The sequence below is a fragment of the Triticum dicoccoides genome, chromosome 6A (assembly GCF_002162155.2).
Source record: "Triticum dicoccoides isolate Atlit2015 ecotype Zavitan chromosome 6A, WEW_v2.0, whole genome shotgun sequence".
NCBI lineage: Eukaryota > Viridiplantae > Streptophyta > Magnoliopsida > Poales > Poaceae > Triticum > Triticum dicoccoides.
Genome location: NC_041390.1, coordinates 452,467,016 through 452,534,519, shown reverse-complemented (window position 1 = coordinate 452,534,519; position 67,504 = coordinate 452,467,016). Strand labels below are relative to the sequence as shown.

The 67,504-nt window shown below is 45.5% G+C and overlaps 2 protein-coding genes across 3 annotated transcripts; one reads left to right on the top strand and one right to left on the bottom strand.

Moving 5' to 3' along the window:
- The first annotated feature begins 14,392 nt into the window (after positions 1-14,392).
- LOC119314441 (beta-1,3-galactosyltransferase GALT1-like) lies at positions 14,393-17,432 on the top strand. The gene is made up of 7 exons (XM_037589161.1): positions 14,393-14,723; positions 14,778-15,350; positions 15,435-15,649; positions 15,726-16,007; positions 16,357-16,536; positions 16,612-16,719; positions 17,226-17,432. The coding sequence occupies exons 1-7, from the start codon at positions 14,489-14,491 to the stop codon at positions 17,430-17,432; spliced, it is 1,800 nt and encodes a 599-aa protein (XP_037445058.1). The 5' UTR covers positions 14,393-14,488.
- A 790-nt stretch (positions 17,433-18,222) lies between these two features.
- LOC119317220 (pyridoxine/pyridoxamine 5'-phosphate oxidase 1, chloroplastic-like) lies at positions 18,223-30,058 on the bottom strand. 2 transcript variants are annotated; one of them, XM_037591648.1, is made up of 13 exons: positions 29,621-30,053; positions 29,466-29,504; positions 28,876-29,043; positions 28,681-28,786; positions 27,855-28,018; positions 27,507-27,749; positions 27,335-27,423; positions 27,196-27,246; positions 27,011-27,101; positions 20,473-20,577; positions 20,328-20,398; positions 18,962-19,057; positions 18,223-18,844 (listed from the first exon to the last, which is right to left on the bottom strand). In XM_037591648.1, the coding sequence occupies exons 1-13, from the start codon at positions 29,972-29,974 to the stop codon at positions 18,778-18,780; spliced, it is 1,644 nt and encodes a 547-aa protein (XP_037447545.1). In that variant the 5' UTR covers positions 29,975-30,053; the 3' UTR covers positions 18,223-18,777. The 2 variants fall into 2 exon arrangements, with proteins under 2 accessions (XP_037447545.1, XP_037447544.1); XM_037591647.1 differs by having other exon boundaries at positions 18,223-19,057; positions 29,621-30,058.
- Between the last annotated feature and the right edge of the window lie 37,446 nt (positions 30,059-67,504).

The following is a 67,504-nucleotide window of genomic DNA, read 5'->3' as shown; positions in this document are numbered from 1 at the left end:
CCTCTGAGTGTTGGTCCAACCGAGCGATGTCCGGGGCTACCAGGGGCAACTCTGGGCTGGCCTACCCGACGTCTGGCTCATCTGAGTGTGCCCTGAGAACGAGATATGTGCAGCTCCTATCGGGATTTGTCGGCACATTCGGGCGATGTTGCTGGTCTTGTTTTAACCTGTCGAAGTGTCTTGAATTACTGAGATACCGAGTCTGATCGGAACGTCTTGGGAGGAGGTCTATTCCTTCGTTGACCGTGAGAGCTTGTCATGGGCTAAGTTGGGACTCCCCTGCAGGGATTTGAACTTTCGAAAGCCGTGCCCGCGGTTATGGGCAGATGGGAATTTGTTAATGTCCGGTTGTAGATAACTTGAACCTGAACTTAATTAAAATTAATCAACTGAGTGTGTTACCGTGATGGCCTCTTCTCGGCGGAGTCCGGGAAGTGAACACGGTGTTGGAGTAATGTTTGCGCAGGTTGCTCTCTAGTTTCATGCTCGCGCTTTGCCTCCTCTTCTCGCTCTCTTTTTGCGAATTAGTTAGCCACCATACTTGCTAGTCGCTTGCTACAGCTCCACTCATATTTTACCTTGCCTTACCTATAAGCTTAAATAGTCTTGATCGCGAGGGTGCGAGATTGCTGAGTCCCTGTGGCTCACAGATTACTATTACACCAGATGCAGGACCTGATGATTCCGCTCCAGGAGACGTGTATGAGCTCAAGTGGGAGTTCGACGAAGACTCTCAACGTTACTATGTTTCCTTTCCCGATGATCAGTAGTGGTGCCCAGTTGGGGGTGAACGGGACCGTTGTCGCATGTTGGGTTCTCTTTTATTTTGGCGCCGTAGTCGGGCCATGAGTGTTTGGATGATGTAATGTTATTTATGTACTTGATTGACGTGGCGAGTGTAAGCCAACTATTGTTATCTCCCCTTTATTATTTATATTACATGGGATGTTGTGAAGATTGCCTAACTTGCGACATATGCCTTCAATGCGATTATGTCTCTAAGTCGTGCCTCGACACGTGGGAGCTATAGTCGCATCGAGGGTGTTACAAGTGCAGCAAAATCTCGAGTTGTCGCTTTAATTGATCGATCTCCCGGCGAACGCTACCGAAATGAGTGCGCTCCTAGTTTGTCAAACCAGCAGACAACCCCTGCAGCTTTGCATGGAGCAATTCCACCGAATCTCCCGGGATTTGAGCCCATCCATTCTCCACCACCGCAGGTAGCGCCGGATCCCTTTCCCAACACAGCTCATATTTAAATGGACGTGGACCCCTCCTGCATTTATGCACGTCGCGTAGTTGCAGCAGAATAGGAATATGATCCGATGACGCCGCACTCTTGTGCTTGATGTCTACTACACAACCTTCTTCTTGTAGACGTTGTTGGGCCTCCAAGTGCAGAGGTTTGTAGGACAGTAGCAAATTTCCTTCAAGTGGATGACCTAAGGTTTATCAATCCGTAGGAGGCGTAGGATGAAGATGGTCTCTCTCAAGCAACCCTGCAACCAAATAACAAAGAGTCTCTTGTGTCCCCAACACACCCAATACAATGGTAAATTGTATAGGTGCACTAGTTCAGCGAAGAGATGGTGATACAAGTGGTATATGGATAGTAGATAAAGGTTTTTGTAATCTGAAAATATAAAAACAGCAAGGTAACTAATGGTAAAAGTGAGCATAAGCGGTATTGCAATGCGTTGAAACAAGGCCTAGGGTTCATACTTTCGCTAGTGCAAATTCCCTCAACAATACTAACATAATTGGATCACATAACTATCCCTCAACATGCAACAAAGAGTCACTCCAAAGTCACTAATAGCAGAGAACAAACGAAGAGATTATGGTAGGGTACAAAACCACCTCAAAGTTATTCTTTCCAATCAATCCATTGGGCTATTCCTATAAGTGTCACAAACAGCCCTAGAGTTCGTACTAGAATAACACCTTAAGACACAAATCAACCAAAACCCTAATGTCACCTAGATACTCCAATGTCACCTCAAGTATCCGTGGGTATGATTATACGATATGCATCACACAATCTCAGATTCATCTATTCAACCAACACATAGAACCTCAAAGAGTGCCCCAAAGTTTCTACCAGAGAATCACGACGAAAACGTGTGCCAACCCCTATGCATAGGTTCATGGGAGGAACCCGCAAGTTGATCACCAAAACATACATCAAGTGAATCACGTGGTATCCCATTGTCACCACAGATACGCACGGCAAGACATACATCAAGTGTTCTCAAATCTTTAAAGACTCAATCCGATAAGATAACTTTAAAGGGGAAACTCAATCCATTACAAGAGAGTAGAGGGGGGAAGAAACATCATAGGATCCAAATATAATAGCAAAGCTCGCGATACATCAAGATCGTATCACCTCGAGAACACGAGAGAGAGAGAGAGAGAGAGATCAAACACATAGCTACTGGTACATACCCTCAGCCCCGAGGGAGAACTACTCCCTCCTCGTCATGGACAGCACCGGGATGATGAAGATGGCCACCGGAGAGGGATTGCCCCCTCCGGCAGGGTGTCAGAACGGGTCTAGATTGGTTTTCGGTGGCTACGGAGGCTTCTGGCGGCGGAACTCCCGATCTATTATGCTCCCTGATCGTTTTAGGGTATATGGAGATATATAGGTGGAAGAAGTACATCAGGGGGGCCACGAGGGGCCCACGAGGGTGGAGGGCGCGCCCCCTGCCTCATGGCTTCCTCATTGATCCCCTTACGTGCACTCCAAGTCTTCTGGGTTTCTTCTGGTCCAAAAATAAGTTTTGTGAAGTTTCAGGTCAATTGGACTCTGTTTGGTATTCCTTTTCTGTAAAACTCAAAAACAAGGAAAAACAGAAACTAGCACTGGGCCCTAGGTTAATAGGTTAGTCCCAAAAATCATATAAAATAGCATATGAATGCATATAAAACATCCAAGGTTGATAATATAGTAGCATGGAACAATCAAAAATTATAGATATGTTGGAGACGTATCAGCATCCCCAAGCTTAATTTCTGCTCGTCCTCGAGTAGGTAAATGATAAAACATAATTTTTGATGTGGAATGCTACCTAACATATTTATCCATGTAGTTCTCTTTATTGTGGCAAGAATATTCAGATCCATAAGATTCAAGACAAAAGTTTAATATTGACATAAAAATAATAATACTTCAAGCATACTAACAAAGCAATCATGTCTTCTCAAAATAACATGGCCAAATAAAGCTATCCCTGCAAAATCATATAGTCTGGCTATGCTCCATCTTCACCTCACAACATATTTAAATCATGCACAACCCCGATGACAAGCCAAGCAATTGTTTCATACTTTTGATGTTCTCAAACTTTTTCAATCTTCGCGCAATATATGAGCGTGAGCCATGGATATAGCACTATAGGTGGAATAGAATGGTGGTTGTGGAGAAGACAAAAAGGAGAATATAGTCTCACATCAACTAGGCGTATCAACGGGCTATGAAGATGCCCATTAATAGATATCAATGTGAGTGAGTAGGGATTGCCATGCAACGAATGCATTAAAGCTATAAATGTATGAAAGCTCAACAAAGAAACTAGTGGGTGTGCATCCAACTCGCTTGCTCACGAAGACCTAGGGCATTTTGAGGAAGCCCATAATTGGAATATACAAGCCAAGTTCTATAATGAAAGATTCCCACTAGTATATGAAAGTGATGACATAGGAGACTCTCTATCATGAAGATCATGGTGCTACTTTGAAGCACAATTGTGGTAAAAGGATAGTAGCATTGCCCCTTCTCTCTTTTTCTCTCATTTTTTAATTATTTCCTTTATTTGGGCATTTCTCTTTTTTTATGGCCTCTTTTTTTATTTTTTTTATTTGGGCCTTTTTTGGCCTCTTTTTTTTATTTGGGCTTCTTTAGCCTCTTTTATTTATTTATTTTCGTCCGGAGTCTCATCCCGACTTGTGGGGGAATCATAGTCTCCATCATCCTTTCCTCACTAGGACAATGCTCTAATAATGATGATCATCACACTTTTATTTTCTTACAACTCAAGAATTACAACTCGATACTTAGAACAAAAAATGACTCTACATGAATGCCTCCGGCGGTGTACCGGGATGTGCAATGACTCATGAGTGACATGTATGAAAGAATTATGAACGGTGGCTTTGCCACAAATACAATGTCAACTACATGATCATGCATAGCAATATGACAAAGATGGAGCATGTCATAATAAACGGAACGGTGGAAAGTTGCATGGCAATATATTTCGGAATGGCTATGAAAATGCCATAATAGGTAGGTATGGTGGCCGTTTTGAGGAAGGTATATGGTGGTTTTATGATACCGGCGAAAGTTGCGCGATACTAGAGAGGCTAGCAATGGTGGAAGGGTGAGAGTGCGTATAATCCATGGACTCAACATTAGTCATAAAGAACTCACATACTTATTGCAAAAATCTATTATTTATCGAAACAAAGTACTACGGGCATGCTCCTAGGGGGATAGATTGGTAGGAAAAGACCATCGCTCGTCCCCGACAGCCACTCATAAGGAAGACAATCAATAAATAAATCATGCTCCGACTTCATCACATAACGGTTCACCATACGTGCATGCTACGGGAATCACAAACTTCAACACAAGTATTTCTAAAATTCACAACTACTCAACTAGCATGACTCTAATATCGCCATCTTCATATCTCAAAACAATCATCAAGTATCAAACTTCTCATAGTATTCAATGCATTTTATATGAAAGTTTTTATTATATCCCTCTTGGATGCCCATCATATTAGGACTAGTTTCATAACCAAAGCAAATTAACATGCTGTTCTAAAAGTCTCTCAAAATAATATAAGTGAAGCATGAGAGATCAATTATTTCTATAAAATAAAACCACCACCGTGCTCTAAAAAGATATAAGTGAAGCACTAGAGCAAATGACAAACTACTCCGAAAGATATAAGTGAAGATCAATGAGTAGTCGAATAATTATGCAACTATGTGAAGACTCTCTAACATTTAAGGATTTCAGATCTTGATACTTTATTCAAACAGCAAGCAAAACAAAATAAATTGACGCTCCAAGCAAAACACATATCATGTGGTGAATAAAAATATAGCTCCAAGTAAAGTTACCGATGAACGAAGACGAAAGAGGGGATGCCTTCCGGGGCATCCCCAAGCTTAGGCTCTTAGATATCCTTGAATATTACCTTGGGGTGCCTTGGGCATCCCCAAGCTTAGGCTCTTGCCACTCCTTATTCCATAGTCCATCGAATCCTTACCCAAAACTTGAAAACTTGACAACACAAAACTTAACAGAAAACTCGTAAGCTCCGTTAGTATAAGAAAATAAATCACCACTTCAAGGTACTATAATGAAATCATTATTTATTTATATTGGTTTTAAACCTACTGTATTCCAACTTCTCTATGGTTTATAAACTATTTTACTAGCCATAGATTCATCAGAATAAGTAGACAACACATGAAAAACAGAATCTGTCAAAAACAGAACAGTCTGTAGTAATATGGATCAAACGTATACTTCTGGAACTCATAAAATTCTCACATTAATTTCTGGACCTGAGGAATTTATCTATTAATCATCTGCAAAAAGAATTAACTAAATAGCACTTTCCAAATAAAGATGACAGCAATTCTCGTGAGTGCTAAAGTTTCTGTCTTTTACAGCATGATCAACAAGACTTTCCCCAAGTCTTCCCAACGGTTTTACTTGGCAAAAAAACTAATTAAAACATAAAAAATCAATCATAAAAGATGCTAGATAAATTATTTATTACTAAACAGGAGAAAAAATCAAGGAACAAAAATAAAATTGGGTTGCCTCCCAACAAGCGCTATCGTTTAACGCCCCTAGCAAGGCATGATGATTTCCACGATGCTCACATAAAAGATAAGAATTGTATCATAAAGAGAGCATCATGAAGAATATGACTAGCACATTTAAGCCTAACCCACTTCCTATGCATAGGGATTTTGTGAGCAAACAACTTGTGAGAACAAGAATCAACTTGCATAGGAAGGTAAAACAAGCATAACTTCAAAACTTTAAGCACATAGAGAGGAAACTTGATATTATTGCAATTCCTACAAGCATATATTCCTCCCTCATAATAATTTTCAGTAGCATCATGAATTAATTCAACAATATGACCAGCACCTAAATCATTCTTTTCATGATCTACAAGCATGGAAAATTTACTACTCTCCACATAAGCAAAATTCTTCTCATCAATAGTAGTGGGAGCAAACTCAACAAAGTAACTATCATGTGATTGAAAATTAAGATCAAGATGACAAGTTTCATGGTTATCATTATTCTTTAAAGCATACGTGTCATCACAATAATCATCATAGATAGGAGGCATCCCTTCATCATAGTAAATTCGCTCATCAAAGCTTGGGGAACAAAAAATATCATCTTACTCAAACATAGCTTCCCCAAGCTTGTGGCTTTGCATATCATTAGCATCATAGATATTCAAGGAATTTATACTAACAACATTGCAATCATGCTCATCATTCAAATATTTAGTGCCAAACATTTTAATGCATTCTTTTTCTAACACTTTGGCACAATTTTCCTTTCCATCATACTCACGAAAGATATTGAAAAGATGAAGCGTATGAGGCAAACTTAATTCCATTTTTTTAGTTTTCTTTTATAAACTAAACTAGTGCTAAAACAAGAAACAAAAAGATTCGATTGCAAGATCTAAAGATATACCTTCAAGCACTCACCTCCCCGGCAACGGCGCCAGAAATGAGCTTGATGTCTACTACACAACCTTCTTCTTGTAGACGTTGTTGGGCCTCCAAGTGAAGAGGTTTGTAGAACAGTAGCAAAATTTCCCTCAAGTGGATGACCTAAGGTTTATCAATCCGTAGGAGGCGTAGGATGAAGATGGTCTCTCTCAAGCAACTCTGCAACCAAATAACAAAGAGTCTCTTGTGTCCCCAACACACCCAATACAATGGTAAATTGTATAGGTGCACTAGTTCGGCAAAGAGATGGTGATACAAGTGGTATATGGATAGTAGACAAAGGTTTTTGTAATCTGAAAATATAAAAACAGCAAGGTAACTAATGGTAAAAGTGAGCGTAAATGGTATTGCAATGCATTGAAACAAGGCCCAGGGTTCATACTTTCGCTGGTGCAAGTTCCCTCAACAATACTAACATAATTGGATCACAAAACTATCCCTCAACATGCAACAAAGAGTCACTCCAAAGTCACTAATAGCAGAGAACAAACGAAGAGATTATGGTAGGGTACGAAACCACCTCAAAGTTATTATTTCCAATCAATCCATTGGGCTATTCCTATAAGTGCCATAAACAGCCCTAGAGTTCGTACTAGAATAACACCTTAAGACACAAATCAACCAAAACCCTGATGTCACCTAGATACTCCAATGTCACCTCAAGTATCCGTGGGTATGATTATACGATATGCATCACACAATCTCAGATTCATCTATTCAACCAACACATAGAACCTCAAAGAGTGCCCCAAAGTTTCTACCGGAGAATCACGACGAAAACATGTGCCAACCCCTATGCATAGGTTCATGGGCGGAACCCGCAAGTTGATCACCAAAACATACATCAAGTGAATCACGTGGTATCCCATTGTCACCACAGATACGCATGGCAAGACATACATCAAGTGTTCTCAAATCTTTAAAGACTCAATCCGATAAGATAACTTCAAAGGGGAAACTCAATCCATTACAGGAGAGTAGAGGGGGGAAGAAACATCATAGGATCCAAATATAATAGCAAAGCTCGTGATACATCAAGATCATATCACCTCAAGAACACGAGAGAGAGAGAGAGAGAGATCAAACACATAGCTACTGGTACATACCCTCAGCCCCGAGGGAGAACTACTCCCTCCTCGTCGTGGAGAGCACCGGGATGATGAAGATGGCCACCGGAGAGGGATTGCCCCCTCCGGCAGGGTGCCAGAACGGGTCTAGATTGGTTTTCGGTGGCTACGGAGGCTTCTGGCGGCGGAACTCCTGATCTATTATGCTCCCCGATCGTTTTAGAGTATATGGAGATATATAGGTGGAAGAAGTACATCAGGGGGGGCACGAGGGGCCCACGAGGGTGGAGGGCGCGCCCAGGGGGGTGGGCGCGCCCCCTGCCTCGTGGCTTCCTCGTTGATCCCCTTACGTGCACTCCAAGTCTTCTGGGTTTCTTCTGGTCCAAAAATAAGTTCCGTGAAGTTTCAGGTCAATTGGACTCCATTTGGTATTCCTTTTCTGTAAAACTCAAAAACAAGGAAAAAAACAGAAACTGGCACTGGGCTCTAGGTTAATAGGTTAGTCCCAAAAATCATATTAAATAGCATATAAATGCATATAAAACATCCAAGGTTGATAATATAATAGCATGGAACAATCAAAAATTATAGATACGTTGGAGACGTATCAGTGCTCGATGTTTGCATTAGGAAAGGCTGAGACAAACGCTAAATCTGCGACACCTCTGTCAAGCCGTACCCTTGTCTAGGTCCCTCCCGCTACCTTTTTCTCAAATGTCCAATTTGTCCCTGTGTATCCGATATCAGTTAGGCCGCAGGTGTCAAGAGCGTTCGAAATAAATCCATCTGGGCCTGACTTCAGTTTCTGACTCCATCGTGTTCATTGGCGTGGATGACTTCGTTAAAATCACCAATAGCTATCCATGGTAATGTGCTCGCTCCTGTGATTCCTCGAAGCATATCCCATGTTTTATATATTTGGTTCACTTGTGCCTCCCCATAGACAAAAGCTACTCGTATTTGCAAATCAACAAGATCCTCAACAACATCATCAATATGATACTCTAAATAACCAAGAACTTCAACTTTTACTGAATCTTTCCAATCTTTCCGAAAAAATCCTAGGCCTCCACTTCTACCACAACTGCTAACCGCATAGCTTTTATCGAAACCAAGAGTACCTACCAAATTCTCAACCCGAGATCCCTCTATTTGAGCTTCTAAGATATATAATATAGAGGGGGCATACTGCTTCGTTAGATCATGAAGCTCTCGAACTGTCGCGGGTTTGCCAGCCCCGTGGCAGTTCCAACATAGTATACTCATTGCACTAGGCGCAACTCCCCTTGGGAGCCCGCCAAACGCGCATTTGTTGATTTGTTTGCTGCAGGATTCTTCTCCTTAGCCTTCTCAGTGATCTGTGGTGTTGACTTGTTTCTCTTTGGCTCTTCTTTTGAAGAGGGACTCTCCGGTATTGTTGGGGACGGGAGGGCAAGGAGATTGCTGCCTCCGGTGTTTGGTTACTAGCTGGCAACAACACGGCTGTAGCTTGAGGGGCTACCCGCTTCCTGTTTTTATCCACATCCTCCATCTCAGCATCGGCAGGTTTACCCATCGCAAGGTCATCATCATATGGTTAGCGGTCCTAGTTGTTCCCCCTGCCTCGGCCCCTGCCGGAGCCAGAGCGGCCTCTACCTCGTCCACCACCGGATTCGCTGCCCTCACCTGGGCCACGACCTGGACCTCTAAACCATGATGCCTGAAGATCTTTATAGACCAAAGCTCCTGGAAGGTGGATTCCATCACCACATTCCTTATATTTATGGCCCAAGTGACCACACACAGTGCACCAGTCCTGCAACCTTTCATACTTAACCCTGAAAATCTCTCTAACGACCTCCTTCTACCTCTTGATGACAAGCGACACATCGTTCTTCGGCGGCTTAGTGACATTGATCTTAATACGGACTCTGAAAAAGTTGCCTTTAAAGTCTTGGGATTTTGGCTCGGCATAGATGTATTCGCCCACCGTAGAAGACATCGACTTTATCTTGCAGAAGTAGCCCTCAGGCAAGTCATGGATTTGGATCCATATGTCCACTTTGTTCAGCTCAATCGTAGATGGTTTTGTAAAGCCATCATACGGTGTGATTACCACCATTTTTCCCTTGAAAGTCCAAGGCCCCTCCTCCATCACATGTTCCCAGTCGCCGAGGCACGAGAACTGGAGGGTGTAGAGGTTCTCTTCTAGCGGGCGGAATTTCACCTCTTGCGCTAGATCCCACGCCACACGCATATTACGGAAGAACCAGTATTGGCTATAGGGCTTATCTGTGTGGACACGGGCCAGCGCCATCCATCTGGTGGCCTCCTCCGGTAGCTCATCCGCCTCGATCACCATGTCTTCTAGGTCATCCTCCTTCAGACCTAATTCCTTCATCATCGCCTCCATGTCGCTCGTGGCCGTAACCGAGCTTGAAGACGGATCTGCCATCTGTTGTAACTCTCGCCCGAAGAAGAAAAGGTTTCTGCAAGCGGTGGTTCCCTAGCGTCTCCCTCAGATCGTCGCCCTGAGGCAAAGCCCCGGCGGACAACGGCCGGTGAGGAGGGCAGGGGAGCGAAGGTCTCCAAGGTGGCCGCCGTCGCCTGGAGGAGGGGTAACCCTAACGTGAGGGGAAAACTTATTCGTATCTATTAAGTTACTTAGAAATAGATGTTATGTACCCTAAACCAAAACGTAGGAAGGAACATGTGGTTGTATTGGTCGTGGATGCTATTCCTTGTATGCGGAGTTTGACATCCTCGCCATTTTACGCTGTCTTGAAGTCTTGATTTTTGAACATATTGAAACTTCTAGCAGCAACAAACATAGCAGCACATTACTTTATTTGTAAAGAATCTATTTCCTCTGTTCGAGCTTACTGGGTCTCCTAGTATTTTGGGTCAAACTTTGTTTATCTATATAACTAACAAAATATAGAGTATATGCTATAAAAATGTATATTGTTGGATTTGTATTCAAAAGAGATTTTCCATGATAATATTTGTGACATATAGTTTATGTTTTACGAACTAAATCTATGATCAAATTTTGACTCAAAATAAGAGAGTGTCTAATAAAACCGGACAAAGGGGGTATTCTAATCCTGCCATCGATCACAAGCAATGAAAAAAAAATAGCACGCTATAACAGTTGAGAAATGTCTCGCTAAATAAATCAGTATACAATGTCTTGCTAATAGCATATTTTAAAGACCACGTTATTTTGTTACAGCATGTTTTTTTCCATTGATCACAATGTCTGACAGGGGCGCGCCGGCGCGTATCGGCACTAGTAAGTTATAATTAAGGACCTGCCTTAAGCATGCCCCGGTTGCACCACTTGCTCCCTCGATTTTCTCGCCCGTTAGCATTACACGCTTGCTCCCCTTCCTCCTCTCCTCGTCGCCATCTTCCCCTCCTCCTCATCATCATCGCCATGACGAGCACATCTTCCCACTTGAAGCGTTGAAGATCGAAGCAGTACAGGCAACAAGGTAAGCGTCATCCCATATCCTCCCTTTCCCTTGCATGCAAAGTAGGAGGTCGTTTAGTTATACTCCGGTGCTTTGCTAGTTTCTTGCTCATTTGAGAATACGATGCAGTTTCTTGGCAGCTTGATGCACGTTTTGCAATTCATCATCAGCATCATCAGTAAATACGGAGTAGATTATATCCACGTTTTGCGTTAAGTTTGGTATGTAGAAGCAGATGTTTATGGGTTACTAAGGGTACATAGCTTAGCTTTGGAGAAGGAACAAGAAGTCGGGTCTGACGATGAAGAACAAATCAAAGATCATCACCTGGGAATAGCCGCCATGCATGTTCATTAGAATAAGAAAAGGGAGAAGAAAAAGGAAGGGCTTGGCTGCCGTCTACGCATTTCAAAGACCGCGTGAAACAACGACAAATGCACGCTTGACTGGACCGGAGGCGCCTGGTCTGGCGCCATGGCACATTTGGCAGTTCCTGGCGTTTTATCGTCGTATCTTTAATTTGACAAACTACCGGCCAAGAAATTCAAAGAATACACTATGCAAGTTCATTGGATTTGACATGGACGCTCAGGTTAATTTTCTAATGAAAAAAGGCTTATGAAAAAAAATCAACAAATATATTTTGATGTTCTAAAAAAATGATACAGAACACACATGTGCATAGGGACGTATACTACATTTCTGTACAACTTCATGATGAAATACATTTCGGTGTGAGCTGCAAAAAAAATCATGGATATTTATAGTGAATAGTGCATGTGTTAGAAATACAGGGTTTTTTAGCTTGCACCGAACGTATTCATCATGAAAATTTACATAAATGCAGTATACATACATTTTTTTAACTTCAAAAAAATGTATTTTTCAATAATCGATGCTCCATGGAATCCAGGATCCAAAAACAGTTTTTGGTTTTTAATATCTATCTATGTATGATATACGGAAAGAATAATATAGATAAAAAGTAGGAAGGTGTGTTAAAAAATCATACAAAAAGCAGAACTTGTTATAGCTCGCTATTAAACTTCATCAATACTTTGCCCATCTCATTCTCTCACAAAGATTTCTGGAGCCCTTGTTGTACCTCGCTATTAATTTACAACACGTTTCTCTTCTCTCTTCTCTCATCTATCCTCCAGCTTAGTACAAATCTGATGTGATAGTTCCTATAGCCTACTTACGTCATCTTATTATACCTAATCTAACACTATTGTTTTCTGAAGTCAATGGTTCAATGACCTCAGTAAAATTAAAATATTTATGTTTGCTTAATTGTAGTACTGGTTAGGAGTAAGTATGACGTTCCGGAGGAATAAAAGGATTAAGTATGGCCAACATCTCTTGATTATGTACATATATGGGCTCATGAACACTACATATTTGTGTCTACATTGTTAAGCATAAATCTGATCTTCAATATCTAAATAGCAAGCCCCTACTAATATATTTATTTTAACATGCAAGCATGCCACCTCATCATGCAAATGCATGAGAAAACACTCACCTCAACAGCCAACAATGCATTGGAAAAGCTCACTTCAACATGCAAATATGCATGATAATTTCCACTCTATTATGGTCTTTATATTTTATCTATGCAATAATCAAACACAAAAAAAAAATCTCGTAAATATTCAAACACAAAAAATCATATGTACTTTTACTTTTGGTTATCATATTATTACTCCAAATATTCATATTTCATACCACCAAATCTCATTAAAATAGATTGCAGAACATTCCGCAACAACGTGTGGGCTATCATTTAGTAACAAAGTTAGATTCCAACCAATTACTCCCCAACGGACCCCTTCTCAAAATTGATATTTTCTACAAATACAAGACAAGTTTTTGCAACTTGTGTCCATGGTCAAAAGCTCATTAAATGACTTGGTGGAAGGTGCTCTCATAACTATTGTGTTTCACAAACTAATAAAAACTTCCCGAATATAAGTGCTTCATATATTAGTGTTTAAAATAACAATCATGCACTAATATCTCCCACAACCTTGGACAACTAGATTTGGGTAGACCCGCTTGTACCGGTGGGCCAATGGTGACCAGCTCCCTCGTCCCAGTTTTCTTATGAAGCCGAGCCAAAGGACCCGGCCTTCAAAATATGGGTCAGACCAATGTCCTAATGGATAGCGTCCGCTAATTCCTATCACGAATTTTTAGGACTCAGGGGCTTACGAGGCCCTTGAAACTCAGCAAAAAATAGGGGGGGGGCATGACATGGTGCCTCCAATGTTGAAGCAAGTGTTGCCTCCTGATCTTTCTTCACATGCTTCCCCAACATTCCCATCAGCAACTGTGAATACGGCTCCAAAGGATGCCCCTTCTCTACGGCTGCGACAAGCCCACGAAGTCGAATCTGGGAAAGAGAGCTTCTGACCTCACCGTAACAACTCGGAGGGTCGGCATGATTAAGTTGATCACTGTGAACTTACCACAAGAATCTTGGTTTGTTGCTCCTTGGACTCCATCTAGAGAGGTTGCTCCATGTACGCTATATTGGTATCCAAGGATGGCAATTTACTCATGGCCATGAGTACCCGTGGGTACTCGGCTCATATGGATAGGGTATGGGCACATTTTCTTGCCCATGGGCGATGCCCAAATCCAACTCGACTAGTCCTGGGTAGGGAATGAGTATGATGTATTGATTATTGCACAAAAATTATAAGCTAGCTCGTGAAATAGATGCATTGATTTAATGAAAGACACACAAATAACATCATGAATATAGTGCTTTTCAAAAGGCATAATGATCATTGTCCCACGATTAAAGTTATCAAATGCATATTCTCTATTTCATTTGGCACAATGTTTATGTTGGTTATAGAATTGTAGTAGTATTTCTTCATTCTTATTACATAATATAAATATGCACACACTTCACTCGCTAAAGGAGGTCTAGTTAACCCAAAAACTAAAAGAGTTTTCAGTTCCTATGGCATAGTTTGTTCCAACTGTATATGATGCATGTGGCATGCTAAGGAGAAAAAAAATGCTTACCATTATAGCTAAAGAAGTGACGACAATTGCATCGACAGGTGTTATGCTGGATAGACTGCAAGTGCAAGGGTTAGTTTTCCATTCAAATCAGCAGTGCCCTGCGTGATTGCCACGGTTCCATAGAAAGTGAGATCGGAGATGTGGACAACAAAGCAGCTCTGCATCGCAGTTCTGATCACCTTCTTTTCTCCGCTTATCGTGCGACATTTGATATTGAACAGCCCCATATCAGGAACATCCCGCTATCAAATTCTCCATGCCAATCCCCTTGCATGGCTCAGCAACCGAGTGGACGCAGATGCACCAACAGCCAATCCGGCGAATGCGCAGGTGGTATCATTACCAGCAGATGATTCAAGCAGCCTGGATCCCAGTAATTCCTCTACTAGGGTGGTATCATCACCAGCGGATGATTCAAGCAGCCTAGATCCCAGAAATTCCTCTGCAAGGGTGGTATCATCACCAGCGGATGATTCAAGCAACCTGGATCCTAGAAACTCCTCGACTGAAAGACTACACTGGCTAAACACATGGAACCATATGAAGCAGCTAACCAACGTATCCACGGGCCTTCCCCATGCGACTAAAGCGATCAAAGATGCAAGAACCGCATGGGAAAACTTGATGGCAACGGTTCAAAATGCAACTTCTCCGGGAATAGAGAAGGGGAGGCTCTGCCCATACTCAGTTCACAGAATGGACGCTTCCAAGTCGGCGGGCGGTCACTTTACCATGGACATACCGTGTGGGCTTGTCGTTGGTTCTTCCATAACTGTCATAGGCACTCCTGGCAGCCTGTCTGGTAACTTTTGGATTGATCTTGTCGGGACGGCACTCCCGGGGGAACCTGAAGAACCCATTGTGTTGCGGTACGGTGTTCGTCTAACCGGCGATAAACTTGCTCAAGGTCCGGTCATAGTGCAGAACGCCTTCACTGCAAGTAATGGCTGGGGTTTTGAGGATCGTTGTCCCAGCGGCCACTCCAACAATGCAACTCAAGGTACTTTAAACTTGCTTATAAATTGCTTACTAGTAGTAGTTATTATTGTGGTGCCTCACACCACTTATCTGACATCTTTCACAGTGGATGATTTGGAGAGATGTAATTCCATGGTGGGCAGAGAAGAAAAGAGCATAAAGAACTCTACACATCACGCTGGTCCCAAGCAAGGTGGAAAACCAAGCACATATTTTCCTTTTAAGCAGGGATACCTTGCTATCACAACTCTCCGGATAGCGCTAGAAGGAATCCATATGACGGTTGACGGGAAACATATTACTTCATTCGCATACAGAGCGGTAATCTTCTCCCGTGTGGATCATGAGATAAATGTGATGTTGCTCAAATCCTTACTGTTTGAGTTTCTGTTATCAGGGCTCCGAACCTTGGTTTGGTACTCAAGTAAGGATTTCTGGTGACTTCAAGCTAGCAAGTGCCATTGCAAGTGGACTGCCTACCTCCGAAGACTTGGAAAATAGCCTCGATCTTGATATGCTGAAGTCATCACCTATTCCAGACGGCAAAGATCTCGACCTTCTGATCGGCATCTTCTCAACAGCAAACAACTTCAAGCGTAGAATGGCGATTCGAAGGACGTGGATGCAATATGATGCAGTGCGTAACGGAACAGTTGCGGTCCGATTTTTCGTTGGCCTGGTAAAATACTAAAGGATAGTTATCTCAATCAACTGTCAAGTGCTTCAGAGTGTTCTTTTACTGCTTCCGTTTACATATTAAGGCAGTCCTTAATCCTGACACGTTTGGTATTGTTTTGTTTACTAAAAGCATACAAACCTGATGGTAAATAAGGAACTCCGGAACGAGGCACGCAAATATGGTGACATTCAGGTGTTGCCCTTTGTTGATTACTACAGCCTAATTACATGGAAGACACTGGCAATATGCATCTATGGGGTAAAACATTGATCTTCTTCTCACAACTAATTTAGGATTTTCCATTTCTTTTGCTTTTGTGTGCTTAACTAACTGTGCTCTATTTGAGCAGACCAATGCTGTGTCAGCCAAGTATCTGATGAAAACAGACGATGATGCTTTTGTTCGAGTGCACGAAATCTACTCCTCGGTAAAACAGTTGAATGTCAGCAACGGTCTGCTCTATGGTCGCATCAATTCAGATTCAGGTCCTCACAGAAATAGTGAAAGCAAGTGGTACATAAGCCCGGAGGTAATGTCCCCACGTAGAAAGGTTCGCTGCCATAAACATGGGTCCCAAGATTTCTGATGTATTCTGCTTCTGTAGGAATGGCCTGAAGAGAGATACCCACCATGGGCTCATGGACCAGGATATGTGGTTTCAGAAGACATTGCAAAGACAATCAACATTTGGTATAAAACAAGTCGTCTGAAGGTATCTCTGTTTAGGCAGAAGTGTAACCTATGGCTCTGTGATATACGAAGTACATGCTAGATGAAAACTAATTTACAAACGACCGGTCAAGTGCCAAACCACAACCAAGTCACCTAGAGGTATATTGATTTAGCAAAAATGAGCTATGATTTCCCTCCTGGAACAAAGAAAAACTAGCTGAAAGAGGCACACTCAAGCTATAATTTCGCTATTCTAAAAAGAACTCTTTTTCTCGAATATGCATATCATATATTAAAGAAGGAAAGGCATAGAAAGCCTCCACCAGTCATTTACAAATGCCGTGATTCCTCACACACATACAGCTCCACTCCACCACTAGGTTGAAGACTACTCCTCCCCGTTACTCCATCCTTCTAAACCTGTAAACAAAAAATCTACAGTCCCTTTCACAGGTCTAGCCTCTTATTATTTGATCTTCTCTGCTGCTACCAGCTGACAGATTGTATAGCTAAACAAGATGTTATCTACATCCTTCATTCTTGCAGATGTTCAAACTAGAAGATGTGGCAATGGGCATATGGGTTGACGAAATGAAGAAGGGCGGTTTACCCGTGAGATACGAAACAGATACGAGGATTCACACTGATGGTTGTAAGGAGGGGTACATTGTTGCTCACTATCAACAACCAAGGAATATGCTATGCATATGGGAGACACTCCTAAGGACAAATCAAGCAATGTGCTGCAACTAACTAACTAGTAATGCAGAAGCAATTCTGATTATGTGAATATTTTTTTAAATTCACAAACATTTTCAAATCATGATCCTTTTTTGAATTCACCAACATTTCTTTTTTTAAATCTTCAAAATAAATAGAAGGGAGGCACTGCGGTCTGTCGATCAGTTTCTGTTTGGGGGGCAAACAGTGGCAACCGGTTTTCTGAGGAAGCCAAGGGAGTCATCGCCTGTTTCTATGGGGAGCGAATGAACACTAGGCCAGTGGTGTCGGAGGAAGAGGTTTGTGGAGGCACGGCGGCGAGGGCGCAGATGTTGGAGATAGGGAGCTTCAAAGAAGCCATGTAGGCCTCCCTCGTCGCCTTCTCCACCTAGGCCGCCGGAGAGCCTACCAGAGAACTCCAGCACAACAAAACAACAGCTGCGTCCGTACGTGTACATTGCTATGACGCATACGATGTTTCCAGTCCCCAATTCATGATCACCAAATCCATCGAAACTGTAGCGTACAAACATTCTCAGTAGACACAAGATCCTCAGTGCAATGATGTTCACATTCAGATTTAGTACCCACTATATGGCTGTACACATCAGAAATGTTAATTCACTCATGAGCTATCAAGGGCCTGCTAAATGCGTGTGAAAGCAGTAAAAGCATTACCACTGACTAGCTAATTAGTCAAAATCAATCAAAGCAACAAGCATGGAACTCACAGTTTACATTGTAACTCGGAGTACTCTGTTTTGTGCCCAATGCATCAAAGGTGTCTCAATCAACTAATACTAACTTTTGAACCATGTACCAATACAAGTTTTAAACCATGTACAGTTAATATACCATGTAATTTATTTGAGAGGAAAATACCATGTAATTTGTCAACACACAACTCTGATGGGCTCGGTCGTCAATACAAGAAAAATGGACTCTACAGATTTGTCAGCAAGTTCAGACTTTCACCAATTCATTTATGTGAAAAGAGTCGAGACACTAAGAAATAGTAGCACATGAGAAGTATCCAATGTGAAGAGAGCCCTCGGTTACAGGCTGGAAACCATGGAACATAAGGGTTGCTACATCCTGGGCCGATGGCCCATGTGAGTTCGGAGTACCGCCAGCCGTCAAACAAACGAGCAACATAACAGCAATCTTCACAGCCTGCCTCGCGAGTTTGGTCTGCTGCATTAGATTGGCTTATACACCTTGCTTTTCTGCATTCACATATATATCACGAAAATACATCTAGCACACATCTCCAATCAAGAAATTGCAGTCCATTAGGTACCAGGAGCAAGTGTGCGCAGGTGCCAAAACGACACCCCCTTTTATTACCAAGAGGCGAGAGCTTTAAGGAGGTTACTGATCAAGGGGACAACCTTTGGATGTGCCATTCTGTACTCCCACCTAATTCTCGCTGTGAATACTGTAGCCTGTTTATATAAAAAAGTATTGTGTTCAAAACTACATTGACATGTTCACAGATATTCAAACAAGGGTTTTTGACAAAATCAAAATTGATAATCAAATGACAAATGTACAGAACATACCGGTCATGCAGACGAGACTGCTGGCCTTGCCAGAACTCAAAAAGATTTGGTGTCAACCTGTAGCCACCCCAGTAATCGGGTTTTGGGATGAAGCTACTGCAGAACAAGAAAACGGCAATGGGATTAAAAGAAGAAGCCAAAATTCAGGATTAACATGCAGCAGTTAACTAAAGATTGTTACACTTTAGCAGCTTAGACCGACACACTAAGGGCATCTTCAACGCTCGACCCTAGCGCAAGGTGCTAGGATTTCTTTCCCAGCCGATCAGCAGTTGAGCCCCAAATCCCGACGTCATGTCTGGCATCGGTGCCAAAAGATGCATCAGGCGCTTGGCTATTTGCCCCGTACAAATAGACTACCGAAAGTTGTTACCAGTCTGTGATTACCGCCTGCGATTGGCATCTTGCGTTGAAAGGGAGGATGCTTAGATGATTTTTTATTTTAAGATATTTATTTCCTCTATCTCTAAGCGTCTACAAAGGCGTCCCGCATTGTAGATGCCCTAACTGCAGTTAACAAGCATATCTAATCACAGATAGGGCATAAGTGATTCATGCCAATGCCCCACTAATACCGACATAGTAGCTATGGAGCCTTTGAGCTGTAGTCTCCATCTCCCTCTCTCCAGAGGTAGAACAGGAGTAAAAGAATCCATTTCTGTTGCTCCAGATATAGGGGTGTACTTGACAACATAATGTGCTGAAGCTCCAACAGAGACCGTTGCAGTGCATGCTTTTCATGATGTTGTATTCACAAATAATGCAATATGAAGATGCAGATATATTAGTGGGAGCAACATATTAAGGTTGTTGAGTACACCCCAAATAAATTTTAGCACTTTGACAACTGTTCACGAAACTGGGTTTATGGCAGTGTTGCCCTGTCCTTGGATCTAGGAGTATTAAACTGGTGTCGCAGTTACCATTGATGTGGTAAAGTAGATAAAATGCTTGGGAACAAAGCAGCTAGGGTGAATTGTTCGTGTCAATAAAAAAAAGAAATGGCATGGATGACAAAAAGACCGGCTTTTCATCAAAGTAGCACGTTCTTTGATCGAATCAGCTGCAGCTCTCACAGATGCTATTTCTGTACAGCATATTATTTGAATAGGAAACTATAGATAGAGTTAGGGAAATCCTTTCTTGAGGGTCAAGTATTTTTTCCATCTATATATGGGGGCACACGCTTGTATTAGTCAATCTAAGTTAACCAACAAGAATAATTTATCGATCTCTCCTCCCTTGTTCGTCATCAATAATCTATGTTTTACTCCCCAATCCCGTAGCTATCTTTAAAACACCCAAGGATGCTTACAGAAACATGCAACCGACACCAAACATGGGTGCAGCTGTCATACTGACTCACCCGTCAGAATATTTTTGCTCCAATTCCTTGTACGCTTGTTGGAGAACTTCTCTTCCAGAAATGACAGTGCTCTAGAAATAGCATAGTTAATACTGAATTTTGCTTTGGAGCATGCTGCGACAAACATAAACTAGAACAACAATACCTGCTTGCTAACAATTGCACCAAGCTGACTTCCACGTGGGCGGCTGTGGAAATACTTCTCAGATTCTTCTTCTGAGACCTTCTGAACCGACCCTTCTACTCTAACCTATGAAACGATAAAGGTCAGCATCAGCCAACAAGAGCACTTTTAGTATACTGTTATGACCGGCCAGGTCTATGGTCGCAGGAGGCCCAACAGGCAGGCTTAGGCCCGCAAGTTATCTTAGTTTCATTTTCAGATTATGGTTATATATACGAGCTGTAAGACTATTTTGAGAATGAAGCAATAAGACTATTTCTATTGCCCGGCTCCCAGAGGAGCCGGAAACCCTAAACCCTAGCCGCCTCCTTCTCTCGCCGCCGCCGGCCGCCGCGCTCAGGCCCTCGCCCTTCCCCCTCCTTTCCCTACTGTCTCCGGCCAAGACCGGGCAGAACCTTGGTATCAGGTACCCGGGTTTCGACCATGTCTTCCCCGCCAAATCCACCACCGCCGCCGCCGCTCCCCCACGCCTCCCCCACCGCCGCTGCCACCGATTCCTCCACCACCGCCGCCGCGTCGCCGGGTACTACGGCCTCCCTATCAGCGCCGCTCTCCTCCGCCCCCGACACCACGCCGGGCCAGGGCCAGCCGCACCTCCCCATCCAGCAACCATCGCCGCCGCCTTCCCCAGCGCCGCCGCAATTCACACCGGAGGCTATGGCCGGCGTGCTCAATGACCTAGTCGTGGCAGCCCAGGGCATTCGCCTCTACTTGGCCAGCCCGTATGGACCGTCTCCACCGCTGCATCAGGCCGCGGCCGCGGGACAGCAGGCGCTGCCGTGGTACTCAGTACCGGCGGCCCTCACCGGCGGCTACCCGGCGCTTCCCGCCCCGGCGACTTCGACGCCGCCTTGGCCTCAGTGGCCGACGCCGTTCTCGGTGCCAACCGCGCCGCCCGCCACCGTCCAGGGACCGCAGTGGCCGACCTAGACCCCGCCGTCCGCGCCACCCTCCACCACGCCGTCCCTTCCGGCGGCCACGGTGCCAGTTCCACCACCGCCACCGCCCAACCCTGGCCCGGGCGGGTCCTCGCCGAGCGGCCTTCCGATCCAGGAGGTCCGCTTCCCTTCGTCACCATCGCCGCTTCCCGACTGGCTCCACGGGCCGCCGTCGGCTCCCACGGAGGCCCGGCCGCCGTCAGGGGTCCAGTGGCAGCCCGAGGCGTCGGGCGTCACAGGGCACTACGCCGGGCCTTCCACCCTGGACCGGGAGCCGCCATCAGCCTTCCGTACCGCCGAGGCAGTGGGCCCGGGCGCGCCACACCAGCAACCGCCCCGGTTCGCAAAAATCGACTTCGCCACGTACGACGGTTCGGACGACCCGCTTAACTGGCTCAACCAATGTGACCAGTTCTTCCGTGGACAGCGCACGCCCGCATCCGAGCGCACGTGGCTGGCTTCCTACCATCTCCGCGGGGCCGCCCAAACATGGTACTACGCCCTCGAGCAGGACGAGGGCGGCATGCCACCGTGGGATTGCTTCCGCGAGCTATGTCTTCTTCGGTTCAGACCACCGGTACGCGGGAGCCGCTTGGCCGAGTTGGGCCGCCTACCGTTCACCTCCACGGTGCAAGATTTCGCCGACCGCTTCCAGGCGCTAGCGTGCCACGCGTCGGGTGTGACGGCCTTACAGCGGGCGGAGCTCTTCATCGGCGGCCTTCCCAACCACATCCGCGTGGACGTCGAGATGAAGGGACCACAAGACCTTCAGACGGCCATGTACTATGCGCGGGCGTTCGAGCAGCGTGCCCAGGCTTTGACATCGACGCGGCCATCCGCGCCACGTGGGGGCCGTCCGCCTCCCCGGCCGCCTCCGGCAGCGCCGGCATCTTCTACCACCGCCCCGGCCGCTACCCCGGCCCCGACGCGGCCGTTCCAGCGCCTCACTCAGGCGGAGCAGCTGGAACGCAGGCGCTTGGGCCTGTGCTTCAACTGCGATGCGCCCTATGCGCCGGGCCATGTTTGCCCGCGCCTCTTCTACCTGGAGATGACGGACGAGACCGAGGATGACACCCCGGAGGCTGACCTCGGCGCCCCGACTCTTGCGGAGCCCGCAGCGGCACCCGCACCGGCCCCGGCTACCGCCCTTGTGGTGTCCCTTCACGCGCTGGCCGGAATCCGTGATGAACGGACGATGCTTTTACCGGTCATGATCCATGGCGAGCGCCTGGTGGCCCTCCTGGACACAGGTTCCACGCATAATTTCCTGCCGGAGGCCACCATGCGGCGTCTTGCGCTCCAGCCGACCGGAGGGGAGCAGTTGCGGGTCACTGTCGCTAATGGCGACCGTCTACGCTGCCACAGGCTCGCCCGCGACGTGCCCATCACTATCGGCGACGAGCACTTCACCATCACCTGCGCCGGCATCGATTTGGGCTGCTTCGACTTCATCCTCGGCGTCGACTTCTTGCGCACGTTGGGTCCTATTCTTTGGGACTTCGACGCGCTGACGATGACCTTCTGGCGTTTGGGTCGTCGAATTCGGTGGGACGGCATTAGGGGGGCCGCACCCGCACCCCCTCTTCAGCTGGCCGCGACGACCACGGAGGCCGAGCATCCGCTCTTGGACGGGCTCCTGCAGCAGCACCGGGATCTCTTTGAGGAGCCACAGGGTCTGCCACCGGCCCGGATCTACGACCACCGTATTCACCTCCTTCCGGGATCGGCCCCTGTGGCCGTACGGCCTTACCGGTATCCACAGCTGCAGAAGGACGAGTTGGAGCGGCAGTGTGCACTCATGCTTGCCGCCGGCATCATCCGCATCTCCACGTCCCCGTTTACAGCACCGGTCCTCCTCGTTCGTAAGTCGGATGGCACGTGGCGTTTCTGCATCGACTACCGCGCCCTTAATGCTCTCACATTGAAGGACAAGTTTCCTATTCCGGTTGTCAATGAGCTTCTCGACGAGCTGCACGGGGCGCGCTTCTTCACCAAGCTGGACCTCCGGTCGGGGTATCATCAGGTGCGCATGCATCCAGACGACATCGCCAAGACGGCGTTTCGGACTCATCACGGCCACTTCGAGTTCTTGGTGATGCCCTTTGTCCTCTCCAACGCCCCGGCGACATTTCAGGCCTTGATGAACGACGTCCTCCGGCCCTACTTACGTCGGTTTGTGCTCGTTTTCTTTGATGACATCCTTATCTACAGCGCCTCTTGGGCAGAGCACCTCCAGCATGTGGCCATCGTCTTCAACGAGCTTTGGGCGCATCATCTTCATCTTAAGCGCTCGAAGTGCTCGTTCGGGACACCTTCGGCCGCTTACCTCGGCCACGTCATCTCGGCCGAGGGAGTGGCCATGGACGCCGACAAGGTGGCGGCCGTCGCCGCCTGGCCGATCCCGCAGTCTCCGCGGGCTCTTTTCGGGTTCCTTGGCCTCGCGGGGTACTACCGAAAGTTCATCCGGGAATTTGGCCTCATCGCGGCCTCGCTCACGCGTCTCCTCCGTCGCGACGCCTTCTCTTGGGATGCGGAGGCCACTTCAGCATTCGAGGCCCTCAAGGGGGCCCTCACGACGGGACCCGTACTGCAGATGCCGGATTTCGACCTCCCCTTCACCGTCGACTGCGACGCTTCCGGTCATGGCCACTCCCTCGGCCAACTTGAGATGGCGTGCGGCAAAGGGGCGGCTGAAGAAAGCGAGGGGTCCCTCGCCCTGGTGTAGGGCGAGGGACCCCTCGCTTTCTTCAGCCGCACGCCATCTCAAGTTGGCGGCGTATGAGCGTGAGCTCATTGGGTTGGTGCAGGCAGTACGCCATTGGCGGCCCTATCTTTGGGGTCGCTCTTTCCGGATCCGCACGGACCATTACAGCCTCAAGTTCATGCTGGATCAGAGGCTCTCGACGGTGCCCCAGCACCAATGGATCAGTAAACTCTTTGGTTTGACTTCACCGTCGAGTATCGGCCGGGTCGCCTTAACACCGTCGCCGACGCCCTGTCTCGGCGTAACGCCGATGTGGACGACGGTGCGGCGGAGGGGGCGGCCTTCTGCATCATCACCGGGCCCTCCTTCGCCCTCTACGCCGACATCCGTCGGGCGACCGCTACCGCGGCTGACTCCCTCCTCCTGCAGCAGCAGCTGGCGGCAGGAGAGCTGGAGGAGCCGTGGCGCCTCGCCGATGGCCTGCTTCTCCATGGGCGTCGGGTCTTCGTTCCGGCGCACGACGATCTTCGCCAGCAGGTGCTGCGCCTCGCTCACTTGGCGGGCCATGAGGGAGTGCAGAAGACGCTCCATCGTCTCCACGCCGACTTCTACATTCCCGGTGATCGTGCCCTGGTCCGTGACTGGGTACGGTCGTGCGTGACGTGCCAGCGCAACAAGACGGAGACTCTACGGCCGGCTGGCATGCTTCAGCCCTTGGAGGTTCCATCTCAGGTTTGGGCGGACATCTCCATGGACTTCATCGAGGGCCTCCCCAAGGTGGGCGGCAAGTCCGTCATTCTCACGGTGGTCGACCGCTTCTCCAAGTATGCTCATTTCATCGCGCTTGGCCATCCATATTCAGCGGCATCTGTCGCACGGGCCTTCTTCGATGGCATTGTACGTCTCCACGGGTTCCCTTCTTCGATCATCAGTGACCGGGACCCCGTGTTCACGGGACACGTGTGGCGTGACCTTTTCCGGCTGGCGGGCGTGAAGCTACGCCTGAGTACCGCCTTTCACCCTCAGACGGACGGCCAGTCTGAGATCGTTAACAAGGTGATTGCCATGTATTTGCGTTGTGTTACAGGTGATCGCCCTCGCGCATGGGTGGACTGGCTTTCGTGGGCAGAGTACTGCTACAACACCTCTTATCACTCCGCCCTCCGTGCTACGCCCTTTGAGGTGGTGTATGGCCGGCCACCCCCGCCGATCCTTCCGGTTGATCCGGCCTCGGCACGGACCGAGGTAGCCGGGGCTCTTCTGAGGAGCCGTGATGAGATGCTTGCGGAGGTCCAGCAACGACTCCTGCAGGCCCAACAGTTGGCCAAACGTTACTATGATGGCCACCATCGCGAGGCGGAGTACGCAGTGGGTGATTGGGTCTGGCTGCGTCTACTTCACCGCTCTACGCAGTCCTTGGACCCACGCGCGAGGAAGAAGCTCGGTCCTCGCTATGCCGGTCCCTTTGCGATCCTGGAACGCATTGGGAAAGTGGCTTACCGTCTGCAGCTTCCGGCAGGCGCGCGGATCCATGATGTCTTCCATGTCGGGCTGCTCAAGCCATTCCGCGGCGAGCCACCCGCGGCACCGCCGGCCCTTCCACCGATCACGGACGGGCGTCTCCTTCCTGAGCCAGAGAAGGCGTTGAAGGCTCAGCTGCGCCGAGGCTCCTGGTACATGTTGATCCGGTGGACTGGACTACCAGAGGAGGACGCTACTTGGGAGCAGCGCGAGGAGTTCCGCCAGCACTACCCCGACTTTCAGCTCGAGGACGAGCTGTTTGCGCAGGCGGGGAGAGATGTTATGACCGGCCAGGTCTATGGCCACAGGAGGCCCAACAGGCAGGCTTAGGCCCGCAAGTTATCTTAGTTTTATTTTCAGATTATGGTTATATATACGAGCTGTAAGACTATTTTGAGAATGAAGCAATAAGACTATTTCTATTGCCCGGCTCCCAGAGGAGCCGGAAACCCTAAACCCTAGCCGCCTCCTTCTCTCGCCGCCGCCGCACCGCGCCAGGACGGCGCCTCGCCGCCGGCCGCCGCGCTCAGGCCCTCGCCCTTCCCCCTCCTTTCCCTACTGTCTCCGGCCAAGACCGGGCAGAACCCTAGCCGCTAACATATACACTGTTTTCTCAGTCAGTTTGAAACAAATCGTTCCACTGGAGCGCTAAAAATAAGAAAGAACTGAGCGCCTGACTGAATTTACAAAAATATGCGGTAAATAGGAATTCAGCATGGTATTTGGTTTTAAAAACGAAAAAAATGTAAAGTACCAACACCAAACTGAAATTACCGAGCAAACCAACATATGCTTTATTTGCCTTGAAGACCCATTATATTTCAACACATACTGAACAAAAGTTGTTTCACATTAATTTATTAAACCACACTGAAAATCTATTTGGTAAATCTCTTGCCTGGTTTGAAAACTATGTTGCATAAAAATATACCAAACATGCCTCATGAGTTCATTCCTTACTCCGTGTTAAACGAATACACCAGATGCATCAACTTTCATTGTTCTCACTTATAACTGGTACCAAAAATCAGATGAAACATGAAATGAGACCTAGTCTAATAATTAAATACATGGTAGAATAATGAAGAATGTCGGATTTGAGAAAAGATCAGAAAAGAAGAACATACATAAAAAAAAGAGGATTACTTAACAGATCAGCTTACAAATAAATGCAAAACCAGATTATGCTGAAAGAGGTGAAACCATATTTCACATATCAGACAGCAAGCACAGTATACTTTTGTAAATGACTACCATTGTGTTGATTTCACCTTCTTGCTACTGCAGGCAACAAAAATTATCCTATAATAGTAGCGCATGCGGTTGGTAAAATCACCTGTCGGTTCATCTCATTCCAGTAGAAAAGAAGTGCCGCATTTGAATTTTCCGATAAATCATGTGCTTTTTGGCTACCGTAATTTGTGTACCTGCACAAGACCCAATGAAGGCATGAGGAACAAATTTTTAGGAGGTTCATTGGAATGGATGGATAATTGTTTAAAATGGTGATTTTTAACGTACCAAACGAATCCCTGCTTATCAACGCCTTTTAAAAGAACCATTCTTGAAGAACTGTCCATAAATTAACGACAAAGAAAATTATCGTTATTAGTAACCAGTTTTGCAAGCTGAAAGGAACATTAAGGAAAGAGAACCATACGGCTTTCCCGCTTTATTGACAGTTGTTAAAGCCATGGCATTAGGTTCGCGCAGGCCAGCAGTAACTGCTTCATCAAACCAAGTACGAAACTACAGCAAAGAAACAGTCATCGGAATATGATATTATTGAAAAATTGGCTTAGGATTTCTGGAATTACTCAAGTTAATCGTACCTGGTCGAACGGATTAGGCATCACTTGAGTCTCAAGAAGTTCCGGGGAAATATAATTCTCCCTGAGAGATGAAATGTCAACTGACGGCACTTTTCCAATTCTCACACACATGGAGGTTCCAGGATATGGAGGAAGTTCAAGCCCATATTTGCTCGAAATGGGAGGCGGAACAAACCTACCCCCTAGGAAATGGTGGGGTCCAGTAAATTTTTTGGCACAGAGCTTTGGTGCGGTCAATGATACCTGGACATTCCGCAATAACTTGAGAACTAAAAATTGTCATGGTTAAATGGTTATCTATAATGTTGATGCATGAATTCGTCAAAAAATCTTTCAATAGATGCTAACCAGCATATCAGGCTTAATTCCTCCTCCACTGACATCTCCCTCCTCTACATGCCACCCAGAAGGGATATCAACAGAAACAATTGGCGGTCTTTTCGCTGAATCACCAATAACACTCAATGAAACAAGCATTTGGATAAGATCATCAAAGGGTGGCCGGGGTGCTCCTGAACAATAGTTTCCAAAAACAAAATCTTAAGTAAGAATGATGGAGAATATATCGTATAACTGAGGAAAACAATCACATAGCCTGTTAGTGCAATTCCATTCAGTTCACACTTCAAATGGTAGCAGTACTTTCTTAATTAACAGATTACAGATCATTCTTTCTTTTATAAGATTCTGCATTAAAATAAGCTACTTGCTCCCAGCACCCTTCTGTATACCTATATTCCAAAATACCACTTGATACCGGAACAGTAACACCATGTGTTTACTGAATAATCATGTGATGTATGAGTATGATCAAATTCAATTTACCCAAAAAGCTGCTAACACTTTCCTGAAAATCATTGTTGTTTATGCTTGGAGCTCAACCGTTGTTTTGATTAGATTATGCATAAAATAATTCTGACTTGTACAACCTATGTGTTATGCATACATTCAGCTCCTCAACTACTGCTGATACAGGGACAACAACAACATTATTTCAATGAGAACATATGAACTACTTTAAAAATCATATGGCATAGAATATTCACATGGAACAAAACAAGGGAAACATGTAAATGATAAAATATCTGACATGAGCTTTACATAAAATCAGTGGTCGCAGATCAGAACAACACAAAAGGTAAAACACTAAACAGGATATAAAAATCACACATACCATGAAATGAGAAACCAAACATCGCATCAATAACAATGTCATACTGCCCTGATAAATCCTGAGGTAGGTCTTCAACAGGCACAAACGGGATAGCCAGCGATTCAAGCTAGAACATAAAAGATAATTAAAAGAATAATAGTGGAAAAGGGTATCATATGGCACACCAAGAAAATCATGGAGTCCATCAAAGATTACCTGAGTAACAAGACCAGAATACAGAGGTTTTGCCGTACGTTTTGGATAACAAACAAAGGGCTTGTATCCAAAATGATAAAGATGCCGAGCAGCAACCAGACCATCACCACCATTATTTCCCGGACCACAGATGATAAGAACCCTTGTATGTTCACTCAACTTATAAACCTGTGTTGATCATGAAAATTTTCACTAAACAGAAAGAACAACTAACAAAGAAAGAAGGGGCCTGAAAAGAGAAACATGATCAAGGACATAGATGATAGCTCACGTAGAACATTAGTAATACCTTCTATGTCTGATCAGTTCCTATCTTTTCAACTAGTTAGTGGGAGTTCACAACTATCAAGAGACCATAGTACTGTATCGCCCAGTCATTTTCTTTGTAGTGGTCTGCTCTTGAGTGCTTTAATGGCGACATCTTTCTATCATTTCGCAACAACAGCAAGCTGCTGCTGCTGCATAGTCTAGACGGTCTAGTGCTAGACAATTAACCAGCTAACTGGTATGTAATTAGCACGGCAACCAGAACAACAAGCCAACATGGCAATACAGTTCAAGAGCAGCACAGAAAGTCAGGTGTCTTATACCTCCGCGACGGCCGTAGCGACGCTTAGCCCAGCGAGCTCCTGCACGGAAGCAAGCCCGGATCAAATCAAGCAGTCAGCGCCAGAGGGCCCCCACCCCACAACCGCGGGGCCACAGGTGAAAGGAGAGAGAGGGGCCGCTGTTCCCCGCCACTTACCATGAGCTGGTCGACGCTGAAACCGAGGGGGCCCATGAGTTGCTCGTCGATATCCGCGGCATCGCGCTGCGAGAGGTGCGTCACCTCCGCGGCGGCGGCGGCCGCCGTCGACGTCGCCAGCGACGCCATGGCCTGCCTGGGCGTGGGGGGCAGGGTCCGCGGCGACGCAGCGGCGGCGAGGAAGGCGAGACCGCGGCGGGGCAAGTAAGGGAGGCGGAAGTGGGGGCTAGGGTATGGGGACGGAGGAGGGCAGAGCGGAGTGACGGTGGCGGAGGTGGAGAGGAAGAAGGGCATAACACGGGTGGTGCTGGCGAGGCCGGATTTGTTGCGGAACTTGCACGCGGCGGTCAGCATCGAGCGCTGGCGGCGGCCGGGACTGGGCGCTCGCACCGCGGTGACTGGCTCAGCGCCTCAGCCGGCTGGTGTGTGTGTCAAGTGTCATGTACCGGGTGGCTGCTAGCCAGCTGGGTGATGTGGCGTGTCAAGGGTTACATAAAATTTTGACCTGAAAGGGTTGATGTATGAAAAATGTTTAGGCCTCTTTGATTCATAGAAATATTGTAAAAATGATAAATGATAGAAACTTTGTAGAAAAAATTTCTTTGAAGTCTTTTGGTTTGTAGTCTATTCATATATAGGATACGAATAAATTCTTCACATTTTAAAAGAAAAAAATATTAACCTAGACTCAATGAAAAAGTCATATCCTATGCATCAAATAACATCTCTTTCTATATAGGAATTGAGATACATGTCATCTTATTTTCTATGATTTTTCTATTCTTATACTAGTCTTATCCTAAGAACCAAAGGAGATCTTAGAATGCATGGATGCACCAACCAAAGAGATGAAACTTGGAGCCCTCCCGGGCCACTCGGGGGAAACCCTGGCAGCCGTAGGCCCGGCCCCTACCTACTGCTCACCCCCGCATCGCGTCGTCGGAGGGCCAGCCGGCGAAGCCGCGTCAGGCCCTGGGGTGGCGGAGGCGAGGTCGTTCATCTCCTTCTTCGCCCCCAACCTCACCCCCCCCCCATCCGGTGCTTGGCGGCATCGGGGCAGTGGTGGCCTTCCCTGGCAACTCCTTCCTCAACATGCTGGCAGCGTAGGTGGTCTCCCTCGGTCGCGGCTTCCTTGTGGTGGTTCTGGTCTGTCCCGAGCGCGATCTGGGGGCTCACACCGGCTGGTTGTGGTGCTCTTCGGCCGACTCCCGGTGGCGGTCGGGCGCACCCTGCTAGCTATGGCTCCCCTCCCCCGCCCATCATCCCCCTTTGAGCTTTGGGTCGGCCTCTTCGGGAGGCAGCCATGGATGAGGTTGGTTGTTCCCGGCGGTGGCTACTCCTTGCACTGCGTCAGAAGGGTGATTTGGTTGCGCGAGTCCCCTTCACCCTCCCTCCGACAAGGGCGGCTTCGGCCCAGCAGCCGTGGACCTGCGCCCTTCCGGCATTCATGGTCGCCCGTGTGCGGCTCCGGACCAAGCGAGCCCTGGGAGCTGCGCTCTTTCCGGCTCCTTTGGCTCGTTGGCTCCTCAGCGTCTTCACACCACCACCACCCTACTGGTGCCCTGGTTGGCCGTCCATCCCGGCGCATCTTTGTCTCTGGCACGCTCTGGGAGCTGCGTCCCCTTCCAGCTCCTCGAGCCCGCAGGCATCCCTGCTGCTCCGGTCCAGGTTACTTGGATCTGCGTTCCCTTCCAGGTCCTGGCTCATTCGGGGCTCCGACCACCGTCGCATCTCGGTCGCCTCTCATTCCGCTCATGCAACCTTGCCATCCTCCGAAGCTCGCATGTCCAGCAGTGCCATGTGCCTCCTTCGACGTCCGGCATGGCTCCCCTTCCTTCAGTCGCTGATCCGACCTATGCTCGACTACCTCTTCTCCGTCATGTGCTCCGGTGGCTTGGGCTTGCTCAAAATTTGGCCAGGGCAAAATCCATGCATCTTCTGCTGGCAGCGGCGACACCCGCGGGTGTCATCCCCTTATTGGAGGCGCCGCCATGGCCATTATCTGTGCTCCTCTTCGAGCATCAGGGAAAAGCTAGGTCTGGTTTTTCGGATCCGACGACGACAGCGTCTTGGTGTCGTTCTCCTTTGTGAAGGTGTTCTCTTTGTTTTGCTCGTGACGCACTTGGTGTTGGACTTGGAGATGTTGGTCGTCTAATTGGTGGTTAGATCACTTCTCTGGTCTATGAGTTAGTTGTATCCTTCTATGTTTGGGTCGAGTATCTCATGTCTCTTCGCTTCAGGCAGCATGTTCACGCCACTTGCGTTGGTTCATGTGTTGTACCATCTCATATACTCATTCAAATTTCTTCTATAAATGAAGTGATATGCAAGCTTTGCGTATTCGTGAAAAAATGTTTAAAAATTCATTTATTTCGTCTAAACCATATTTGTGTGGGATTTTGGACAAGGCTAGCGAGCGCCTGAGTGCCCGCTGCTACCATCGAGCGTTATACCATTTATAGAAAGTCCAACTGGTCCATCTGCATACACTTCCAGAAAAGAAAGCACTTTTGCCATCTACCACCACCTTTTTCGTGCACACGTGATACTGAAACCTTACCAGCCTAAATCTTGTCCCCATGTGCATTTATTTGGGGTTCAAAAAGTTTAAAAACTCATAACTTTTGATTCAAGCATCAAAATTCAGTTTCGTTTTCACCGTTGGGTTTCTCGTGATGAGTTCTTCAAAACTAGATCCCATATTGGTAGGTTTTGTTGAACTTTTTTTGAGACAACTTTGGGTGCGATGGAGGCAACTTTAGTGCTATAGGGAAGCAACTTCATGTTTTCCCTAGTAGGACTGCCTATTAGTTGGTTTGTGTAAAAATGAAAAAATCACACAAAACATGAGGCACCTTGATCCCCCCCTAGCAACTCGATGTCATATTGTGTGAAACTCCTACTCATCTTGCGTGTATGCAACTATACACATATGCATATAACAATTGTTCTACTAAACTCTAAGGCAACTGCCCCCCCCCAGCAGAAATCCACACAATTGTTCTACCAAGATCCAAAGCAACTATTCCACTGCCCCCCCCAGCAGAAATCCACACAATTGTTCTACCAAGATCCAAAGCAACTATTCCTTGTAAAAATCCAAGCAATTATCCTAGCAAATCCAAGAAATTATATTACCAAAACACAATGCAAAACTATTTCTGACAAAACCAAGCAAATGTATTACCAAATCACAATGCAAAACTTTTCTAACAAAATCGGACAACTATCCTACAAAACCAAGCAACTGCATTACTCAAAAAACAATTATGGAAAAATTGCCCTAGCAAAACCAAACAACTTGGTTCTGGTCTGCACTACTACTTAGATTGTCTGCTTTAGGCAGAAAAAATGTATGACCAACTTGAATAGGCTTTGTGGACAACTATCTGACCCCCCTCCCCATGCAACTTATCTATTCTAGCAAAAATCCAAAACAACTCAATTATAAAGAAAACACAAAATAAAAAATTTGTTCTACTAAAAAAATTCAAGCAACTTTCTAGCAAAACCAAGCAACTGCGTTACAAAAAACACAAATGCAAAAACATGTTCAAAACTAATCCAAGCAACTACCCTTACAAATCACGAGAACTTAACAATGATAATTAATTGCCTGGCAATGATGACCGGTTGCATGTCATCGCTAATTAGATGGCTACGGTACTAGTAGAAGATGTCTGTGGGTGTAGCTCATGTTGTCTATACTTTGAAACATAGCGTTAGCATCCTCGATAGTGGGGTAGACAACTTATATGTGAATTTAGTGAACATGATAGTCGCAGGAGACAACTTATAAGGACTTCTTGTTGATAGGCAACCATTGAAAGTGCGTTATGTCGACTAGAGAGGGGTGAATAGGCGATTTTTATGAATTCTTCACTGAGGAATTTCAGGGTAAGGAAATTCCTGAGTGAAGAGCTACTTGCAGCGGAATAACTACTCAGAAGTAAACATAATAGTGCATGAGCTTGGTCTTCATGGTGAAATGAAAACAAGCACAGAGTACAGAAAGCGTAAACACGGGATAACAGAGAATGAAGACAAACAGACTAAAGAAATTAAATTGAGGAAATAGAGAAAGTCTTCAGTCAAAATCTTCAAACAGGTATGAACAAACACACAACGCAGAAATGAGGAAATGAAAGGGTTTGAGGAAATGGAACCAGGTAGCTTGGTGGAGACAATGATTTGGTAGACCAGTTCCAACTGTTGTGACAGTTGTACGTCTGGTTAGGGTGGCTAGGTATTTAAACCTGAGGACACACAGTCCCGGACACCCAGTTCTGAACACGCAGCTCAGGACACTTAGTCCTCACCATATTCCCCTTGAGCTAAGATTAGACAGACCTCGCCCAATTACTCGTGGTAAGTCTTCAGGTGACTTCCAAACCTTCACAGACTTGGTCACTCGGTGATTCACAATTTCCTCTTGGATGCTCTAGACCATGACGCCTAACCATCTGGAAGATGCACAATCTTCAAAGGTAACAGGCGTCCAATCCACGCAGGATCAATCTCTTCAGTGATGCTCAATCACTTTGGGTTTGTAGGTGTTTGGGTTTGGGTTTTCCTCACTTGATGATTTTCACTCAAAATCCTCGGAGGATGGGATGCTCTCAAATGAAAAGTGTCAGTTTCTCTTGGAGCAGCCAACCAGCTAGTGGTTGTAGGGGGCGGCTATTTATAGCCTAGGGAGCAACCCGACATGATAAGACATAAATGCCCTTCAATGATATGACCGTTAGGTGGGTAGATATTTTGGGACAGCTGGCGCATAGCACAACAACGGTCGGAATTTTGAGTATCAAATTCCTCAGGGCTATCATGTTCCTCACTGTGTAGGCAATCCGCACTAGCGAATTCATAACCCCTCAGTCAGAACAAATTCCTCAGAGACAAGAAGAACTTTATCTCTGTCACTGAAGAAATTGACAGAACTGTATGAGATTTCCAATGGCTTCACTCGAAGGGATTGTAGGTGTAGGATTTGAGTTGAGCATCACTTGGAAATTTTTCCTTAGTATTCCCTCGACCCCCTTTAACAGTACGGTGTTTCCTATGACTCAAGAAAGAGAAAATGAAACTACGAAAACAAAAGTATTCATGCTTCATGTTCCTTGAATGAATACCAAGTCTTCAGGATTACACCAATTTCTTCACTTTCAAAGTCTTCAGAAATCCAAAGTCTTCAGTCGAAGAACTTCATTTTTAGGGGTCGACTTTCCCTGTAAATATCAAACTCCTCATATACTTATAGACCTGTGTACACTCGCAAACGCATCAGTCCCTTAACCTATAAGTCTTCAATACACCAAAATCACTAAGGGGCACTAGATGCACTTACAATCTCCCCCTTTTTGGTGATTGATGACAATTGATACGTCTCCAACGTATTTATAATTTTTGATTGCTCCATGCTATATTATCTACTGTTTTGGACATTATTGGGCTTTATTATCCACTTTTATATTATTTTTGGGACTAACCTATTAACCGAAGGCCCAGCCCAGAATTGTTGTTTTTGCCTGTTTTAGGGTTTCGAAGAAAAGGAATATCAAATGGAGTACAAGCGGAATGAAACCTTCGGGAACGTGATTTCTCAACGAACAAGACCCAGGAGACTTGGACCCTACGTCAAGACACAAAAGAGGAGGCCACGAGGTAGGGGGCGCGCCTACCCCCCAGGCGCGCCCTCCACCCTCGTGGGCCCCCTGTTGCTCCACCGACGTACTCCTTCCTCCTATATATACCTACGTACCCCCAAACGATCAGATACGGAGCCAAAACCCTAATTCCACCGCCGTAACTTTCTGTATCCACGAGATCCCATCTTGGGGCCTATTCCGGAGCTCCGCCGGAGGGGGCATCGATCACGGAGGGCTTCTACATGTAAGTGCATCTAGCGCCACCCTAGTTGGTTTTGGAGTATTGACGACAAACCTAGTTGAGGGACTAATGTGTTTGTGAGAATTGCAGGAAAACACAGGTAGAAGTCCCTCATTGATTCGGTTTTTCTACCAGAGATGACCCCTAAAAATGTATGAAGACATTGAAGACAAAGGTGGTATATGAAGATATTCACATTGAAGACTATGACAAAAGAAGACACGTTATGAAGCCTATGGAGCTCGAAGACTTAGATCTTTCGTAGTTCTTTTTATTTTGTGTTGAGTCATAGGAACCACCGTACTGTTAAGTGGGGTCCAGGAGAACCAGTCAGAATGACTGAAGTGATGCCTAAATCAAAAACCTATGTCTTCGAGTGAAGACAATGAGAGCGGATCTTGTCCAGAGCCGGACAAGTCAGCTTTGCTTGTAGCCCAAGTAAAGTTGCCATGAGAGTTCGAAATCTGACCGTTGAGACATGTGTCAGTTCCTTAGTGACCCAGGGTCATTTCGGACAAATCAGGTTGGGTTGCCAAGTGGCTATAAATAGCCCACCCCCACAACCATAAACGGTTGGCTGCTCAGATTTCAGTGCACGGTTTTTATCGATTGAGAGCAACCCACCTCGAAGCCTTTGAAAACAAAATTCCTAGTGAGGAGAAAAGCCCTAACCACCCAAGCCAGACTAAATTGGGCATCACTTAAGTCTTCGTGTCTGTGTGATCTGAAGACTTATTACACTTGAGGACTGTGAATCCTCCAAACGGTTAGGCGTCGCGTTCAGAGCATCCAAGAGACATTATGGATTGCCAGTGAACAAAGTCTGTGAAGGTTTGGGAGTCTACCTTGAAGACTTACCAGAGTGATTGGGCGAGGACTAAGTGACCTTAGCTCAAGGAGAATACGGTGAGGACTTGGTGTCCTGAACTGTGTGTTCAGGACTGGGTGTCCGGGACTGTGTGTCCTAAGGTTTAAATACCTAGCCGCTCCAACCAGACATACAGTTGTCACAGCAACTGGAACTGGTCCAACATATCATTGTCTTCAACGAGTCACTGGTTTTATCTTCACTTCCTTTTCTTACTGTTACTCATTGTGAAGCCATTGCATGCTTGCTTTATCTTTTGTCTTCACAACGTGAATGTATGATCTGTTTGGCTTCATAACTTCTTCCTACCTGATCCTTATTACACTGAAGCTGTTTGTCATTGTGCTTTCACTCTATTGAATACATGACCATGGCTGGCCTAGTGTAATCTAACTTCCGCTGCATAGTAATAGGCATAATCTTCACTGTTTGTCTTCATAACTCTCACGTTTTGAAGACTTTCATAAAAATCGCCTATTCACCCCCCCTCTAGTCGATATAACGCACTTTCAATTGGTATCAGAGCAAGGTGCTCCCTTGTTCTGTGTGATTCGGTTTAACCACCTGGAGTTTTAGCTATGTCAACTGCAGGAATAATCAAAGTCTCCGCTGCGTGCCCCGTCTTCGATGGAACTGAATATCCCTACTGGAAGAATAAGATGCGCATGCATCTTGAAGCCATTGATGTCGACCTATGGTATGTCGTCGAGAACGGCGTTCCCAAGGCTGGAGAAGGTGTCACTGCTGCTGATGTCAAGAAGTTCACTCAACTGGACTCTACTGCCAAAAATATCATCTGTGGTCATCTGACAAAAGGACAGTATGGCCGTGTGAGTGCTTTGAAGACATCCAAGCTGGTCTGGGACTGGCTCTCCAAGGTCAATGAAGGCGTCTCAACCTAGAGAGATCAAAGAATCAGTGTTCTTCGCAACCTCTTCAACCGCTTCAAGCGAAATGACAATGAGAATGTCCAGCACACATTTGACCGGCTCACTGACATCACAAATGAGCTTCAAGCCCTCGGCGCCACTGAGATCACCAAACATGAAATCGTCAAGACGCTGCTGAGATCACTTGATAGTTCGTTTGACATCCTGGCCCTGATGATTCAAGAACGTCCTGATTTCAAGACACTCGATCCGTCTGACATACTTGAGAGGCTCAACACACATGAGTTTCAGCTTTCTGAGAAAAGAGATATCTACGGTCCAAACTATGGGCGAACTCGTGCCTTGAAGGCAAAAGCTGTTTCCTCATCTGAAGAAGAATCTGACTGCAGTTCTGATGATCTTGAAGACATTGGAAGGGAACTTGCAATGCTAGTGAAGAAGTTCCAAAAATTCACCAAGAAGAAAGGCTTCAGAAAGTCTTCACGATCAAGCTCAAGGAATGATGAAGCTTCTGCTCATGACTACAAGAAGAAAACATGCCACAAGTGCAAGAAAACTGGACACTTCATCTCTGAGTGTCCACAGTGGGACAATGAGAACAGAAAGAAGAAGAAGAGCAAGGAATATGACTCTGACGACAAGAAGAAGAAGAAATACACAAAGTCTTCTTCCAAGTCTTCCTCAAAGTCTTCATCACACAAGAAGATCTCATCTGGCAAGGCACGTGCGTTTGTTGGCAAGGAAATGGATTCAGAGGAGGAGTCCGCTTCTGAGGAGGCAGAGGTGGAGTCTGAGGAGGAGTCTGATTCTGGCATTGCAAGTCTGGCTACAACATACGTCGCCAAGTCCATCTTCAACACTGAAGACAATGATTTCATCACCGACACCGATGCAAATGACAAGGACTACTCCACTCCTACCTACTGCTTCATGGCACGCGGTGCCAAGGTAAACACACGCACTACCCGCTATCAAACATCTAGTGACGATGACTCTGACTGTGATTCAAAACCCAGCTACAAAACACTTGCTAAAATTGCAACTGAACAACAGAAAGCTATGGAACATATTCAAAAACTGTTAGACAGAAGCGATGATCTGTTGGGTGCTGAAATGACTCGATCTGAATCCTTAATTGAAGACATAAAAAACCTTCACGTTAAGTATCAGGAACTTGAAGATCGTCTTGATACTCTCTCAACAACTCATGAAAAGCTTTCCTATGATTATCTTCAAAGGAAGCAAGAACTTGAGAAATTGAGAGCGGCTCATGAAGATCTTCAAAAGGAAAACGAGTCACTTCGCGCCGAACAGATCAGTCCCGCTCAGGAAGGATTTGAACCACCATGTCTTAAATGCATTGAGCGTGATAATGCTACTTTTGTTGCTGAATGTTCCACTGCTACTGCTGTTCCAATATCTTCAACTGTTGATGTGGTAACTAACCCCTCTGCTGAGGATACCACTGCTATTGCTGATGAGAATGCTAGGTTGAAGACATTGCTTGAAACAGGGATGTACAAAAGTCTTAAAGGACATCAGACATTATGTGATGTCCTCAAGAAGCAGATTCTGAACCGAAACCCTAGGAAAGAGGGTGTTGGGTTCGTGAGGAAAATAAATGCAGATGGATCTTACTGGAAACCTGAGCAGTACCCCAAAACCACATGGGTTGCTGCAAAGGAACTTTCAGCAGATCCATCCAATTTATCTGGCTTCACTTGTGCTAACCCCATTATCATTGATGAATCCTTTGATGCAAACTATAAACTGTTTAAGAATCAGAATGGTGAAGTGTTTGCCAGGTGAAAGTGCGTTATATCGACTAGAGGGGGGGTGAATAGGCGATTTTTATGAAAGTCTTCAAAACTTGGGAGTTATGAAGACAAACAGTGGAGATTATGCCTATTACTATGCAGCGGAAGTTAGATTACACAAACACATTAGTCCCTCAACTAGGTTTGTCGTCAATACTCCAAAACCAACTAGGGGTGGCACTAGATGCACTTACAATCTCCCCCTTTTTGGTGATTGATGACAAACTAGTTGAAGTTTTCAACGGGGAATATAAAGTGTGAAGTTTGTAAAGGAATTGTCTTCATAAGTTGCAAGAGCTCCCCCTGAAGATGTGCATATAAGTTAATTTGCTTTTGGAATGCAAATGCACATGGCAGGTTGTACTTGTGGAGATCAGCTTCAGCTTATGATGACAATCCACTGTGCATGTGAAAGTATATGAAGATAATGACATGCATAATGGAAAATGGACGTCTGCAGAATGAGATGAGTGCGAAATTTATCGTCGCACATGCGGAATTTATCTTCGCAAACAGAGTGGTAAACAAGTGGCAGACGACCATCGAGTTTTAGTGTTTACAACTCAAAAGAACCAAATGAAGCAAAAACAAGAGTTGTAAACACGAAGCAAAGTATAACAAAACAAGGCACCCGCCCATATTGACCCGCTTGAAGACTATAAACATCATATGCTTCTCCCCCTTTTGTCAGGAATGACCAAAAAGGTTTGAAGACATAGAGTTTTCTACGCGTTCCCAGGCGCAGTAGGGTCGGTGGAGTTGTTTGACGGTGCTGAGCTTTGAGGTGCTGAAGCGGGTGGTGGTGAAGTAGCATCATCATCTTCATCAATGATCCTCACAGTGACGGTGGCAGCAGATGAGGAATACTCAGAGTCTTCAAGTGACAGTGTGTTGCGCATCACAGCCCTCCTAGGAGGTGTGGTGTCAAAGTTGAAGCGCTCTGTGAAGCCATCCTCTTCAAGTTCAGCTTCAGTGCAGATCATTGAGAGCCCTTTCCACGTACGACGGCAAGTCTCATGTGTAACGAAGGCATTCTTGGTGGCCAGGTTTCGAAGACGATTGACATCCACCAAGAGGCTCTTCATCTGCCGTTTCAGCCAGTCGTGATGCCTATCTTGCTTTTGGTGAAGGGCCACAAGAAGCTCTCGGTCAGTGAGGACACGAGCACGCTTCTTGGGTCTTGGAGCGTTTGTGCTATCTGTGGCTTCAGTTGATGCTGGTGCACGTGTAGTGCCAGCCATCGGATAGACCCTGGACATGGCTTCAACACCTTCAACATTCTGCGTGAAGCTTTGGTGTTCGGCATTCTGAAGACTTATTGGTTGCTTGGCAGGCTCAGGGTATATTGCTTCAGCAGAGATATCCACATCTGGCAGGAAGATGCGATGGTTTCGGGCCGATGGCTGATACGAAATTGTAGAGTGCAGTTTGATCAGCCTCATCACCCAAGGGGCATAGATTTTTAGACCAAATAAGTCCAATCCTGATGCAACAAGTTGTCGTATGAAAAGATCCTGTGCGTTGAAGCATTTGCCATGCATGATATAGAATATGAGAGTCTTCATTGCACCCTCAATCTTGGCATGTGGAGAGTGTCCCTTAATGGGCCAGAGAGTCCGCCGGATAATATGATATATGGTCCTGGGCAGGTACTCTAGGTCTTCAACAAAGAACTCAGTTGGATAGGGTGCATCCTGAGGCAATGGCTTCATCATTGAGAGCATCTGACTCATATTTGGTTCAGGTCTCTGGAAAATACTCTCAATAGCTTCAGAATGTGGTTGGCAGACTTCCTCGAAGAATTCGCCTGGAGTGGGCAGGCCGGTGAGCTCAATGATATTAAATGCATTGGCTTCATGATGGACATTTCCGGTCATCCACTCCAGGATCCAAGTCTTCGGATCTCTGTTGTATCCTTTGATATGGAGAGTGGCATAAAACTGAAGCAGAAGCTCTTCGTTCCAGTGCTCTTCATCAGTCACGAACGGCAGTAGACCGACTTGCCTGAAGCAGTCCAAAGCTTCCTCAAGACATGGCAGACTAGCAATAGCTTCAACCTCAAGGCGCTTGTGAGGGAAGATGCGTCCTTGGTTGTATAAGATGCAAGAATAATAGCTGCGCTGTGAATAGCTCCAGAACCTGTCTGATACAATCCTTTCCCTTGAATAGGGGTTCTTGGAGCTATTGAAAAATGTGTTGTCTGCCTTGAAGCTGTTTACATCAAAGGAGCCAGGTGCTGATGCAGGACCTGGGAACCTTGGAAGCCTTGGGACTGGCTTCTGGACATGAGGCCTGTGCTCTATGTGATAGTCAAATTGTGAACCTGCAGCAGACTTAGGAACTGAAGTGTCTGGCTCAGTGGCTTCGCTATCTGCTGAAGCATTTGGTGGGGCGGGCTCCACATTGGCTTCAGTGTTTGTAGTTTGAGGGACAACTTCAGGCACGTTCTCTTGGGGAACTGCATCTTGATGGAGCGAGGGAGTGGGTTCTGGAGGTGCTTCTTCATTGTCTTCGGCTGATGCAGCCGGAATTTCTGTAGACTGGACTTGAGGCCGTGGATCTTTGCGAAGCCTACAGAACACAGACGACGCTTGTGCTGTCGGAGTGGGCTGGGCCTCATGTCTTCTTCCTCCTGAGGGCGATCCGCCCATGACTCATCTTGTGCCATTGGCGTCAGAGGACGACCAATGCTGATGGGTTCGCTTGTTTCAAGCTGAGGAAGGGCTGCATCACCTCACACATTGTCCTGATGACCAATGTCCTCAGCAGCTATTGGATCGGCTGTTGGAATATTTTCAGTGTCAGGTGCCTCTGTGGGAGCAGGCTCATGAACTGTCAGTCTTCTTTCTGCATTGGGGTGAATGACAGAAAGGGGTTCAACCATCAAGGGCTCTGTGGGAGCAGCCCTAGATTTCTTAGTCTTGCGCTTCTTTTTACTGGGGGCAGAAGGAGAGGCTTCAGAGCTCTTCCTTTTTCTGGCTTCAGCTTCTGCAGCTCTTGTCTTCTTTAGCTCTGAGGCTGTTGACCGGCTCTTTGGCTTCGAGCCAGTCGTGGCGGTTGGGAAGACAATGGGAGTGGCTGCTTGTCTTGATGCCTCCGGTTCACTCACAGCAGGCAGCTTCTTCTTCTTTGCGCCATCTTGGGGTTGATGCCTGGACGCCCAAGTGCCTTGCGCTTTTCAGCCTCGTTGTAGGCTTGAACACATTTGTCAGCCAATGACTTCATCCTTTCACGCGAGCCTTGAGCTTCAGCACGCTTCTTCAGAAAGTTTTCTTTGAGATCATGCAGCATGATTTTGAAACTTCTCACTTCCTGCACGCTGAGACTAGCCATGTGCTTCTTGAACTGAGCTTTTTCGTGATCAATTTTCTGCTTCAGCTCAACAATGCGCTGAGCAATGGCCAGTTCTGAAGCAATTGCGCCTTGGAAGGCGACGCTGAGTCCAACAGGCAGCTGCAGATCATTGAAGCTTATATCTGGTGTGTCAAACCATTCATCGATGAAGCTGTGGATGATGGCGACATCAAAGAGAGGCAGATTGTTGAAGATTTCCGCTTCCTCCTTGCTTTTGATGAGCTGTTCTAGTGCATCATCGCACAGATCTTCATCGCTTGATAGATCAATGGCTTCACTACGCAGAATGGCAGCAGCAGTGAGCTCTTTGCCTGTGTGTTGCTGGGGCTCCTTTTCCTTCAGGGGCTTGGAGATGCGGGATACATCTTCAGACTGCACACTGACTTCAGGAGGTGCAGTTTTCAATGGCTTCGCCCTTGAGATTTTTGAGGCAGGGGCCGGTTTTGAAGCTTTTGGTTTCTTTGTCTGCTTTGGCTTCGGCACAGCAGGAGCTTCATCAGACTCAGAATCAGCTGGAGGGTCATTCACAGCAGTCCCTTGGACCAAGATGTGGGTGATCAGGCCCTCAAGATTGGCAAACGAACCGATGATATTGGGTTCCGCGTCGCGTGTGCCATCTGCCCTTGGTGAGGAGGGACCAGGATTGAAGTCAAGCCCAAATTTCTTCTTGTTTAGCTTCGCTGACTGTTGAGCAAACTGAAAGTTGCGTTTGAAGAGATTGTCGTCACGACACCAGAGAAGTGATGACGGATGTGCATCATCAGGCTGTGGTCCTCGGACCATGCATGGGTAGAAGCCTTGAGCAATGGCTTCATCTCTGGTTCTGGGTACAAGGTTCTTGTATAAGATATCCCCCCATGGACTTTTGATTGCATTCTTTTCAGCATACTCCTGGGTGACGAAGCGGTATTTGAACCACTGTTCTGCCCAATAGCGTCGAATCCATTGGATTCGAGTTTTGCGCTGCCCATAGCTCTCTTCTGGATCTGTTTTGTACATTTCTGCCAAGTCTTCAGGCAGATCCTTGGAAGTTCCCTCACGTCTCTGTCTGCCCCCCTTTCTTGCTGCTGCAACTGAAGCCATAAACTTTAACTTGAAAGGCTTCAAAACTTTCAAAGGCTTCAAAGGCTTTCTTTTTCTTGACAAACAGGAACTGGCTTCAGGATAGTTTATGTGATGCTGTAGGAATTCTGCAAATGAATGCAGACTATGAGAACCGAAGGATTCTCCCACGAACATGTACCTGTGACAGCATTAAGGTTCGAGGGAAGGGGAAGAGGTCATATGCATTCTCAGAAGGTTTTGAAGATTAATCAGTTTAGAAGACATTGACCTCATTGTGCGAAGACATTCACTTATAGATAAGAAGTTGGTTCCAGATTTGTACGAACCCATAGATCAGTACAAGTGAGGAATCTAACTACTTTATGAAGCACAAGTGAATATACTAGGCATGTTATGAGATTCAGTGAGAGATCTTGGTGTGAAGAGAAACTTCTTATGGTAGAAAGTGACAGAACCAAGAGATCAAAAGAGGCTGTAAAAAGAAGTGTTATTTACCACACTGGAACTGCTAGACGGAAGGAAGTTGATGCCGAGCAGTTCAGTCCTCCGTGCCCTAACTTGGCGACGGAAAACACCTACGGCGACGGCGGAGAGGACGATGTCCGCGGTCGGTGTGAGGACGGCGTTGGAGAGGTTGCGGCAGCGAAGCGCTTCGTCTCCGGCATCGTCGAGTGCTAGCGGTGGCGCTAGGGTTCGTGCGAGGATGGAAGAAGGAGATAATGACCGCGGTAAGTGTGAATTTATAGACTCAGAGGCGGCACTGTGCTATTACGTAGGTGCCCCTGGCAGTTCGCATTTGAGGCACGCGTGGCCAGTTACCGGAAGTTTGGGGTTTGTTCCACGTCCCACGCACGCCTAAATTGTCGGGCGGTCGTTCCTGCTTCTCCGGATCTTATGTGGAGGAATGAGCATTAAAAACGGACTTTTATAGTTGTCTCTATGTCTTCAGCTGACAAGGACACAGTGAAGACATTCGACAGTTTCAACAGAATGCATATGACTTGGAGAGATAGAGTTTGAGATAGAAAGCATAGAGAGGTTAGGGTCCGATCACATTCACTTAGTTCAAAAGATTCAACCAAGAAGACATAGCTATAAGTGAATGCTGTAGAGGACAGAACACTAGAGCATATATATATATATAATCATCGTAGTGAAGATAATCATGAAGACATGTTAAGTTCGAAGCCAAACTAATGTGAAGATATTGCAAGGTAACGCCATGAGTTAAACACTTCAAAATGGAACGTTTGGTGGTGGCGTTACCGACCGTATAGGAAGTATTAGACCCAGACACGGCGCACAATTATCGTGGCGCTCTGAAGTCAAATTCCACATTAATGTATTCACACTTAGAATGTATGTCTTCATTGATTGAAGATATACTTTACTTTGTGTGTTGCACATCTAAGTCATCAATATGCATAAGTGTTAGGATGTGTGCTTGATCACAGGACATTTGAGGATTCCAAGATATTTAGTTCACACCGTAACTTGCAAAACCTCTTCTCATCCAAGGGCTTGGTGAAGATATCTGCCAATTGCTCTTCAGTGTTGATGTGTATGATATCAATGTCTTCTTTCACAACATGATCTCTGAGAAAGTGATGACGAATTTCAATGTGCTTTGTCTTCGAGTGTTGAACTGGGTTGTTGGCAATCTTGATGGCGCTTTCGTTGTCGCAGTAAAGTGGCACTTGCTTCAGATGAATGCCATAATCCTTGAGTGTTTGCTTCATCCACAGAAGCTGAGCGCAGCAAGATCCAGCAGCAATGTATTCAGATTCAGCAGTGGAGAGAGATACACAGTTCTGCTTCTTTGAAGACCAACATACAAATGATCGTCCCAGAAAGTGACATGTGCCTGATGTAGACTTGCGATCAACTTTGTCACCAGCATAATCAGCGTCCGAAAATCCAACCAAATCAAACTCTGAGCCCTTTGGATACCATAATCCTAGAGTTGGGGTGTGAGCCAAATATCGAAGAATTCGCTTCACAGCTAAGTGATGCGACTCCTTTGGTGCCGCTTGAAATCGAGCACACATGCAAACACTAAGCATGATATCTAGCCTAGATGCACATAAATAAAGCAAAGACCCAATCATGGAGCGGTATACCTTTTGATCGAACTCTTTACCATTGTCGTCAGGACCTAGATGATGTTTGGCCGGCATTGGTGTTGTGAAGCCTTTGTAGTCTTGCATACCGAACTTCTTCAGGCAATCTTTGAGATACTTCTCTTGAGATATGAAGATGCCATTGCGCTGTTGTCGGATTTGAAGACCAAGAAAGAACTTCAGCTCCCCCATCATGGACATCTGATATTGCTCTTGCATCATATATCCAAACTCTTCACTGTACTTCTGATTGGTGCAGCCGAAGATAATGTCATCCACATAAATTTGGCACACAAACAGTTCACCATCGTATGTCTTCGTGAAAAGAGTGGGATCCAGGGAACCAGGTATGAAGCCTTTGCTCTTCAGAAAGTACTTGAGTGTATCATACCAGGCCCTAGGGGCTTGTTTGAGGCCATACAGTGCCTTGTTGAGCTTGTATACCATATCAGGATGTTTTGGATTTTCAAAGCCAAGTGGTTGTGCAACATACACTTCTTCTTCAATCTTGCCATTGAGAAAGGCACTTTTCACATCCATTTGATATAGAACTATGTTATGATGATTTGCATAGGCCAGCAGTATGCGTATGGCTTCAAGCCTAGCCACAGGAGCAAATGTTTCATCGAAGTCAATGCCCTCCACTTGAGTATATCCTTGAGCAACGAGACGAGCTTTGTTTCTGACAACTTGACCATGCTCATCTTGCTTGTTTGCGGTATATCCATTTGGTGCCTATTATGTTGTGCTTACGTGGATCAGGACGCTTAACCAGTTCCCATACATTATTCAGCTCAAACTGTTGAAGCTCTTCTTGCATAGCTTGAATCCATTCAGGTTCCATGAAGGCTTCTTCAATTTTCTTGGGTTCTGATATTGAGACGAATGTGAAATGCCCACAGAAGTTTGCTAGCTGAGTTGCCCTTGAACGAGTGAGTGGACCAGGTGCATTGATGCTGTCAAGTATTCTGTCAATCTGCACTTCATTTGCAACACGAGGATGTATAGGGCGAAGACTTTGCTCTTGCCGATCTGCGTTGTTGTTTGGAGGAATGTCTTCATGCTGAGCATTGTCTTCATGTTGATCAGGTGCTGAGATGATGAGTTCTTCTTCAGGATGAGCTTCAGAAGGCATAATCTCTCCAGTTCCCATAAGCTTGATTGATTCACTAGCTGGGACTTCATCTAGCACATTTGGCAGTTGCTCTCTTTGTGAACCATTTGTTTCATCAAACCGTACATCCACTGTTTCGACCACTTTGTAATGGAAGAGATTGAAGACTCTGTAGGAGTGTGAATCCTTTCCATATCCAAGCATAAAGCCCTCATGTGCTTTTGGTGCAAACTTTGAGGTGTGGTGTGGGTTCTTGATCCAGCACTTTGCGCCAAATACTCTGAAGTAACTGACATTTGGCTTCTTGCCAGTTAGGAGTTCATAAGATGTCTTGTTCAGAAGCTTGTGAAGATAAACACGATTGATTGTATGGCATGCAGTATCAATGGCTTCAGTCCAGAATTTTCTTGGAGTCTTGTATTCATCTAGCATTGTTCTGGCCATCTCAATGAGTGTTCTATTCTTTTGTTCGACGACGCCATTCTGCTGTGGCGTGTATGGAGCTGAGAATTCATGTGTGATGCCCAAGGTATCCAGATATGTATCAAGGCCAGTGTTCTTGAATTCAGTGCCATTGTCACTTCTGATGTGCTTTATCTTGGCGCCAAAATTGTTCATAGCTCGATTTGCGAAGCGTCTGAAGACATCCTGCACTTCAGTCTTGTAAAGGATTATGTGTACCCAAGTATATCTAGAGTAATCATCAACAATGACGAAGCCATAGAGGCAAGCAGTAGTAGTAAAAGTTGAGTAGTGAGTGGGACCGAAAAGATCCATGTGGAGCAGTTCGAAGGGTTGTGTAGTAGTCATGATTGTCTTCGAAGGATGTTTTGCCCTTGTCATCTTCCCTGCTTCACAGGCACTGCATAAATGATTTTTCTTGAACTTGATGCCCTCGATGCCTATGACGTGCTTCTTCTTCGCAAGGGTGTGGAGGTTCCTCATGCTAGCATGCCCAAGCCTCCGATGCCAAAGCCAACATTCTGAAGCTTTTGCAAGAAGACATACTGCAAGCTGTGGTCCCGCTGAGAAATCTACCATGTACAAATCACCTTTCCGATACCCTTCAAACACTAGAGATTTGTCAGATTCCATTAGCACCAGGCAACGATATTTTCCAAACATTACAATCATATTCAAATCGCAAAGCATTGAGACAGACATTAAGTTGAAGCCAAGGGATTCAACAAGCATGACTTTATCCATGTGTTGATCCTTTGAGATTGCAACTCTACCTAGACCCAATACCTTACTTTTACCAGTGTCAGCAAATGTGATGTGGCTCTTGTCGGATGGACGTAATGTTGAGTCCATAAGAAGGCTTCTTCTGCCAGTCATGTGATTTGTACACCCACTGTCAATAATCCATTCTGAAGATTTTGAAGTCGCTGGTGTCGTACCCTACAGTACAGTTAGGGGGATAGGCTTCACGAAGAGAATTGTGAAGCATAAACATTTGACGAACCAGTGGGTTATGAAAACTTAAATCCAGATTAGGACTAATAGGGAGAGTAGCATGCGATTCAGGAACGAAGTACATAATGATCCCATTCGGGCATTTTATCTTGCGCCCTACAAGATTTTTAAGGTCCCCAGCAATAGCATCAGAAGATTTTGTTTTTCTGCTGGAGACCTTTCCCTGCAAAAGAGAGTTAAGCTTTCTTAACCACCCACATCTTCAAGGGTGGCTTAGAAGCAATAAGTCTAAGTGCAGCATCTAAGAATTTTGGCTTTGAAGCCTTAGCAAACAGTCTTGCAGGTGGACAATAATACTCACAGGAATAAGCAGAATAATTTTTGGTCACATGAACATGGTTCGATGAACCGCTCTCATACTCATGTGGCTGAGTATGGTTTCCCTGCAAAACATTTGCGTTAGTGTGACTCAGGTGAGTCCTCTGTTTGTATGAAGCCATTGGACCGTATGAAGCCTTTGGTCTGAGATTTGTCTTCTTCAAGTGAGGTGTCATGAAGACATTCACAAGAAGATTTTCCAGACACTTTTTGGAAACCCAGATCTTCTTCATAGGCGGTCCATTCCTGCAGTTAGTACCAATGTACCTGGCAAACACTTCACCATTCTGATTTTTAAACAGTTTATAGTTTGCATCAAAGGATTCATCAATGATAATGGGGTTAGCACAAGTGAAGCCAGATAAGTTGGATGGATCTGCTGAAAGTTCCTTTGCAGCAACCCATGTGGTTTTGGGGTACTGCTCAGGTTTTCAGTAAGAGCCATCTGCATTGATTTTCCTCACAAATCCAACACCCTCTTTCCTAGGGTTTCGATTCAGGATCTGCTTCTTGAGGACATCATATAGTGTCTGATGTCCTTTAAGACTTTTGTACATCCCTGTTTCAAGCAATGTCTTCAACATAGCATTCTCATCAGCAATAGCAGTGGTATCCTCAGCAGAGGGGTTAGTTACCACGTCAACAGTTGAAGATATTGCAACAGCAATAGCAGTGGAACATTCAGCAACAGAATTAGCATTATCACGCTCAATGCATTTAAGACATGGTGGTTCAAATCCTTCCTGAGCGAGACTGATCTGTTCGGAGCGAAGTGACTCGTTTTCCTTTTGAAGATCTTCATGAGCCACCCTCAATTTCTCAAGTTCTTACTTCCTTTGAAGATAATCATAGGAAAGCTTTTCATGAGTTGTTGAGAGAGTATCATGACGATCTTCAAGTTCCTGATACTTAACGTGAAGGTTTTTTATGTCTTCAATTAAGGATTCAGATCGAGTCATTTCAGCACCCAACAGATCATCGCTTCTGTCTAACAGTTTTTGAATATGTTCCATAGCTTTCTGTTGTTCAGTTGCAATTTTAGCAAGTGTTTTGTAGCTAGGTTTTGAATCACATTCAGAGTCATCGCCACTAGATGTTTCATAGCAAGTAGTGCGTGTATTTACCTTGGCACCGCGTGCCATGAAGCAGTAGGTAGGAGTGGAGTCGTTCTTGTCATTTGCGTCGGTGTCGGTGATGCAGTCATTGTCTTCAGTGTTGAAGATGGACTTGGCAACGTATGCTGTAGCCAGACTCGCAATGCCAGAATCAGACTCCTCCTCAGACTCCACCTCTGCCTCCTCAGATGCGGACTCCTCCTCTGAATCCATCTCCTTTCCAACAAACGCACGTGCCTTGCCAGATGAGCTCTTCTTGTGTGATGAAGACTTGGAAGAAGACTTTGAGTATTTCTTCTTCTTCTTGTCGTCAGAATCATATTCCTTGCTCTTCTTCTTCCTTCTGTTCTCATTGTCCCACTGTGGACACTCAGAGATGAAGTGTCCAGTTTTCTTGCACTTGTGACATGTTTTCTTCTTGTAGTCATGAGCAGAAGCTTCATCATTCCTTGGGCTTGATCGTGAAGATTTTCTGAAGCCTTTCTTCTTGGTGAATTTTTGGAACTTCTTCACTAGCATTGCAAGTTCTCTTCCAATGTCTTCGGGATCATCAGAACTGCAGTCAGATTCTTCTTCAGATGAGGAGACAGCTTTTGCCTTCAATGCGCGAGTTCGCCCATAGTTTGGACCGTAGATATCTCTTTTCTCAGAAAGCTGAAACTCATGTGTGTTGAGCCTCTCAAGTATGTCAGACGGATCGAGTGTCTTGAAATCAGGACGTTCTTGAATCATCAGGGCCAGAATGTCAAACGAACTATCAAGTGATCTCAGCAGCGTCTTGACGATTTCATGTTTGGTGATCTCAGTGGCGCCGAGGGCTTGAAGCTCATTTGTGATGTCAGTGAGTCTGTCAAATGTGTGCTGGACATTCTCATTGTCATTTCGCTTGAAGCGGTTGAAGAGATTGCGAAGGACACTGATTCTTTGATCTCTCTGGGTTGAGATGCCTTCATTGACCTTGGAGAGCCAGTCCCAGACCAGTTTGGATGTCTTCAAGGCACTCACACGGCCATACTGTCCTTTGGTGAGATGACCACAGATGATGTTCTTGGCAGTAGAGTCCAGTTGAACGAATTTCTTGACATCAGCAGCAGTGACACCTTCTCCAGCCTTGGGAACGCCGTTCTCGATGACATACCATAGGTCGACGTCAATGGCTTCAAGATGCATACGCATCTTATTCTTCCAGTAGGGATATTCAGTTCCATCGAAGACGGGGCACGCAGCGGAGACTTCGATTATCCCTGCAGTCGACATAGCTAAAACTCCAGGTGGTTAAACCGAATCACACAGAACAAGGGAGCACCTTGCTCTGATACCAATTGAAAGTGCGTTATATCGACTAGAGGGGGGTGAATAGGCGATTTTTATGAAAGTCTTCAAAACTTGGGAGTTATGAAGACAAACAATGGAGATTATGCCTATTACTATGCAGCGGAAGTTAGATTACACTATGCCAGCCATGGTCATGTATTCAATAGAGTTAAAGCACAGTGACAAACAACTTCAGTGTAATAAGGGTCAAGCAGGAAGAAGTTATGAAGCCAAACAGATCATGCATTCACGTTGTGAAGACAAATGATAAAGCAAGCATGCAATGACTTCACAATGAGTAACAGCAAGAGAAGGAAGTGAAGATGAAACTAGTGACTCGTTGAAGACAATGATATGTTGGACCAGCTCCACTTGCTGTGACAACTGTACGTCTGGTTGGAGCGGCTAGGTATTTAAACCTTAGGACACACAGTCCTGGACACCCAGTCCTGAACACACAGTTCAGGACACCAAGTCCTCACTGTAATCTGCTTGAGCTAAGGTCACTTAGTCCTCGCCCAATCACTCTGCTAAGTCTTCAAGGTAGACTCCCAAACCTTCACAGACTTCGTTCACAGGCAATCCACAATGTCTCTTGGATGCTCTAAACGCGACGCCTAACCGTCTGGAGGATTCACAGTCCTCAAGTGTAATAAGTCTTCAGATCCCATAGGCAAGAAGACTTAAGTGATGCCCAATTTACTCTGGCTCTGGGTGGTTAGGGCTTTTCTCCTCACTAGGAATTTTCTCTCAAAGGCTTCGAGGTGGGTTGCTCTCAAACGACAAAAGCCGTGCACTGAAATCTGAGCAGCCACCCGTTTATGGTTGTGGGGGTGGGCTATTTATAGCCACTTGGCAACCCGACCTGATTTGTCCGTAATGACCCTGGGTCACTAAGGAACTGACACGTGTCTCAATGGTCAGATTTCGAACTCTCATGGCAACTTTACTTGGGCTACAAGCAAAGCTGACTTGTCCGGCTCTGGACAAGATTCGCTCTCATTGTCTTCACTCGAAGACATAGGTTTTTGATTTAGGCATCACTTCAGTCATTCTGACCGATTCTCCTGGACCCCACTTAACAGTACGGTGGTTCCTATGACTCAACAAGAAGAAAAAGAACTACAAAAGATCTAAGTCTTCGAGTTCCATAGGCTTCATAACGTGTCTTCTGTTGTCATTGTCTTCAACGTGAATATCTTCATATACCACCTTTGTCTTCAATGTCTTCATTCATTTTTAGGGGTCATCTCTGGTAGTAAAACCGAATCAATGAAGGACTTCTACCTGTGTTTTCCTGCAATTCTCACAAACACATTAGTCCCTCAACTAGGTTTGTCGTCAATACTCCAAAACCAACTAGGGGTGACACTAGATGCACTTACACCAGGTACATTGGTACTAACTGCAGGAATGGACCACCTCTGAAGAAGATCTGGGTTCCGAAAAAGTGTCTGGAAAATCTTCCTGTGAATGTCTTCATGACACCTCACTTGAAGAAGACAAACATCAGACCAAAGGCTTCATATGGTCCAAAGGCTTCATACAAACAGAGGACTCACCTGAGTCACACTAACACAAATGTTTTGCAGGGAAACCATACTCAGGCATATGAATATGAGAGCGGTTCTTCGAATCGTCATATTCATATGACCAAAAATTATTCTGCTTATTCCTATGAGTATTATTGTCCACCTGCTAGACTGTTTGCTAAGGCTTCAAAGCCAAAATTCTCAGATGCTGCACTTAGACTTATTGCTTCTAAGCCACCCTTGAAGATGTGGGTGGTTAAGAAAGCTTAACTCTCCTTTGCAGGGAAAGGTCTCCAGCAGAAAAACAAAATCTTCTGATGCTATTGCTGGGGACCTTAAAAATCTTGTAGGGCGCAAGATAAAATGCCCGAATGGGATCATTATGTACTTCGTTCCTGAATCGCATGCTACTCTCCCTATTAGTCCTAATCTGGATTTAAGTTTTCATAACCCACTGGTTCGTCAAATGTTTATGCTTCACAATTCTCTTCGTGAAGCCTATCCCCCTAACTGTACTGTAGGGTACGACACCAGCGACTTCAAAATCTTCAGAATGGATTATTGACAGTGGGTGTACAAATCACATGACTGGCAGAAGAAGCCTTCTTATGGACTCAACATTACGTCCATCCGACAAGAGCCACATCACATTTGCTGAAACTAGTAAAAGTAAGGTATTGGGTCTAGGTAGAGTTGCAATCTCAAAGGATCAACACATGGATAAAGTCATGCTTGTTGAATCCCTTGGCTTCAACTTAATGTCTGTCTCAATGCTTTGCGATTTGAACATGATTGTAATGTTTGGAAAATATCGTTGCCTGGTGCTAATGGAATCTGACAAATCTCTAGTGTTTGAAGGGTACCGAAAGGGTGATTTGTACGTGGTAGATTTCTCAGCAGGGCCACAACTTGCAGTATGTCTTCTTGCAAAAGCTTCAGAATGCTGGCTTTGGCATTGGAGGCTTGGGCATGCTGGCATGAGGAACCTCCACACCCTTGCGAAGAAGAAGCATGTCATAGGCATCAAGGGCGTAAAGTTCAAGAAAGATCATTTATGCGGTGCCTGTGAAGCAGGGAAGATGACAAGGGCAAAACATCCTTCGAAGACAATCATGACTACTACACAACCCTTCGAACTACTCCACATGGATCTTTTCGGTCCCACTCACTACTCAACTTTTACTACTTCTGCTTGCCTCTATGGTTTTGTCATTGTTGATCATTACTCTAGATATACTTGGGTGCACATAATCCTTTACAAGACTGAAGTGCAGGATGTCTTCAGACGCTTCGCCAATCGAGCTATGAACAATTTTGGCGCCAAGATAAAGCACATCAGAAGTGACAATGGCACTGAATTCAAGAACACTGGCCTTGATGCATACCTTGATACCTTGGGCATCACACATGAATTCTCAGCTCCGTACACGCCACAGCAGAACGGCGTCGTCGAACACAAGAACAGAACACTCATTGAGATGGCCAGAACAATGCTAGATGAATACAAGACTCCAAGAAAATTCTGGACTGAAGCCATTGATACTGCATGCCATACAATCAATCGTGTTTATCTTCACAAGCTTCTGAACAAGACATCTTATGAACTCCTAACTGGCAAGAAGCCAAATGTCAGTTACTTCAGAGTATTTGGAGCAAGGTGCTGGATCAAGGACCCACACCACACCTCAAAGTTTGCACCAAAAGCACATGAGGGCTTTATGCTTGGATATGGAAAGGATTCACACTCCTACAGAGTCTTCAATCTCTTCCATTACAAAGTGGTTGAACAGTGGATGTGCGGTTTGATAAGACAAATGGTTAACAAAGAGAGCAACTGCCAAATGTTCTAGATGAAGTTCCAGCTAGTGAATCAATCAAGCTTATGGGAACTGGAGAGATTATACCTTCTGAAGCTCATCCTGAAGAAGAACTTATCATCTCAGCACCTGATCAACATGAAGACATTGCTCAACCTGAAGACATTCCTCCCAACAACAACACAGATCAGCAAGAGCAAAGTCTTCGCCCTATACATCCTCGTGTTGCCAATGAAGTGCAGATTGACAGAATAATTGACAGCATCAATGCACCTGGTCCACTCACTCGTTCAAGGGCAACTCAGCTAGCAAATTTCTGTGGGCACTTCGCATTCGTATCAATATCAGAACCCAAGAAAGTTGAAGAAGCCTTCATGGAACCTGAATGGATTCAAGCTATGCAAGAAGAGCTTCAACAGTTTGAGCTGAATAATGTATGGGAACTGGTTAAGCATCCTGATCCATGGAAGCACAACATTATAGGCACTAAATGGATATACCGCAACAAACAAGATGAGCATGGTCAAGTTGTCAGAAACAAAGCTCGTCTCGTTGCTCAAGGATATACTCAAGTGGAGGGCATTGACTTCGATGAAACATTTGCTCCTGTGGCTAGGCTTGAAGCCATACGCATACTGCTGGCCTATGCAAATCATCATAACATAGTTCTATATCAAATGGATGTGAAAAGTGCCTTTCTCAATGGCAAGATTGAAGAAGAAGTGTATGTTGCACAACCGCCTGGCTTTGAAAATCCAAAACATCCTGACATGGTATACAAGCTCAACAAGGCACTGTATGGCCTCAAACAAGCCCCTAGGGCCTGGTATGATACACTCAAGTACTCTCTGAAGAGCAAAGGCTTCATACCTGGTTCCCTGGATCCCACTCTTTTCACGAAGACATACGATGGTGAACTGTTTGTGTGCCAAATTTATGTGGATGACATTATCTTCGGCTGCACCAATCAGAAGTACAGTGAAGAGTTTGGATATATGATGCAAGAGCAATATCAGATGTCCATGATGGGGGAGCTGAAGTTCTTTCTTGGTCTTCAAATACGACAACAGCGCAATGGCATCTTCATATCTCAAGAGAAGTATCTCAAAGATTGCCTGAAGAAGTTCGGTATGCAAGACTGCAAAGGCTTCACAACACCAATGCCGGCCAAACATCATCTAGGTCCTGACGACAATGGTAAAGAGTTCGATCAAAAGGTATACCGCTCCATGATTGGGTCTTTGCTTTATTTATGTGCATCTAGGCTAGATATCATGCTTAGTGTTTGCATGTGTGCTCGATTTCAAGCAGCACCAAAGGAGTCGCATCACTTAGCTGTGAAGCGAATTCTTCGATATTTGGCTCACACCCCAACTCTAGGATTATGGTATCCAAAGGGCTCAGAGTTTGATTTGGTTGGATTTTCGGATGCTGATTATGCTGGTGACAAGGTTGATCGCAAGTCTACATCAGGCACATGTCACTTTCTGGGACGATCACTTGTATGTTGGTCTTCAAAGAAGCAGAACTGTGTATCTCTCTCCACTGCTGAATCTGAATACATTGCTGCTAGATCTTGCTGCGCTCAGCTTCTGTGGATGAAGCAAACACTCAAGGACTATGACATTCATCTGAAGCAAGTGCCACTTTACTGCGACAACGAAAGCGCCATCAAGATTGCCAACAATCCAGTTCAGCACTCGAAGACAAACCCCAAACTTCCACTAACTGGCCACGTGTTCCTCAAATGCGAACCGCCAGGGGCACCTGTGTAATAGCACAGTGCCGCCCCTGAGCCTATAAATTCACACTTACCGCAGTCATTATCTCCTTCTTCCACCCTCGCACGAACCCTAGCGCCACCGCTAGCACTCGACGACGCCGGAGACGAAGCGCTTCGCTGCCGCAACCTCTCCAACGCCGTCCTCACGCCGACCGCGGACATCATCCTCTCCGCCGTCGCCGTAGGTGTTTTTCGTCGCCAAGTTAGGGCACGGAGGAATGAACTGCTCGGCATCAACTCCCTTCCATCTAGCAGTTCCAGTGTGGTAAATAAAACTTCTTTTTACAGCCCCTTTGATCTCATGGTTCTGTCACTTTCTACCATAAGAAGTTTCTCTTCACACTAGTTAGATCTCTCGCTGCATCTCATGACATGCCTAGTATATTCACTTGTGCTTCATAAAGTAGTTAGATTCCTCACTTGTACTGATCTGTGGGTTCGTACAAATCTGGAACCAACTTCTTATCTATAAGTGAATGTCTTCGCACGATGAGGCCAATGTCTTCTAAACTGATTAATCTTCAAAACCTTCTGAGAATGCATATGACCTCTTCCCCTTCCCTCGCTCCTTAATGCTGTCACAGGTACATGTCTGTGGGAGAATCCTTCGGTTCTCATAGTCTGCATTCATTTGCAGAATTCCTACAGCATCACATAAACTCTCCTGAAGCCAGTTCCTGTTGGTCCAGAAAAAGAAAGCCTTTGAAGCCTTTGAAAGTTTTGAAGCCTTTCAAGTTAAAGTTTATGGCTTCAGAAGCAGCAGCAAGGAAGGGGGGCAGACAGAGACGTGAGGGAACTTCCAAAGATCTGCCTGAAGACTTGGCAGAAATGTACAAAACAGATCCAGAAGAGAGCTATGGACAGCGCAAGACCCGAATCCAATGGATTCGACGCTATTGGGCAGAACAGTGGTTCAAATACCGCTTCGTCACCCAGGAGTATGCTGAAAAGAGTGCTATCAAGAGGCCATGGGGGGATATCTTATACAAGAACCTTGTACCCAGGACCAGAGATGAAGCCATTGCTCAAGGCTTCTACCCATGCGTGGTCCGAGGACCACAGCCTGATGATGCACATCCATCGTCACTCCTCTGGTGCCGTGACGACAATCTCTTCAAGTGCAACTTTCAGTTTGCCCAACAGTCAGCGAAGCTAAACAAGAAGAAATTTGGGTTAGACTTCAACCCTGGTCCCTCCGCACCTAGGGCAGATGGCACACGCGACGCGGAACCCAATGTCATCGGTCCGTTTGCCAATCTTGAGGGCCTGATCACCCACATCTTAGTCCAAGGGACTGCCGTAAATGACCCTCCAGCTGACTCTGAGTCTGATGAAGCTCCTGCTGTGCCGAAGCCAAAGCAGACAAAGAAACCAAAAGCTTCAAAGTCGGCCCCTGCCTCAAAAATCTCAAGGGCAAAGCCATTGAAAACTGCACCTCCTGGAGTCAGTGTGCAGTCTGAAGACGTGTCCCGCGTCTCCAAGCCCCTGAAGGAAAAGGAGCCCCAGCAACAAACATGCAAAGAGCTCACTGCTGCTGCCATTCTGTGCGGCGAAGCCATTGATCTATCAAGCGATGAAGATCTGAGAGATGACGCTCTAGAACAGCTTATCAAAAGCAAAGAAGAAGCTGAAATCTTCAACAGTCTGCCTCTCTTTGATGTCGCCATCATCCACAGCTTCATCGATGAATGGTTTGACTCACCAGGCATAAGCTTCAATGATCTGCAGCTACCTGTTGGACTCAGCGTCGCCTTCCAAGGCGCAATTGCTTCAGAACTGGCCATTGCTCAGTGCATTGTTGAGCTGAAGCAGAAAATTGATCACGAAAAGGCTCAGTTCAAGAAGCACATGGCCAGCCTCAGCATGCAGGAAGTGTGGAGCTTCAAAATCATGCTGCATGAGCTCAAAGAAAACTTTCTGAAGAAGTGTGCTGAAGCTCAGGGCTCGCGTGAAAGGATGAAGTCTTTGGCAGAAAAAATGTGTTCAAGCCTACAACGAGGCTGAAAAGCGCAAGGCACTTGGGCGTCCTAGCATCAACCCCAAGATGGCCGCAAAGAAGAAGAAGGAGCCTGCTGTGAATGAACCAGAGGCACCTCGACAAGAAGCGGTTCAAATTGTCTTCCCCACTGCAACGACTGGCTCGAAGCCAAAGAGCCGGTCAACAGCTTCAGAGCTAAAGAAGACAAGAACTGCAGAGGCTGAAGCCAGAAAAAGGAAGAGCTCTGAAGCCTCTCCTACTGCCCCCAGCAAAAAGAAGCGCAAGACCAAGAAATCTAGGGCTGCTCCCACAGAGCCCTTGATGGTTGAACCCCTTTCTGTCATTCACCCCAATGCAGAAAGACGACTGACAGTTCATGAGCCTGCTCCCACAAAGGCTCCTAAAGCTGAAGATATTCCAGCAGCCAACCCCATAGCTGCTGAAGACATTGGTCATCAAGACAATGTACAAGATGATGCAGCCCTTCCTCAGCTTGAAACAAGCGAACTGATCAGTATTGGTCGTCCTCTGACGCCAATGGCATAAGATGAGTCATGGGCGGATCGCCCTCAGGAGGAAGAAGACTTTGAGGTCCAGCCCACTCCGACCCCACAAGCGTCGTCTGCATTCCGTAGGCTTCGCAAAGGTCCACGGCCTCAAGTCCATACTGCAGAAATTCCGGCTGCATCAGCCGAAGACAATGAAGAAGCACCACCAGAACCCACTTCCCCGCTCCATCAAGATGCAGTTCTCCAGGAGAACGTGCCTGAGGTTGTCCCTCCAACTACACAAGAGGAGGAAGAAAATGTTGCGGCTGCCACCACAAACACTAAAGCCAATGTGGAGCCCACCCCACCAAATGCTTCAGCGGACAGCGAAGCTACCGAGCCAAACACTTCTGTTCCTGAGTTTGCTGCAGGTCCTCAATTCGATTATCATATTGAGCACAGGCCTCATGTTCAGAAGCCAGTCCCAAGGCTGCCAAGGTTCCCAGGTCCTGCATCAGCACCTGGTTCCTTTGACATCAACAACTTCAAGGTAGACAATACATTTTTCAATAGCTCCAAGAACCCCTATTCAAGGGAAAGGATTGTATCAGACAGGTTCTGGAGCTATTCTCAGCGCAGCTATTATTCATGCATCTTATACAACCAAGGCCGCATCTTTCTGCACAAGCGCCTTGAGGTTGAAGCCATTGCTGGTCTGCCCTGCTTAGAGGAAGCACTGGATTGCTTCAGGCAAGTGGGTCTGCTGCCGTTTGTGACGGATGAAGAGCACTGGAATGAAGAGCTTCTGCTTCAGTTCTATGCCACCCTCCATATCAAAGGATACAACAGAGATCCGAAGACTTGGATCCTGGAGTGGATGACCGGCAATGTCCATCATGAAGCCAATGCATTTGATATCATTGAGCTCACCGGCCTGCCCACTCCAGGCAAATTCTTCGAGGAAGGCTGTCAACTACATTCTGAAGCTATTGAGAGCATATTCCAGAGGCCTGAACCCAATATGAGTCAGATGCTCTCAATGATGAAGCCATTGCCTCATGATGCACCGTATCCTACTGAGTTCTTCGTTGAAGACCTAGAGTACCTGCCCAGGACCATATATCACATCATCCGGCGGACTCTCTGGCCCATTAAGGGGCACTCTCCAAATGCAAAGATTGAAGGTGCAATGAAGACTCTCATATTCTATATCCTGCATGGCAAATGCTTCAACGCACATGATCTCTTCATACGCCAACTTGCAGCGTCAGGCTCGGAATTATTTGGTTTGAAGTTCTATGCTCCTTGGGTGATGAGGCTAATCAAACTGCACTCTACTATCTCGTATCAGCCATCAGCCCGAAACCATCGGATCTTCCTGCCAGATGTGGATACCTCTGCTGAAGCAATATATCCTGAGCCTGACAAGCAACCGATAAGTCTTCAGAATGCAGAACACCAGAGCTTTACGCAGAATGTTGAAGGTGTTGAAGCCATATCCAGGGTATATCCGTTGGCTGGCACTACACGTGCACCAGCATCTACTGAAGCCACAGACAGCACAAATGCTCCAAGACCCAAGAAGCGTGCTCGTGTCCTCACTGACCGAGAGCTTCTTATGGCCCTTCACCAAAAGCAAGATAAGCATCACGACTGGCTGAAACGTCAGATGAAGAGCCTCTTGGTGGATGTCAATCGTCTGCGAAACCTTGCCACCACGAATGCCTTCGTTACACATGAGACTTGCCGTCATACGTGGAAAGGGCTCTCAATGATATGCACTGAAGCTGAACTTGAAGAGGATGGCTTCATAGAGCGCTTCAAATTTGACACCACACCTCCTAGAAGGGTTGTGATGCGCAACACACCGTCACTTGAAGACTCTGAGTTTTCTTCATCTGCTGCCACAGTTACTGCAAGGATCATTGATGAAGACGATGATGCTACATCACCACCATCTGCTTCAGCACATCCAAGTTCTGCACCGCCAAACAACTCCACCGACCCTGCTGCGCCTGGGAATGCTTAGAAAACTCTATGTCTTCAAACCTTTTTGGTCATTACTGACAAAAGGGGGATAAGCATATGATGTTTATAGTCTTCAAGCGGGTCAATATGGACGGGTGCCTTATGTTTTGTTATATTTTGCTTCATGTTTACAACTCTTGCTTTTGCTTCATTTGGTTCTTTGAGTTGTAAACACTAAAACTTGATGGTCGTCTGCTACTTGTTTGCCACTCTGTTTGCGAAGATAAATTCCGCATGTGCGACGATAAATTCCGCACTTATCTCATTCTGCAGACGTCCATTTTCCATTATGCATGTCATTATCTTCATATACTTTCACATGCATAGTGGATTGTCATCATAAGCTGAAGTGGATCTCCACAAGTACAACCTGCCATGTGCATTTGCATTCCAAAAGCAAATTAACTTATATGCACATCTTCAGGGGGATCCCTTGCAACTTATGAAGACAATTCCCTACCCTTTACAAACTTCACACTTTATATTCCCCGTTGAAAACTTCAACTAGTTTGTCATCAATCACCAAAAAGGGGGAGATTGTAAGTGCATCTAGTGCCACCCCTAGTTGGTTTTGGAGTATTGACGACAAACCTAGTTGAGGGACTAATGTGTTTGTGAGAATTGCAGGAAAACACAGGTAGAAGTCCCTCATTGATTCGGTTTTTCTACCAGAGATGACCCCTAAAAATGTATGAAGACATTGAAGACAAAGGTGGTATATGAAGATATTCACATTGAAGACTATGACAAAAGAAGACACGTTATGAAGCCTATGGAGCTCAAAGACTTAGATCTTTCATAGTGCTTTTTATTTTGTATTGAGTCATAGGAACCACCGTACAGTTAAGTGGGGTCCAGGAGAACCAGTCAGAATGACTGAAGTGATGCCTAAATCAAAAACCTATGTCTTCGAGTGAAGACAATGAGAGCGAATCTTGTCCAGAGCCGGACAAGTCAGCTTTGCTTGTAGCCCAAGTAAAGTTGCCATGAGAGTTCGAAATCTGACCGTTGAGACACGTGTCAGTTCCTTAGTGACCCAGGGTCATTTCGGACAAATCAGGTCGGGTTGCCAAGTGGCTATAAATAGCCCACCCCCACAACCATAAACGGTTGGCTGCTCAGATTTCAGTGCACGGTTTTTGTCGATTGAGAGCAACCCACCTCGAAGCCTTTGAAAAAAAAATTCCTAGTGAGGAGAAAAGCCCTAACCACCCAAGCCAGAGTAAATTGGGCATCACTTAAGTCTTCGTGTCTGTGTGATCTGAAGACTTATTACACTTGAGGACTGTGAATCCTCCAGACGGTTAGGCGTCGCGTTCAGAGCATCCAAGAGACATTGTGGATTGCCAGTGAACGAAGTCTGTGAAGGTTTGGGAGTCTACCTTGAAGACTTACCAGAGTGATTGAGCGAGGACTAAGTGACCTTGGCTCAAGGAGAATACGGTGAGGAGTTGGTGTCCCGAACTGTGTGTTCAGGACTGGGTGTCCGGGACTGTGTGTCCTAAGGTTTAAATACCTAGCCGCTCCAACCAGACGTACAGTTGTCACAGCAACTGGAACTGGTCCAACATATCATTGTCTTCAACGAGTCACTGGTTTTATCTTCACTTCCTTTTCTTACTGTTACTCATTGTGAAGCCATTGCATGCTTGCTTTATCTTTTGTCTTCACAACGTGAATGTATGATCTGTTTGGCTTCATAACTTCTTCCTACCTGATCCTTATTACACTGAAGCTGTTTGTCATTGTGCTTTCACTCTATTGAATACATGACCATGGCTGGCCTAGTGTAATCTAACTTCCGCTGCATAGTAATAGGCATAATCTTCACTGTTTGTCTTCATAACTCTCATGTTTTGAAGACTTTCATAAAAATCGCCTATTCACCCCCCCTCTAGTCGATATAACGCACTTTCACTACATCAACACCATAGCCTCTCCAATGAAGTGTGAGTAGTTTACCTCAGACCTACGGGTCCATAGTTAGTAGCTAGATGGCTTCTTCTCTCTTTCTGGATCTCAATACAATGTTCTCCCCCTCTCTTATGGAGAACTATTCGATGTAATCTTCTTTTACGGTGTGTTTGTTGAGACCGATGAATTGTGGGTTTATGATCAAGTCTATCTATGAACAATATTTGAATCTTCTCTGAATTCTTTTTTGTATGATTGGTTATCTTTGCAAGTCTCTTCGAATTATCAGTTTGGTTTGGCCTACTAGATTGATCTTTCTTGCAATGGGAGAAGTGCTTAGCTTTGGGTTCAATCTTGTGGTGTCCTTTCCCAGTGACAGTAGGGGCAGCAAGGCACGTATTGTATTGTTGCCATCGAGGATAACAAGATGGGGTTTTCATCATATTGCATGAGTTTATCCCTCTACATCATGTCATCTTGCTTAAGGCGTTACTCTGTTTTCATTAACTTAATACTCTAGATGCATGCAGAATAGTGGTCGATGAGTGGAGTAATAGTAGTAGATGCAGGCAGGAGTCGGTCTACTTGTCTCGGACGTGATGCCTATATACATGATCATACCTAGATATTCTCATAACTATGCTCAACTCTGCCAATTGCTCAACAATAATTTGTTCACCCACCGTAGAATACTTATGCTCTCTAGAGAAGCCACTAGTGAAACCTATGGCCCCCGGGTCTATCTTCATCATATTAATCTCCTACTACTTAGTTAGTTCCTTTGCTTTTTACTTTGCTTTTATTTTACTTTGCATCTTTATCACAAAAATACCAAAAATATTATCTTATCATATCTATCAGATCTCACTCTCGTAAGTGGTCGTGTAGGGATTGACAACCCTTTATCGCGTTGGTTGCGAGGATTTATTTGTTTTGTGTAGGCACGAGGGACTCGTGCGTAGCCTCCTACTGGATTGATACCTTGGTTCTCAAAAACAGAGGGAAATACTTACGCTACTTTGCTGCATCATCCCTTCCTCTTCGGGGAAGACCAACGCAGTGCTCAAGAGGTAGCAAGAAGGATTTCTGGCGCCGTCGCCGGGGAGGTCTACGCAAAAGTCAATATACCAAGTACCCATCACATACCCTTATCTCCCGCATTACATTATTTGCCATTTGCCTCTCGTTTTCCTCTCCCCCACTTCACCCTTGCCGTTTTATTCGCCCTCTCTCTCTCTATCCTCCCTCTCTTTCTCTATTTGCCTCTTTTTGCCCGCTTGCTTTTTGTTTGCTTGTGTGTTAGTTTGCTTGCTTGCCACTATGGCTCTACCTAAATTTGGTGATCTTCACCTTGAAAGGTTAGAAGAGATCGAAAGCAATGTCAGGAGTTTTATGGTTTTGCAATTTGAACATAATAGTTTCTTCAGAAACGAGCTTAAGGAACAGAAAAGTTTTATGAGTTTTATGAATAAAGAGCTTGATGATATGTCTAAAGAATTCGATGTTTTAAGATCCCAGATTGCTCGTCTTGAGAAATTGACTGCTGAAATTTCGGATAGGCAGACTGCCTTAGTTAATAGGATGGCCGCTAAACCGGATTGCTATGAAAATAAAGATGAAGATCTAAAAGTTATTGATGTGTCCCCTATTAAATATTTGTTTTGCAATATGAATCTTGATAATGATGGGACTGAATATGATCCACCTTTACCTAGAAGGCGTTCCAAGAATTCGGAATTTTTTGATCTTGATGCTAAAATTGATAAAAGTGGGATTGAAGAAATTAAAACCCTAGATGTTGCTAAACCCACTATTCTGGATTTCAAGGAATTTAACTATGAAAATTGCTCTTTGATTGATTGTACTTCCTTGTTACAATCCATGCTAAATTCTCCTCTTGCTTATAGTCAAAATAAAGCGTCCACTAAACATATCGTTGATGCCTTGATGCAATCTTATGAAGAAAAACTTGAATTGGAAGTTTCTATCCCTAGAAAGCTTTATGATGAGTGGGAACCAACTACTAAAATTAAAATTAAAGATCTTGAATTCTATGCTTTATGTGATTTGGGTGCTAGTGTTTCCACGATTCCAAAGACTTTGTGTGATTTGTTAGGTTTCCGTGATTTTGATGATTGCTCTTTAAACTTGCACCTTGCGGATTCCACTATTAAGAAACCTATGGGAATAATTAATGATGTTCTTATTGTTGAAAATAGGAATTATTTGCCCGTAGATTTTATTGTTCTTGACATAGATTGCAATCCTTCATGTCCTATTATTCTTGGTAGACCTTTCCTTAGAACGATTGGTGCAATTATTGATATGAAGGAAGGAAATACTAGATTCCAATTTCCATTAAGGAAAGGCATGGAACACTTTACCAGAAAGAAAATTAAATTACCTTATGAATCTATTATGAGATCCACTTATGGATTGCCTACCAAAGATGGCAATACCTAGATCCATCCTTGCTTTTTATGCCTAGCTAGGGGCGTTAAACGATAGTGCTTGTTGGGAGGCAACCCAATTTTATTTTTATTCCTTGCTTTTTGCTCCTGTTTAGTAATAAATAATTTATCTAGCCTCTGTTTTGGTTGTGTTTTTTGTGTTTAATTAGTGTTTGTGCCAAGTAGAACCGTTGGAAAGACTTGGGGAAAGTCTTGTTACACTTGCTGTAAAAAAACAGAAACTTTTAGCGCTCACGAGAACTGATGCCATTTTTATTTGGAAAGTGATATTTAGTTAATTCCTTTTGCAGATTATTAATAGATAAATTCCTCACGTACATTAATTTATTTTAGAATTTTTGGGGTTCCAGATCTTGCGCTAGCTACAGATTACTACAGACTGTTCTGTTTTTGACAGATTCTGTTTTTCGTGTGTTGTTTGCTTATTTTTGATGAATCTGTGGCTAGTAAAATAGTTTATAAACCATAGAGAAGTTGGAATACAGTAGGTATAACACCAATATAAATAAAGAATGAGTTAATTACAGTACCTTGAAGTGGTCTTTTGTTTTCTTTCGCTAACGGAGCTCACGAGATTTTCTACTTTAAGTTTTGTGTTGTGAAGTTTTCAAGTTTTGGGTAAAGATTTGATGGATTATGGAACAAGGAGTGGCAAGAGCCTAAGCTTGGGGATGCCCATGGCACCCCCAAGATAATCTAAGGACACATAAAAGCCAAAGCTTGGGGATGTCCCAGAAGGCATCCCCTCTTTCGTCTACTTCTATCGGGAACTTTACTTGGAGCTATATTTTTATTCACCACATGATATGTGTTTTGCTTGGAGCGTCTTGTATGATTTGAGTCTTTAATTTTTAGTTTACCACAATCATCCTTGCTGTACACACCTTTTTAGAGAGCCATACATGATTTGGAATTTGTTAGAATACTCTATGTGCTTCGCTTATATCTTTTGAGTTATATAGTTTTGCTCTAGTACTTCACTTATATCTTTTTAGAGCACGGTGGTGGATTTGTTTTATAGAAACTATTGATCTATCATGCTTCACTTAGATTATTTTGAGAGTCTTAAATAGCATGGTAATTTACTTAAATAATCCCAGTATGCTTGGTATTCAAGAATAATAAAAGAACTTTCTTATGAGTGTGTTGAATGCTATGAGAAGTTTGATGCTTTATAATTGTTTTGAGATATGAAGATGGTGATATTAAAGTTATGCTAGTTGAGTAGTTGTGAATTTGAGAAATACTTGTGTTAAAGTTTGTGATTCCCGTAGCATGCACGTATGGTGAATCGTTATGTCATGAAGTTGGAGCATGATTTATTTTTTGATTGTCTTCCTTATGAGTGGCGGTCGGGGACGAGCGATGGTCTTTTCCTACCAATCTATCCCCCTAGGAGCATGCGCGTAATACTTTGCTATGATAACTTGTAGATTTTTGCAATAAGTATATGAGTTCTTTATGACTAATGTTGAGTCCATGGATTATACACACTTTTCTCACCCTTCCACCTTTCCTAGCCTCTCTAATACCGCACACCTTTCGCCGGTATCATACACCCACTGAGGGAGTCCTGGATTAGGGGGTGTCCGGATGGCCGGACTATACCTTCAGCCGGACTCCTGGACTATGAGGATACAAGATTGAAGACTTCGTCCCGTGTCCGGAAGGGACTTTCCTTGGCGTGGAAGGCAAGCTTGGCGATACGGATATGTAGATCTCCTACCATTGTAACCGACTTTGTGTAACCCTAACCCTCTCCGGTGTCTATATAAACCGGAGGGTTTTAGTCCGTAGGAAAACATATAGAACAACAATCATACCATAGGCTAGCTTCTAGGGTTTAGCCTCTCCGATCTCGTGGTAGATCTACTCTTGTACTACCCATATCATCAATATTAATCAAGCAGGACGAAGGGTTTTACCTCCATCAAGAGGGCCCGAACCTGGGTAAAACTTCGTGTCCCTTGCCTCCTGTTACCATCCGGCCTAGACGCACAGTCCGGGACCCCCTACCCGAGATCCGCCGGTTTTGACACCGACATTGGTGCTTTCATTGAGAGTTCCTCTGTGTCGTCGCCGTTAGGCTTGATGGCTCCTACGATCATCAATAGCGATGCAGTCCAGGGTGAGACCTTCCTCCCGGGACAGATCTTCGTCTTCGGCGGCTTCGCACTGCGGGCCAATTCACTTGGCCATCTGGAGCAGATCGAAAGCTATGCCCCTGGCCGTCAGGTCAGATTTGGAAGTTTAAACTACATGGCTGACATCCGCGGGGACTTGATCCTCGACGGATTCGAGCCACTGCCGAGCGCGCCACACTGTCACGACAAGCATGATCTAGCTCTGCCGCCGAACAGTGCCCTGGAGGCCGCACCCGCATCGGCTTCGACCCTTAATTCGGAGCCAACTGCGCCGATCGAGGATGGGCGGTTGGACGCCGCCTCGGGGGCTGCGATCCCAACGGCGATCGAGCCAAACACCAGCCCCGCACTCCGCGAGACTTGTGACTCCAAGGAGCCGGACTCCTCTC

Coding starts and splice junctions, on each gene's coding strand:
- LOC119314441 (XM_037589161.1), top strand. CDS start 14,489: ATGTGGACAACAAAGCAGCTCTGCATCGCAGTTCTGATCACCTTCTTT. Junction 14,724..14,777: donor TTCAAGCAGCCTGGATCCCA/GTAATTCCTCTA, acceptor CAAGCAGCCTAG/ATCCCAGAAATTCCTCTGCA. Junction 16,537..16,611: donor AGTGGTACATAAGCCCGGAG/GTAATGTCCCCA, acceptor CTGCTTCTGTAG/GAATGGCCTGAAGAGAGATA.
- LOC119317220 (XM_037591647.1), bottom strand. CDS start 29,974: ATGCTGACCGCCGCGTGCAAGTTCCGCAACAAATCCGGCCTCGCCAGC. Junction 29,505..29,620: donor TCAGCGTCGACCAGCTCATG/GTAAGTGGCGGG, acceptor GCTTCCGTGCAG/GAGCTCGCTGGGCTAAGCGT. Junction 27,102..27,195: donor GATAAGCAGGGATTCGTTTG/GTACGTTAAAAA, acceptor GGTCTTGTGCAG/GTACACAAATTACGGTAGCC.